Source organism: Pinus tabuliformis, chromosome 7 (genome assembly GCF_031772625.1).
Source record: "Pinus tabuliformis cultivar Carrire ecotype Pingquan chromosome 7, CPIR1, whole genome shotgun sequence".
Lineage (NCBI taxonomy): Eukaryota > Viridiplantae > Streptophyta > Pinopsida > Pinales > Pinaceae > Pinus > Pinus tabuliformis.
Window position 1 is genome coordinate 1,670,525,699 of NC_142293.1, and position 72,089 is coordinate 1,670,597,787.

At 36.9% G+C, this 72,089-nt stretch overlaps 2 non-coding genes across 2 annotated transcripts; both read right to left on the reverse strand.

The window, feature by feature from the left end:
* Nucleotides 1–19,930: 19,930 nt before the first annotated feature.
* TRNAR-ACG (transfer RNA arginine (anticodon ACG)) lies at nucleotides 19,931–20,003 on the reverse strand. Its single transcript has one exon. It is a non-coding gene; the product is annotated as a tRNA-Arg (tRNA).
* A 15,459-nt stretch (nucleotides 20,004–35,462) lies between these two features.
* Nucleotides 35,463–35,535, reverse strand: TRNAR-ACG (transfer RNA arginine (anticodon ACG)). Its single transcript has one exon. It is a non-coding gene; the product is annotated as a tRNA-Arg (tRNA).
* Between the last annotated feature and the right edge of the window lie 36,554 nt (nucleotides 35,536–72,089).

The window sequence follows — 72,089 nt, forward strand, 5'->3', positions numbered from 1 at the left end:
ACATATGAGATGACTTTTCACGATTGCACACATGCATGTTACTGAGGACAGGATGATATGACAATGAAAAGCAGTCCTGCAAACTCAACTAATAGGTGTACTTCGGAAGATGTTCTTTTCTTACCATACTTACCCTTAAGATGATCATGCATCTGATGGAGTTCGCATGCGGTCCTGGTCTTTTTCATTACCCGGTTCCTTGGTCCTTCTCCTCAACTCCTTGGAAGCGATTTCAGCATGTCATCTTTTCTTGTAGTCACTGAGAGGTAGACCTGCATGATTTCAGCAGACAGTGGCTGCTACTAGAATGAGGCCCTGGGAGGCTCGTCTGCGTAGTTTCTTCATGCAAGACAAATAAGACAACTTGGAAAACACTGCGCAGTTTCGAGCTCAAGGCACTTTTGTGGGACAGGGATCCCGAGAGGACACCTCTGTGCAATTTCTGAGTGCAGTGCAGGCTGGGGCCTCTATGGGATGCGAGGTTTCAGCAGGCAAGGGAGGTTGGTGTCTATGTGCACTGCGGGGTTTTGACAGACAAGGGAGGAAGCTTGATGGTTGAAAAAGCAAAGAGCACAGTTCGGCGAAGCTGGATGAGGCTATGTTGCTTGGGAAAATGGCTAAGTGTGAGATCAGTGAAACATATGCAAACATTGATAGGAATTGACTATGATCACACACATACACTTAGTGACACAAAATAGACCATGTAGAATACATAAGACATACTTTGCTTGATGCAACAACCTTCGTGACGTGAGTGCATTAGGTGAGTGTGAAACATGTCTATGTGAAGAAAATCATTCATACACACACAATTCCCTTGAAGCAAGACAACATTCCCTTTACATGAAAAACAACAACCCCTATGCCCAAATATGACACATGCTGCATGAAGATGAGAACACATGCAACTCTTAAGATCAAGGAGAGGAGCTTGAAATCATCAACTTACCAACAAGCGACCAAGGATAATCGATTGCATGATCCAAGGTAGGTTCCGAAATTTGCATGCGAGCCAAAATTTTGGAGTGTGTTGTAGCCGCTACAACACCTTCATAAATTTCAGGATTTATCCAAATCACACCAATGTAGTAAGGACCAATTTTGACTGTCATGTTGGGCTATTCATAGATAAATATTGCTTATATCCAATCACATTGTAGAACTCTGCTTAGAGAAAAGGAAAAGGAGGCACTCTGTGGAGAAAATCCCTGGATTAGGCCACCTGTAGCCACGATAGTGAGAATGTAAATGGTGCTAGCCTATATATAATAGCTCAAAAGAAAAAAGAACTAGATGACATGAATGTGCATTTCATGGTTATTAATTTGAAGATGCAAGATTACATGTCATCCATAGTTCAACTCTGAGTTGAGAATCTCTCCCTCCACAAAAAGATCTCCAAACAAAATGATGAATTAGATGCCCTTCAAGGTCAATTGGAAACTCTTTAGGACCAAATTAACAACTTCAAAGCGCGAATATTGGAGATTGAAGAGGTTGTTGGGTCCCATGAAGATCAGAGGGTGGAGCTTAATAAACCAGCCACATAATAGTCTTTTATCGCCTATGTCTTATACTACCCTATAAATATCATTTCATGTAAGGTCAATTTTGTTGAGTATATTGCTACCAAAATAGCAGGCAAACTAATATAGTGTGGTCTTACTTTAGCACTAGTCATGCATTTTGAATTTCTACCAAACAAAGATACAGTAAATTTCCCACGTAATAGCAGGACAAAATTTTAATCTCATCTTAATCAATTTTGTGAAAAAATATTATTATTATTGTTAATTATAAAAAATTAATATGTAAGTTAAACTTATATATTTAAAAAATAAATATGTAATAATATTAATAATGGAGATTTTTAATTTGCAAATAGGCTTTGCAGGGTACAATGGCCCAATATTATATGCCCAAAATCCTTAACTCATTTGATATGCCATTATTAACACCACACTTTTGTTATTAATGATTTCAATTAAAATACTAAAAATGGCATAACTGCGTTAGACATAAAACTCAACCTTTAATATTTGACTACTACTAATAATATTATGGAAGATCCAATGGAGGGTAAATCTTGCTATCCACCTAATAATTGTTGATAATTATATTAAAATTTTAGAACATACCTATCATATTAAATGAACTTAATAATATGTGTAGTATATGTGGTGTGTTAATAATCAATGTAGATGCATCTTCACTCCAAATTTGTTATGTATTGAGATATTATTACTTACTCAGTAATATGTGTAATTTGTGTGGTTTGTTAATAATCAATATAAATACATCTTCACTCCAAATTTGTTATGTATTGAGATATTGTTTTAAATGCAAATTGCATTGAAAACCATTAAATTGTTCAAAGTATAAATAGTTTTTAAAGTGTAATTAAAAAGATATATGTAACTTTAAAATTTGTTTTTTTTTTTTTTGCATAATAAGTTCAGAAATAAAATATATTTATATTAATTTCCAAATTTAAATGTATTCTGCAGCGATAAACAAATTATTTATAAATAGTGACATAGGAAAAAAATGGATGAGCCCACTTTGCAGGACGTATAAAAGTTCCCAGTAACATGCATTGCTTAATTAGGGAAGAATGTCTGAGAAAGAAAATGGATGACACAAGTTTTGCAGGTGATATTAGAGGTCTTTGTGGTTCGTCTGAGTATTAAATTCAGAATTTGGGACTGCCTTGGAATGTTCCAAGATATTTTATATATCGACACAATTTACATGTGATACTTCGACGCAATGGTATTTTCAACTTTTGTATATATTGTGTCATATCATTACTGTAATGATATTGAAAAGAATACACATCTATTGTGCAAATCTCATTTTTGCAATTGTATTTTCAACTTTTGTATATATCTTGTCATATTATCACTGTTAAAAAATACACATTTACTGTTTAAATCTTTAAAAGAAAATGACATATTTTGGAGTTTTTTTTGGAATGAGGTAATTTTTTATATTAAATTTTCATTTGTATTATTTAAATTGGGTTTTTATGACATATTTTGGAATTTTTTTTGGAATAAGGTACAACTTTTTTATTAAATTTTCATTTGTATTATTTAAATTGGGTATATATATATAAATTCAGATCTTTAAAAACCATGAAACATTTGAAGAGTTCACACTTCAAACCTATTATTCCAATAATTAATAAACAAATTTAGCAAGAAAATAAGTTAAAAATACCTGCCAAACTTTAAATAGATAGACTACTCAATTTTTTTTTGCATGCACCCAATTCAATATTTGGGTTTGTCATTGTAATAAGACTCACTTCACTAATAATATTATACAGGGAAAGACTTGCATAGCTCGCCCACAAAGTACAAGGTACATAAATTAAATTAATATGAAAAAGCCAATACAACTAACTTATACCATGCTCGATTCTGCATTTGTCGTTGTTGCGGTGATGCTCCATCCTCCCTTTTCCAACTCCTCCATTAGACCCTTCCATTTCCCCACTGTGTACACTGCTTCCACAAGTTTCCTTTCCTGCAGATCAACTGCCCATTTGCTGCAGCTCTCCACCAATGTAGGTCCCACTCTCTGCATGCAAACACTAAGAATGTCTACCAATGAGCTATGTAATTCACCAGATGTGCAATCTATACTCTTGCACAATTTGTAAGATGTGTTCCCTGCCACTACCTTCTTCCATTCCATAGAGTCTTCTCCATTTTCAATCACCTCAGCCTGATCTTTACTCTCTTCTGCAAGATTATTGATTGCTTCAACTGCCTGTTGCATAGTTGTGATATCTGTGGACTCTCGAGGTACTGCGCTCAAGGATTCAAATAGACTATCCGCAATTTTACTCAACAAGCTATCGGTTTCTTGATAAGAAACATCAACCAAATCCACGAATTCATATGCCTAAAAGTATGCTTTCAAAGAACTTCTCCCCTCACGAGGAGACAATCGGAATCTTGAAGGGTTCCAGCTACTGGCACTAGTCTAGACATAATTACTTAATCACCGGAGCCAAAGTATTAGCGAGAGTATTAATGTCAGCTATAGATTATAATGAGCACTGACTAAAAAAAAACTTAGAAAATGATCCATCCGAACAAATGATCTCAATCCAACATCTGATAGGCGATATGCGCCCTTCAGAGAGAGGCAAGTTCAGCAAGGCAAGCCTTCAGAAGAACGAGGAAAGGTAGCTTGCAATAAATGATATGAAAAAGTGCGTCCACACATACCCAATTGTAGTACCTATAGATTAGTTGTTGAACATTCTGCAATGAGCTTGGTAAGATCTTACTCTAGTATAAGAAGGCAGTCTAGAATGCAAATTTGTGTTGGAGACCCTATAATGAATAATAGTAAGATCTGAGGAGTCATTTTACACAATGCACAGAAAGAAGTACAGATTCTGTTCTTGGCTAAATCAAGAATTCCTTCCAGCGTCTCAATATGTTCAACATATTTGCACAACAAGTTTAAACATAAATCATATAGCCAAGGAGGTATAACTTGGGTCACAAAGTCTTTGTCCTGGGAAGGCTTCCATTCATTAACTAAAGAAACAAGGTTTTCATTGCTAGAAAGCTTTTCCTAACAAGCATTGGGTTGGGACCTCTGCTGGGAAGATGATGGTTCACCATTTTGAGGATTGAAATATACAAAATATGAAGCCCGCCTTCGGGCTTTCAAAAGAAACCTCTCTCTCGATGTAATTCTATTCTGATTTTGAGGAGGACCATTATCTTCAATTACATTTTTTTCAACGACATTAGAAGTGGACATCATCTCCAAAAAGGTTATTTTGAATTACATATGGAACAATTTCATTATTCTCTATTAAGTCCATTTGGTGAGAAGATGCAATTGCAATAATTCCTTCTTCTGCATCATTAACTAATATTTAAAGCAAGTATCACATAATTGGCGATTGCCATCGGTTCCCCGCTAAGAAAAGCCACGACATATAGAACTTGCATTATTTGTTATGTCCCCTCAGTCAGGTCCACATATACTTCAGGTCGCTAGAGATAAAGACGAGGAAAAATAAACGTTGATAAAAATTTCCACGTGTTGATTTTTTATGGGTTGGAACGATGAAAATAGAATGAGGAGATTGGCTGGGCTGAACTGTGTTTTCCCAACCAACTCCATATAGAAAACTAACTGGTTTGAAGACGAAGGATTTAGTTGGGATGTGGCAAAGACAGGTTGAACGCCTTTGGCCCCTAGTGTTCGAAGTCTCTTAAAGAAACAATCTTCCATTTTTTTGAAAGTCGAGATGGTGAGATGGCAACATGACTTATCACTCGACTTATACATATCGATCTTGACACCCCAGATTTTCAGACTTAGCCACTTTTCAAAAGTTGGGATGTTAGGATGACCAAAACTCCTGATCCATCTTATATCGATTATTAACTACCTTGAGTCTTGACCATCCTGATTGTCCCACACCTTGACTCTCGACTACTCATTCTATCTTGAGTTGTCATCATCCTAATTATTTGTCATCCTGAACTCTTGACTCCTAATAGCCCAAATTCTGATAAAGCATCACTTTCGAGGTGAATTAAAGACTTACTTTACCATTTAAGTTGATCTCAACCTTCAATTCAACATGTTTTTCGAGAGGGTATCACATGATTATTACCTCGAGGAAACTATCATCATTAAAGCACCATTATGTGATACTATGGAAAGTAAGTGATGGAGTCAGTAATATTCAATGTAAGTTTCCTCATTAAGTGAACATTAAGAGTTTATTACACTAAGTACCTTGAGGTTATCAAAAGGAAATATGGTGAGTAGAAGGAAAGGGTCTTATTGCGGATATACTCTTAATGCACTTGTAAGAGAGAACCATTATTAGGGTCCCACCCTAACCCCCTTATTTATGTAATAGGATCGAGTCATAGTTATAGTTAAGTAAAGAGTCAATAAATCCCATATTAATAATTGTAAGTGGTTAACCCGCATTTAATGACGGGACCACTGTTAGTTGCAAATGGGCCATGGTATTAGATAGATGGTATTAATAAGAACCATGGTATTGCCCCATGGTATTGCATGTATGGATCCCATATAAAGGACAGAGACTCCCTTCGAGGAGCATCGTGTCTTATTTTGTAATCGAGCTTAGCTCTATTGGAGGTTGCCCCCTCGAAGAGGCAAGTGAACTTTGCTTTCTGAATAATAAAATACTTGCTGTTATTGCTCTTGTTCTATGTTCTGGGTATATTTTCTCGCATATTTGGTATTCAGGTATCGTCTTGCAGGATTAAGAGCATAAAAAGTGGTATCAGAGCACTTTCTAGGGCCGGTGGGATCTCCATTTTTTAGCAATTTTTTTGTTTTTGGCTAGAGACGTGTTCCGGCGTCTTTAAACCATGGGATCTGTCGTTGAGCGCATAAATCTGCGGATTTGGGGAGGCATGCACGCAGGAAATACAAGAGGTGGTCATGCTTGTTGGACTCCCTTGTAACCCCTATGGGTACCCCTTCGAGTAGTAGCACATTAGACAGAACCGCGCACGGACTGTCTTCCAAGTACCTTTTCGGTATATTGGAAGCCCCCTAGCTCCCTTGAAACCTTGCCATAGATAAACCGTCGGCCGTCTTGCTGATACAGTACACCGAGAACAGCACTCGTAGAGATTACTCCCCTGTACGATAGGGTAGTTGGGTTGTACGACTAAGGGTACGGTTGATCCACCTTGGTTAGTGCCCTGAAAAGTTGGGCCAAGTACTACTGTCAGACCCTTATGTATATTGCGATCTGTAGCACCTGACACTCCTAGAGACCATAGTTCCCTGATCTCTCTGGATCCTCCATAATCTTTGCCAGATCAGATCTCGCAAGTGGGGTTTTTGCCGCCGCAACAGCAATCAGTTTCACAGTTCAGATCTATCAGATAAGCCAGCTAGATCTCTCAGATCCATAGCAACAATTAGTTTCGCCGTTCAGATCCATCAGATCCACCATCCAGATTTGAGTAGTTGTGTGGGTTCCTATACTTGGGCGTGATTTTCGCAGGACTTTTGGCAGCATTGACATTTCAGGGATTCGACGACTGCAGTATTCCTAAGCAAGGAGTAAAACTCCGTTAGGAGTTAAAAAAAAAAATTCTGAGACCCCCCAGGGCGCTTATTGGTGACTTAGCCCATAAGAATCAGGACGACGAGCTGAGCAAGGTGGTACCATTCAATTGTTAGTGCCAAAAAAATTCGGGCGGTCCCAAATTTCAAGTAAATCAGCTCGGTGCATGGTAGAAACTAGAAATCAAGCTATGGCGAATGAAAGGATGGACAAACTTGAAAAATCCTTGAAAGAAATCCAAGATTAGTTGACGAAATTAACTACAACACTCTCTATGGGCAAGGCGGAAGCCTACGAGGATGCCTATATTGGAAATGAACACAGTGAGGGTGAGTCTAGCCACTCTCTTCACCTCTGGAGCACCCACCAACAATCCCGTGCGCGACCACCCAAGCTGGGCATGCATAAATTTTATGGCTCTCACCCGGCAGCATGGATAGCACAAATGGAGCAATATTTCAATCTGAATTACATCCTAGATAATGACACTCAGCTTAGTGTGGGGATCATGTACTTGGACAATGAAAGATGGCAATGGTGGCAATGACATCAACGTTGCTATGGAAGGCCCATGACTTGGGACACATTCAAAAATGCTCTTATGGATCGCTTTGACCATGACTCTGCTTTTTTGGGTCGTCTCACTAAGCTTCATCAGACTGGAACAGTGGATGAATATATTACAACTTATGAAGCCTTATCTTTCCGCACTTTAGGCCAAGATCAGTTCTACACGGAATGTTTTATCAGTGGTCTTAAAGAGGCCATACAAGCCCACATCCGACTGCACCACCCTCCCTCATGGCTGGAGACTTGCAAGATAGCTCGTGAAGTAGAACGTGCGTTAGCGGCCCAATACAATCGCCCAAATTTCACTGCCAAGGGTCACCCCCCACAGGCTCACAGCACTACCCAAACACTCAAGGTTCAAAAGGTGTCACCTGCAAAAATGGCGGAAAGAAGAAAGCAAGGATTATGTTACTAATGTGATGAAAAATACTCCCACGGGCATAAATGCAAGGAGCCCAAATTTTTTCAAATTGATGCTACTGATCCCAACTCATCAGAGGAAGCCCCACCACTTGAGGAACCAGAGGAGGAAGAAGAGGACAACCAGAAGGACAATGTACCTGAAGAACCAGTTATTTAGTTGCATGCTTTGGCAGGGATTTCTTCGCCTCAAACTCTCAAAATCAGAGGTTTTATTAGGCATTGCCCAGTAGTAGTCTTGATTGATAGTGGAAGTACACATAATTTTATCGATCAAAGAGTAGCGGAAGTAGTGCATTGTTTTGTATGAGTAGTTTCTAACTTCCAAGTCCAAATCGCTGATGGGGGCACAATGAAATGTGAAGGCCGTTGTGAAAATGTAAAACTTCAAATGGGGGATTATCAGTTAAAGACCCACATGTTTGCCATACACATGGAAGGGTGCGACATTGTCCTAGGTGCTGAATGGCTTCGCACACTTGGCCCAATCACAATGGATTTCCAGGAGTTATATATGAGCTTTAAGTAGAACAACCACACACATACCCTCCGCGGACTCCAAGCGGGAGCTCCCTCTATCATCAGCTCACATTGGATGGAAAAATTGTTAAAAAAGGGCCATCATGGAGTTATAGCTCAATTTAATGCCATCCAGGCCTTCGAACCCAATTCTCTTTTGATTCATCCTGAGATGCAACATATCTTAAATACCCATAAGTCAGTCTTTGACAAGCCTCATGAACTTCCACCCTCGAGAGGGGAACATGATCATAGCATCACTTTGGTCCCAGGGGCACAACCACCAAATGTGCGCCCATATAGATATCCATTTGCCCAAAAGAATGAAATAGAAAAAATAATTAAGGAGCTTTTGGAAGTACACATCATTCGTCCCAACATTAGTCCTTATTCATCACCAGTGGTCATGGTGCTCAAAAAAGATGCGGAATGGCGTATGTGTCCAGACTTCAGGGCCCTCAATAAGTTGACAGTCAAAGATAAATTTCCCATCCCGGTTGTTGATGATTTGCTGGATGAACTAAATGGGGCTCAATTCTTCACTAAGCTTGATCTTCGCTCAGGCTACCACCAAATTCGCATGAAAGAAGTCGACATTCCAAAGACTGCTTTCAGAACTCATGAAGGCCATTATGAGTTCCTGGTCATGCCATTCGGTCTTTGTAATGCCCCATCCACTTTTCAGAGCCTTATGAACCACCTGCTCAAACCATATCTCAGAAAATTTGTCCTTGTTTTCTTCGATGACATCCTCATCTACAGTCGCACTTGGGCCGAACATCTTCAGCTTGTAGATCTGCTCTTGCAACTGCTCTGCGAGCATAAATTGTTTGTTAAGATGTCCAAGTGTTCTTTTGGCATGAAAGAAGTTGAGTATTTGGGCCACATTGTGGGGCCTAACAGTGTTAGGGTGGACCCCAAAAAGATCTAGGCAATGCAGGATTGGCCTCAACCTAAGACCTTGAAGAGCCTGAGAGGATTTTTGGGTCTCACGGGCTACTATCGCAAATTTTTTCTGCAATTATGGTCCATTGCGAGGCCCCTCACTCAACTCTCAAGAAAAATTCATTCCTCTGGAATGATGAAGCACAATTAGCCTTTACAACTCTAAAAAATGTCATGTGTTCCACTCCGGTCTTAGCACTACTCGACTTCACCAAATCTTTTGTCATTGAATGTGATGCTTCAGGTACGGGTATTGGGGCGATCTTAATGTAGGAAGGTCGACCCTTGGCCTTCACAAGCCAACAACTCAGTGAAAAGACTCTGGGACAATCTACCTATGAGAAGGAGATGATGGCCATCTTACATGCAGTAGATACCTGGCGACCTTACTTATTGGGGTGACGCTTTCAAATCCGCACAGACCATCAAAGCCTTAAATATTTTTTGGAGCAACGCCTATCCTCACCACAACAAAATAAATGGCTCGCCAAAATGCTAGGATATGATTATGAGATAATTTACAAGAAAGGGCGCAAAAATATTGTAGCAGATGCATTATCTCGCCAAATTGAGGAGGAAAGTACCTTGCTCGCAATTTCCTTTCTCGTTCCAGAATGGATTGAAGAGGCTCGCAAGGAATGGTTTTCACATCCCGGGCTCTCCCAACTCATTACTCAATTGCAGGCGGATCCAAATTCCACCGAGGGCTACTCGTGGCAGGATGAGAATCTTTGCTACAAGGACAGAGTTGTAATATCACCAACATCCACCCTCAAAAGCCGCATTTTGGCAAAGTTGCACTCATCTCCCACTGCAGGACATTCAGGCATTCAGAAGACGTATGCTCGCACTCGCAGATCATTTTTTTGGACAGGCATGAAAAAGGATATTCTTACTTTTGTAGCTGAATGCGATGTCTGTCAGTGCAACAAAGGAGAGACAGTCAAAGCACCAGGCACATTACAACCATTGCCCATTCCGGCATCAATATGGACAGAGGTTTCTATGGATTTCATTACAGGTCTTCCAAAGTCAGGAAACAAGTCAGTCATCATGGTGGTTGTGGACAGACTTTCTAAGTATGCTCATTTTTGCACCCTACCCCACTCTTTTACACCGACTTTGGTTGCTCAATCTTTCATGGATCAGATCTTCAAATTGCATGGCATGCCCACTTCCATTGTGTCTGATCGTGACCCGGTCTTCACCAGTAATTTTTGGTAGGAACTCTTCCGGCTACAAGGTACCCAACTAAAACTCAGTACTTCCTATCATCCACAAACTGATGGTCAAACTGAAGTAGTCAAAAAATGTCTGGAAACCTACCTTAGGTCTTTCACTTCAGAAAAGAAACATCTCTAGGTATAGTGGTTACCTCTAACTGAATGGTAGTATAGCACCGACTATCATGCCACCACCAAAATGAATCCATATGAAGCAGTATATGGTCAACTCCCTCCTTCCCCTACTTCTTATATCAAGGGGTGTTCGAAGGTACAAGCAGTGGATCAACTCCTACAGAACCGCACAACCATGCTCGCCCATCTTAGAGAGAATCTTCATCAAGCTTAAAACCGCATGAAGCAATAGATAGATCAGCATCGCTCAGAACGCCAATTTCAAGAAGGGGATCAGGTCTTTTTGAGGCTGCAACCATATAAGCAAACATCACTCAAAGACAAGGGTTGTCAGAAACTATCTCCAAAATTCTATGGACCATATCAAGTACTTCAGCGCATTGGAGAAGTGGCCTACAAGCTAGCTTTGCCACCCACTGCAAAACTCCATCCAGTTTTCCATGTCTCATGCCTCAAGAAAGTGATTGGGAACAATTGCAGAATTCAAACTAGTCTACCTGAATTGGATGAAGAAGGGTCAATCTGGCTCCAACCTGAACAGGTCCTAGATACAAGAGAATGGCACCTGCGTGGCTGCATGATCAAGGAAGTCCTCATCGAGTGGAAAGACACTTCTCCGGAAGATGCAACCTGGGAACCAACCACTATTCTTCAGTAGTTTCCGCAGCTTCAGCCTTGAGGACGAGGCTATTCTTATGGGGGAGGGCATGTTAGGGTCTCACCCTAACCCCCTTATTTATGTAATAGGATCGAGATATAGTTATAGTTAAGTAAAGAGTCAATAAAGCCCATATTAATAATTGTAAGTGGTTAACCCGCATTTAGTGACGGGACCACAGTTAGTTGCAAATGGGCCATGGTATTAGATAGATGGTATTAATAAGAACCATGGTATTGTCCCATGGTATTGCATGTATGAATCCTATATAAAGGATAGAGACTCCCTGCGAGGAGATCGTGTCTTATTTTGTAATTGAGTTTAGCTCTATTAGAGGTTGCTCCGTCGAAGAGGCAAGTGAACTTTGCTTTCTGAATAATAAAATACTTGCTATTATTGCTCTTGTTCTATGTTCTGGGTATATTTTCTCGCATATTTGGTATCCTGGCATCGTCTTGCAGGATTAAGAGCATAACAACCATCATTATCACTAGTTTGTTAGTGTTGGACACCTAATCCTCTATGGGTTGGTGTGGAATGTGAACAACCACCTGAGTCACTACCACTAGTTTGTTACGGTTGGACACCTAATCCTCTATGGGTTAGTGTGGAATGTGAACAACCACCTGAGTCCAAAAGACTTTGGAATATGGAATCCAAGCGGCCACTCCAGTGTACTATAAATGTATATCATGTCAGTAATATATGAAATTCAATGTTACTGACAAAAACGCCTCTCTTGATTATTTGACTTCTCAACGCTCACTGCCTCTGTTGATTATTTGACTTCTCAACGCTCATTGTGGTAACTGTGCGCTCAAATAAGTTATATGGTGTATTCCTGCAGTCGCTGAGAAAAACGCCTCTCTTGATTATTTGACTTCTCAACGCTCACTGTGGTAACTGTGCGCTCAAATCAGTGATATGGTGTATTCCTGCACTGGTTGACAAAAACACCTCTCTTGATTATTTGACTTCTCAACGCTCACTGTGGTGACTGCGCGCTCAAATCAGTTATATCCTTGCTCCTGAAATTACAGTGGTTTGATGCTATGCATTATTCTATGTAACACACTATCCTGCGTGCTACTCTGTGACCTGCACTCCTGGAATTCTGACAGTCTTTATTGACGTAACGCCACTCGAGTGTACTATAAATGTATATCATGTCAATAATATATGAAATTCAATGTTACTAACAAAAACGCCTCTCTTGATTATTTGACTTCTCAACGCTCACTGCCTCTCTTGATTATTTGACTTCTCAACACAATGACTCATTGTGGTAACTGTGCGCTCAAATCAGTTATATGGTGTATTCCTGCAGTGGCTGAGAAAAACGCCTCTCTTGATTATTTGACTTCTCAACGCTCACTGTGGTAACTGTGTGCTCAAATCAGTTATATGGTGTATTCCTGCACTGGCTGACAAAAACGCCTCTCTTGATTATTTGACTTCTCAACGCTCACTGTGGTGACTGCGCGCTCAAATCAGTTATATCCTTGCTCCTGAAATTATAGTGGTTTGATGCTCTGCATTATTCTATGTAACACACTATCCTGCGTGCTACTCCGTGACCTGCACTCCTGGAATTCTGACAGTCTTTATTGACGTAACGCTCCGTTTTTATTCTTGTTGACTAGATTATGATGAATGTAGATATTATTCATGGGATGATATTATTCTGCTAGAAAATCTTGTGCCTCGAATTAACTGTGGAACTAGAAATCAGAGGACGAGTGTCTTTGTAAACCTTTTCATTCTCTCTCCTGTGTACATGTCTTCTGGCAGCACTCAAAAACTTTACCATCAAGTGATACGCATTGTGCGTGATTGAATCTATTTTGTTGAGTGATTCCATGTTTCATCTGGCACCTATATCGAAATTTTAGGAAGTTGTGCATACAATTTATGGATTTTTAGACAATAGAGGTTTGGACGATGAGCAGGTGATATGGAGTATTCCTATGTCATACTGTATTGGCTATGAAGAACAACTAGTCTAGCGGCAGTGGGGCGATATTACACCTAGTGTGCGCATGTCTGTTAGTCCATTACTAGATGGCTATGAAGAACTTTGTGCTTGGAGATTTTGCATTACTGTGCTTCCAATTCATATCTTCCCATAAGAAGTTACAAGATTCATATTTTGTTAGAGTGTGTTTTGTATGTAGGTTTTAGCCTTGTAGATCACCGATGCACATTCATGATTTGGGTATAGTGAATGTGTTTATTTGTTGCAGTAGTCTTATAGATCACCGACGCACATTTATGATTTGGGTATATTTTTTACTGTCTTGAAGAATGTTGGGGGCACGAGATTTCAGAACTGGTTTTTACAGAGATCCAACCCCATGAGGTTCACAAAAGAGGTAATGACGGCTCAGAAACACATTGTATGGGATGTGTTTGTTATTCTGCTCTGCGCGACGGTTATTATACTTGTTGTGTCAGCCCTTGTGCACAAGGCTGCGAAGACATTTAACTCATTTCGGCCAAGGCTGTTGAAGACAACAGAGCTACTGCTTTCCACCCTTAGCCTTCAGAAATTGATGAGCCTTTACCAAAGTCTCCTGATTACAACAAAACGAAAATCCTTTCCGAGATAGCAGCATTACAAGTGGCATCAAGGCGCTCTTCGACTTCAATCACCCTTCGGGATTCCGACGGTCCCCAGGAGTATTACCCTGGAGAAGAAAAGAGTGGCATGCTAGTCCAGGATTGATGCGATTTTCAATCGGGCTAGACAACTTGGGGCTGTCGAAGGGCTTGCTGACCAAACTCTGCCATCATCTACCTCAAGATCCTTCTCTGGAACTGGGAGGTTGCTTTTAGGAGAGAGTGTACCGACTGCAGCTCAACCAATCGACACCTACTATAGAGAGATTCACTGACCTCTGAGAAAACGAGAAAATTTTGGATCGAATGGTGCATTTCCTCAAGGATTTGGCAGTTGGCTTTGTTGAGGAATCCGTGGAGCAGAGCGTCAGACAAAATTCATGAAGATCTCCCAGCAGATCCGTCCAGTAATTGGTTTTCACTTGCCTGCAAATTTAGTGCCCTGCAAACACTTACCCTTATGCTTTTAAAGATGGGCTAAAGCTAGAAATGAACTCATGCTTTTGAATATCAGCTAAAGCTGGAAATGAACCCACCTGGCTAAAATATATCGAGTGATGGAAAACTGCAACAAAACACCGAATATTTGCCAGCCACGATGAGAATGAATGCCTCCTAGGTTTGAAAACTGTGACCACTAGCCTTTGGATGGTCTCTCTGCCTTTGGATTGCCAGTTCATATTTGTGATACTAACAAATTATTTCTCTGCCTTCATATTGTCAATTTGGACTATACATTTAAATGCATTATATTCTTCTCAGCTTTGCGTTGAGTTGAAACTTTTTTCGGGTGTCATTTTCTTTTGTTCACACCAAGGTGTTTTACTCTCACTTGCATATGGAAGATTGTTCATAGTACACTCACTTGCATATGGAAGATTGTTCATAGTGTTGGAGTCTACTCCTCTTCTTAATGTGCTGAGAGTACAAGTGGGTATATTTTCCTCATTGTCATATAATTGTTTGAAATAATGATCAGAATTGATAAATTATTATACTTATTAAGAACTCTAATCGTTTCAATTGTTGAAAGCACATTTAAAGTCAACAAAGACACTCTCACAGATATTCAAACCTCTCTGCAAAATGCACAAGAATAGATTGATTTTTTGCAGCTTGAATCTCAACTACAATAGGAAGAATTACAACAATGGAGTCATCATTCTGAACTTGTTTCTGTTCAGGACATTGAAACAGATTCCCATAAACATCAAAGCAATAATATTACAGTTGATTCAAATCCAGTGCCCAATGAAGTAGAAAAATTGCATGCAGAAGAAGAAATTCACCCTGCACTTCCCAAGACAATCATCATATATTGGGAAGAGCTTGTTCATAACAAGCACAAAACATGCCTTGGATATGATAAGGAGGTTTTCTTTCACATTCCAGATTACTCAAAGCCCATCTAGTTTCAGAGTGCTGGATTTCTTCATGATAGTTCAACTTCAGCTGTTTCAAATTCTGGTCCTCTTCCACACCAAGCACAACAGATTATTAAATGCTAACATTTTGACAGAATTGGCCATTTGAAAGATCACTATTTTGATCTTCACCCATGCAAGAATTGTGGTTAGCGTACTCATTCTTCACATAGATGCTTCAAAAACAAGCCTTCTGCAAGAACAAAGATTCATCTTGGATGGATCACTTCTTGGCTGTGTGCTTCAACAACCAAGAAGATATTTTAGTCATATGTCAGAATTTCTTCTAGAATATTAAAAGGTCTTGCAATTGAGTTTTCTCCATCATCTCACCTTGTATCTGACAAGGGAGAAGTGATGGTAATCTACAAGCTTCAAAACCACATCAAGTGAGCCTGAGCCACAACCTACCATACCAGATTCAAAGTTGTAGCCAGAGACAAAGATGCCCCTGAACATGCCTTCGGTTGATGATCAACCTTAAACCATCTATGTGGGGTTGAGACATCTCTTCAAAGAATTGGGGACACTTCCTCTAGCAGAAAACTTCAGCTTCTTGCCAGTTTTGGAAGAGTTCCAGGAATTTCATTAAGCATTCCAGAGTTGGTGGTCATCCTTAAACCATCACAGGTTGAGACCTCTCTTTTCAGGTTGAGGTTCTCCCTTTTATGTGGGGTGAGACCTCCCTTTCAAGGTTTAAGGTTTCCCTCTTCAAAACATGAGGAGCACTTCCTCTAGCAGAAGACCCCAACTTCATCACAGATTTGGAAGAGTTTTGGGAACTACATTAAGCGTTCCAATGTTGGTGGTCATCCTTAAACCACCCCCCTTATACCAACATTTCAAAAAGCACATTCAACCTAGTGCTGCTATGCATTTTTTGTACATTTTGTATTACAACTCTCTTCTTGGACTCATAAATACCCCTTCAGATTAAGGGGGTTGATGTTGGACACCTAATCCTCTATGGCTTGGTGTGGAATGTGAACAGCCACCGAAGTCCAAGAGACCTTGGAATATGGAATCGTACGGTCACTCCAATGTATTATAAATGTATATCATGTCAATAATATATGGAATTCAATGTTATATCATTTATGACTGTTCACATTCCATGTATACTTAACAGTTACATATAAGTGGTATCTTGAATTACCAGAAGATAAACATGGTTCGGAGGAACGAAACTACGCTTCATGGTGCTAGGCCCCTACTATCTATAGGGCACCCTACTAGATCATTGTAATTGCATTAATAAGGGTCCCTACTATTATAATAAAGGTGGTTTTTTCATTGGTATAGTAGGGGGAACCCCTTAAGGAAAATTTTTCCTGAAATGGAGCAGGAAGGAATAGTTAGAAAGTGTGATGACAAACCAACTATAGACATATTATTTGCACAGTCGAGATATGTTATGAAGAGGAGCACTGGTAGAAGAATGAGGAACAATCATGGAAGCTCGCTTCGACTTTTTGGTAGGAGATGAAAAATTATATATGCTTCGGCTCTATGAAGGGATCACTTTTCTCAGGATTTGTGGACATATAATGATAAGGTATCAACACACACACACACACATAACTGAGGAAGAAAAATAGAAACAATTGTGAAATGGAAAATTTTCGTTTTTCAATTTCACTCTTTCTTTGCATGCTGGAAAGCTAAGAAAGTAGGAAAAGAAGGAATGGATGAAAGTGGATTATTATTCATTTTCTAAATATATTTTTATTTTGACATATTCTACATAAATAAGTTTAGAATGATGATTTTCTAAATATGTCTTTATCTATTAGATAAAATATTTGGACAAATAAGTTTTGAAACTAAAAGGTCATGTTAGACTTTTTAGATTTAAGTTTTTGGAGGGAACAATAAGTGTGGTATTTTTATTTTTATTTTGAGTGAATTGTATCTCAAATGCTATTATGTTATCTAGAGTTGTAAAAAATTATTAAAAATTTTAAATGAATTAGAAATAAAATGATTAGAATTTCTGATTGTTAGAAAAAATGAAGTATATATAGTCAAGTCTTTAAGATGTATATTATCGTTTTTTTTCTTGAATTGAAATTTTATCATTCGAATTTTTATCGTATCGTATCGAATTTGAATCCGAATTTGAATTCGAACTTGGTAACTATGCTACATACTAAGTAAATAACAATCACAAAAGCCAAAAGTAAATCATAAATTCTTCAGAAACTACATACTAAGTAAATAACAACCATAAGAGCCCAAAATCTCATAAATTCTTCATAAACATCTTAAACCTGGAGAGCACAAGACCCAACACCAGACTTGTCAATCACAAGTGTAAAAATTTCCAACCATAGCTGGTACACGGGTAGATTTATCAAGCCAACATGCAACTGGATGCCACTCAGAGCATCGATCTATTGTTTAAACAACAAATCCGAGATAATATTCAAAACACATACTGTCTTGCATGCTAAGGCAGTCAAAGGAGCCTCATTGCCATCTCTCTTGCATCAAAAACCTTGACAATGACTAAAAACTTTTGAGAAGAAGCCAAGTCACAAAGATAAAAAGTGCCCTCGTGATTTAAGAGTATATCCCGAGATTTGAAATAGACTTTTTATTGTTGAGCAGAATGTCATGAACTCCACTGCATAAGGGAGGCACTAGTGTGAGAGATCTTCTAAGGAACAAGTGAAGATGCAAAAAAAATAAATAAAATCTTATCTTCAATTTGAAAACGAGAAAATCAAACAACTAAAAAATGGGAACTAATTACACTCTCAGTCTCACATGACCAAGAAAGTTAAGGATGTCCATGTTCTAATACCATGAAGGAATATATGATATTGTGTTTTTAAATATATAAAGATGCTTTTTTATATATAATAATGGAAGAGATTCAGTGTTGGTGAAAAATAATTACGATAATTTGGTCATGATGATGAACCATACTGGATGGTTTGAAACTTGTCGACAAAATTACGATGATGTGATTTTTATGAAAGTTTTCTTACTTTTCATAATTAGACTTTGTATCATATATTTTGATAACGTTATAAAACACAGCGTCAAATATTTTAAACATGAGTACATCTCAATTAGATGCCCTAACTCCTACTTCTTCATTGTTCCATCCTACTTTTGTCCACGCACTTTGGTCACAAATTCGTGGTGAATACAAAATATCCTATCCTACTTTATAAATAACAATTTTAGAACTTGAAGCTTCCTAATAAAATGAACTCAACCTTGCTTATAATGAGAAAGAAGAGCCACTTGACCCTTGAATCTTTCGAGCTATCTATTATCCCAAGAGAACTCAACCATAATGAGAAAAAAAAAGCCGCTTAACCCCTTGAATCTTTCAAACTATCTATTATCCCAAAAGAGAAAAACGACCCACACTTTGATAAGAATTAACTCAATCACACATCCATATATAAAAAAAACACACCATTTCAATACTTGTTATTTCTTTTGAATATCATAGTTATTCTTGAATCCCCATCAATATCATATATTGGATTATAGAAAAAGGAAGGAGATTTGACCATCATATTTGGCTTGTAGAAAAGGGAAGGAGATTAACTAGTTATTTTTGTTCACTTTGATTAGTTTAATCTCATAAAAAGGATAGAGTGAATGGTTTTTGAAGCCATGCCAAAAACTAATAAACCATAAACCAAAAGTAAAAAGTGGTCGGTGACTCTATACACCTAGAATTATTCTTTACTCTTATTTTATACTTTATTAAGTAACATTTGCTTCCAAAAACTTAAGTTAACTAACAAATATCATATCAACTACTAGCAAATTAATAACCTTAAAAGCTATTACCCTGGTTGTTCACTGAAGATGGTGAAATAAAAAAATTAACCATATTTAACAAGTAAAATGGCCTAAGACTATCAAATTCAATTGACCGAACCGATCTCAAATATTTAAGTATATAACAATATAGCGCAACGACTCCACTGGGAATCGAGCCCACAGTCTGTAACAAAACAAACTCGCCAGTTGACCACAACACTCCACTGGGGATGGCAACGACTCCACTGGGAATCGAGCCCACAGTCTGTAACAAAACAAACTCGCCAGTTGACCACAACACTCCACTGGGGATGGCAACGACTCCACTGGGAATCGAACCCACAGTCTGTAACAAAACAAACTCGCCAGTTGACTACAACACTCCACTGGGGATGGCAACGACTCCACTGGGAATCGAACCCACAGTCTGTAACAAAACAAACTCGCCAGTTGACCGCAAATCACAAACATTTAAAGCATCCAGTTGACCGCAAATCACAAACATTTAGAGCGTTTAGAGAAACGACTCCACTGGGGATCGAACCCAGAATCTCTGGTTTCGTAGACCAGCGCCTTATCCATTGGGCCATGGAGTCCCACATGCAAAGTTAAGTATTTTACTTTTACAGGTTTCTATAGACACATTACTAATCTTTATGCCATGCGTGGGCTTTAGTAGCTGCGAGCCCTCGTCGAAATTGAAAGTTAGTAAAAGGGGTACACCAAAGTGATTGTTGACTCAACTTTCGTATGTCCTTCGGCTCTGGGGCAACTCTATCCAGCTCCTTTCTCTTTTCCCGTGAAAGCAATGACTCACCAGAGAGCTTTGAAGTTGGAAATTTATTGTAATGTATTTTTTTTTCTAACTGAATATCTAGTCTAGTTTGGGATTGGATTACAAGATTTATGGGCATCAAATTTCCCCACCTAATTATTAGATCGTATTCTTAGGACACCAGAGAGCTTTGAAATCGGAAATTTATTGTAATGTAATTATTTTTTTTCCACTGAATATCTAGTATTGGATCACAAGATCTACGGCACCAAACTTCCCCACCTAACTATTAGACCATATCCTCGAGACCTACACTGACACATCAAATTATTGGGAATTTATATTAACACAATCTACTTCAGAGAAAAATGTTAATCTAATTTGATATTGAATCACAAGACCTAAAGGCACCAAACTTTCCCACTTAATCATTAAACCATATCCTCGGAACTTACACTGACATATCAAACTAGTGTTAATTTATACTAACACAATCTACTTGAGGAAAAAATATTAATGGACCATGGAATAAGAAAGACAATATTTTACACAAGCTAGATGAATTGAAACTCTTGCTAATACACATCAATAGAAGGCTTGCTCACCTTGAAATGGGCTCACCTTGAGGCCCAAAACTGAAGCCTCATTGCAAGGACACGTATCATTCCATTAATCTGGAAATACCTCATTATATTCAGGATTCACAACTTTCTTTTATTTTTTGTATTCTTTCTTATGTTTAGAACTCTCGTTGTTGTCTATCTCACTAATCATCCCCTTGATTTGGTTATACTTCATATATTCATGATTCACATAGTGCTTTTATTTGTTGTTATCTTTTTGATGTCTAGCTTACTCGTTTTTTATATATGGGACAATTATCTTTTTTGTTAGATTGATGTTATATTTGTTACATATTGTGATGTTCAAAGTATTTGTTATATGTTGTCATGTTCAAAGTTGGTTTTTTTTTTTTTATCTTTTATTAATATCTTTTCCTTTCTTCGTTTTGCTTTTTGGTTTCCTTTCTTTTTATTTAATAATTTTTAGTCAAAATTATTTAACCATTTATTCAATTTGTTTTAATCCAATATCGAAAAAAACTATTCATTTTTATAGTTATTTCTCTTTCTTCGCTTATCAGCGTTCATTTTCCGGTTTTGGTGAATTGATTATTTTAGTTTTTCTTGGTTAATCTCAGGCTTAACTATTTTCTTTTAATAACTATTTTTGTATGTATCTAGTTATTAATAATAATTAACATTATCGTTAATTAATTTTTCAATTTATTTAAATTAAGTTTTACGCAGCATAGATCCATCTTAATCATGCATCACACATAAGCCCAGAGGTATCAAATTTCTTCAAGTGCAAACTTATTTTAGAGTGAAAGTAAATGATGTGTAATTTTTCAATGTTTAAATTGTATTATATATATTTTTAAATATACATCAATATTATTCATAACCTACATTGGATATTTTATTATATAACAAAAAGTTTTATTTATTTTTATTTGACACTCATATAAGTTGGTTAACATAGATATTCGAATTTTTGAAAAATATAAGGTTGAAACATCTTAATCACATATTTTTTTTACTTCTAATTACTTTACATGAAATTATATTAAGTCATATGAGTAATTAAACACACATACACAAACATCTATATATATTAATTATTGTTGACAATGCTTTTCTATTTAGAAAATATTTTACTTTTATTTTAAGAGGGACACATGTTAACTCCAAGTTGAGCACGGACATACCTACACATCGCTTTCACACTAGGCTGTAGAATGAGCCTCTCATATAGTCATCAATTTTCTTTCAATTCTCTTTTTCTTGTTCTTCTAATTTCTTTTATTATTTTTAACGACTATCTTGTTATTTTATTAATATTAATCTTTAACGACTAATTTATTGCTTTAATATTATTATTTAACATCTCATTCTGAAACTTTCTTCTATAAATGAGGACATAATGCTCTTTTGTGATCACTCAATTCTCAGGTCCCTCGCGATGGGTGGAGAGTCCACCCGAAACATTGACTGGATATAAAATCCTCCACATAGTTTCATCTAAAAAGTTATCTCAATAGTCAATTTCCTGTTGGCTATTTTTGGGCTCCAGGTTTTCACAACCCATGGTTTTGCCAATAGTTTTCTTATATATATATATATATATTCTACTAGTTTAGATTCATCTTAATTTTGAATCTATTAAGTGATGAGAGGGATTAAATGTCTTTTCACTTTAAAAGAGATTTGTACCTTAAGAAATTTGATCCCTATCAACCTTTGGTAAGCTAGTATACTAATATAACCATCAAATATATGTTTTTTTTGTAAGCTTGGTAGGACCTTTTTGTTCATATTCTTCAAAAAAGTAGGTTACAACCATAATTCAAGTAGTTCAGTGGCCTTAACCTGCCCAGAGGGAAACCCGGTTTGTTGGCCACAGAACATGTGCTGAACATCATTATAAACCATCCAAAAACATAAAAGTTTAAGTCTGTCTAACAATGCCTTATTTGATTGAATATCTTGAACCCTTCAAAGATCTAAGTAGCTTAAACATAATATCATAGCCAATAGATTTACAATATAGCATTAATCAAAATTTGAAACAGAACAAAGCCAAGCACATTGTTATTCATCAGAGGAATCCATGGGAGCTATATCTTTCGCACTCGAACCAGGTAATTCAGATTGGGGGAGACACAAAATGTGTTTCTCAATGCGGCTAAGGCCGATATTCTCCAGTTGGATTTGAAACTGAATAAGTTGAAATTTGAATTTCTTGAAGACCAGGATCAAACTTAAAAGAGCCAGTTGGAGGGTTCATTATGACTTTGGCCACAATGTTTTTCATTAACCAATAGAGGTGAACAATCTACTTGTATTGAGAAATACGACCTCTGGAGTGGCCAAGGTCTGAAACCAGGTCTCTCTAGTCTTCCAATTAAATCTTAGCATTCGCCTGTTGGTTAAGTTATGTCTCCCAATTTGAGATAAGCTGACGGACCTGTGATGGGGTACCTGTCTAATAAGACTAGGCAGAGTTGCAGATTAGCCTTAAGGCAGATTTGCAGCCCCTACCCCTCGACTGGCAGGCTTGGGCTTGATTATTTTCACCTTGCCTCTTAGCGTTTCTTCCACAACCTCGATTGCCTCTCCCCGAGGAGCCAGAACCAAAGGAATGACGAACCATTTTGCCACTCAAAAAACCAGTATCGGAATATAAAACATGTGTACATGTGTACTCAATCAAGAAATGGAAGTACTATTGTTTACTCAATTAAGAGTGAGAAAAGTACATGTGTACTCAATCAAGAAATGGAAGTACTATTGTTTTTGCCTTAATTGTCCCAATGATGTGGCGTTCATTCATAAGTATTAAAACCAAATAAACAATTTTGTTAAAACATGAAAAATTGAGATTGTTGCAACCATTTGGAAATATAACCAATGTAAAGATGGATAATGAAGATGTCACAATGTAAAGATGGATAACGAATATGTCACGATTAAAAAGTATTATGATTGTGTTTTTTATATGATTACACAAGGTGATATTTTCATTATCATTGCATTGGAAAATAATGTAGAAAAAATACGTTAATTATGTTTGTGTTTTTTTATATTGTTACACAATACGTTAATTATGATTGTGTTTTTTATATGGTTACACGAGGTGATGTCTTCATTATCATTGCATTGGAAAATAATCTAGAAAAAAATACGTTACTATTTAATGCGATGCAGTAGATTGAAAAGCATACGTTACTATTTAATGCGATGCAGTAGATTGAAAAGCACATTCTTGCAAAAGTTTAAAGAGCCCTTAAATGATATATATCCCATTACTTTAAACATTTCTTTGAAGAAGTCAATAAAATCAATGACCACATTTTTTTTGAGAGTATATATATATTTCATAGAATAATTTCTTTTTAATTGGATTTAGTTTGGGTAGTTGTGAGGAGTGTTATACTCTCTATTTAGGTTCAATTCTAACAAGTGATGTGTTGAATTTTTAAATAAGCGTGGAATCGGTTCTTGTTGTTGCCTTTGGAATTTTGGGAAGGAGAGATCCTAGAGGGCATAGGAAATGCCATATGTAAACTTTGTGAAAATATTTGAAGTTACTAAATTAGGGAGATATACCTCTTGTGCAAGAATTTGTGTGTATATAAGTATTTTTTAACCTCTTTCAACATACATTAGTATCTCCTTCTAACATATGATCTGGAAGTAGACCACTGACTACGAACATATACCCTTTTGTTGCAGGAAATTCTATTAATATGGCCACCTCTTTAGGGATTGTAAAAAAAATGTCCTGAATTCACCACAAGCTCCCCTACCTTCCAAAGACTAAGACGATTTTGAGAATTCTCCTCCTCATCAACGCAACCCATGGTTGTTTCCCCCTTCCCCCTCCTTTGGTAAAAAATTCTCCTATCACAATAACTTTGAGTCTTTGTCCACTCCTAAAACCCCTAACCAACTCGGGTCTTCTTAGGGCCTTCCCTCTAATAAACCTAATCATTCCTAGTTCCACAAGCCTCATTCTAAGACCTTGATACAAATTGTTATTAAGGAAATTGCTTTGAACCAAAAAAAGAGAATGTAAGAAGACACCCATCCCAAGATAACAATTATGGAGGTAGACGTGAATCAAGAGCAAGAATCTATGGAGGATATGGATATGGGTGCCTTATACTTACTAGCAATGGTAGAAGCTTGGATCATAAGAAAACTAAACTCAATTATGGAGAATCAAGTTTAGATCATATGCAAGGCTATCATCAAATCACAAATCCAAGGCAAGATATCAGATACAAGTACAAACTATACTAACCCTCATTTAGGCCTCCATTTACATGCATTGAAGTAACCCTCGAAACCCTTAAAGGAAGGAAAAGAAAGAGGTAGAAAAAGAAACAAGAAACTCTTGCAAGAATAAGGAGAATTCTTTGTCAACACGAGGCGCATATCCTTAATGACAAAGGCATATTCCTCCACCCCTCTTGTTTCTCAATGAAAGTCATCTCCTGAAATATAAGAAACTTGAACTAGAAGGGAAAAATGAGGCTTCCCAAAAACTGATGTAGAAAGGATCAACCAACAGTCATGATGATACAAGAGACCAAATGTAGTAGTGAGAAAATTAACTCGATAGCTTCCAATTGTTGGATAAGGTATCAATTAATGGATATAGATGCATAAGGATAAGCAAGAGGGATAGAATTGCTATGGAACCCCAATGAAGTGATCATCTTAAAGATGTTATCCACACATAGATCTATCTCTATGAAATCTCAATTGATCACTTCAGTTGAAATTAGATTCATCGCAAATATTTATGGATTAACCATATTGAAAGAGAAACATGATTTCCTCAACCCCATCATAAATATCCACCAATGGAATCACCCTTTCCCTTATATAATAGGAGGAGATTTCAACATCACCAAATTATTGGAGGAGAAAAAAGGAAGCTTGTAGTGGTTGGATGTGGATGCAAATCTCTTTAAATATTTTATAAGTTAACTGCAAGTTTTGGATCTAGAAACTGGCAATGGCTATAAACTTCGAATAGTCGGAGAGGAGGGGCACAATAGATATGCTCCAAAAGGTTTATTCATTAGAAGCATTTATCCTTCCATGCTCTAGCTCCAACCACTAGCCAATCAACTTAAACCTGAACGTGAAAGCAAGCCCCAAAAACAAGCCCCTCAACTTTGAAAGCTTTTGGCTATCTCCATCCTGCTTGGAAAATATCTGAAAGTGGTGGATGAAGCCAATTTTATATAAGGTCATACCATGTATAGATTTCAACAAAACTCAACTACATCGAAGCCAATATTCAACATTGTAATAAAGAATAATTTGGCAACATTTTTGAAGATAAACAACATTTGGAGGAAAAAATGAGTCGAATATGGAACACCATAATCCTTGAAGGTAGATCAAAAGAATTGGTTCTTATGGAAGCTACTACACACACTCAATTAGAAAAAAAAATACAAAAAGAAAAAATATTGTGGAGGAAGTAATCAAGAGTGAGATCTCTTGAGGAGTGTGATATCCCTCAACTTAATGATTTTATTGTAATTAAATGTGAATAAGTTTAATTTTGGATAAGTATGCTACATTAAAATATAGATAGACATTTAATCATCAGTAATTTTGTTGATCATAATTGTTTGTAAAGTTGTAATTATGTTTTATTTTATAAATACAAACAAAATTGTGAAATTACTGGTTGAGTTCAAATCACTGAAATAGGAAAGAGGCTACAATTTAATTATGATAAATTATTATCCATTAACAAGTCCTAGGCATCTAATATGGGTGATTATATTTAATTTAGAAATTATGATATTGACCAATTAAATGTTTCCTATAAGATAGGGAGTTGTCCTTAGAAGTGGGAAACAAGAGCTCATTCATGAGCAGTTAACTACCTCTCACCTGTTGGTGAGGTGGAGGTAGTTAATAACCACCCAAAGAGTGGTAGATGGATAATATCTATGTGATTTTTAATGGCTTTTGTCTCACAATTTTCTAAGAGCATAATTGGAGAGGCTGAAGAGAAGAAGAAAACAAACAACAGAGGAATTGCATGCCTAATTTGGTCAGGGGACCAATAGATTAGTGTGTCAAGGTTGGGAGGAGCCAAGTGTTTGATTCTTAATTTCCAAAGAAAACTATTCAAGTCGGTGTTTCTAACTCGTATATCTTTTATTAGAATTCAAATGAGAATTTGTTTACTCATTATTGTCTGGCTTATTAATTTTTCTTTTGAATGAAGAATGGAAGTGTTAGAAATTATATATTATTAACCTTAAGCATTGAGAATTAATGACCTGTAACAATTTTGTATTAATGCCTATTAAAAAAAAACATAAACATGATATATGTCATGACTTTGGTAATAACGTGTAAAAATTAAGAAATTTACGAACTAGGGTTTTATTCCGACAAGTGCAAAAAAACACTACTTTCCACGGTCGTCGTGTCTTTTGCATAAGGAAGATGATTAAATGGATAGCATGAAGGAACAAATACTTATATAAGGAATGAGTAAATATATAACTAGAATACAGAGCAAGCCGTAACAGTAAATATCTAACACAATAAGAGTAAAACCATAATTTGTCACTATTGCGTAATAAATAGTAAAGTTTAACGTTTTAACAATTGGAGTTTCTGCGATGAGTATTACCTCGATAAATTAAAATCCACCTATGGGTATTGTGTCAACGAAAATGGCGGAGAATCGTTGAAATCAAGGGTGAAACCTTAGCCACAAGGTGGGATAACCAAAGAGAGGTAAATGAGAAATGAACTGGTGAAACAAGAAACTAAATAAGATCATTAACCCAATAGTAAAACACTAATTACAATTAGATTGTCGTTTCAATAGTAAACAATCTGAGCCATCAATAGGGTCAACATAGTATTGTCTACATGGAAAATGGAATGACTTCCCGCTTAAGGGTAGGACAATCCAGAAGAATGTTAATAACATATGTAATTTGAATTCATATTTGATTAATAGCACATTGAAAAGTAGATTTTGAAACTAACACATTATAAATATATATCCAATTAAAATGGATGAAGGTCCAGGAACTCCTTCCAGAAGAATTTGTTGCTTATATTGGTGAACCATTAAAATATTATAAATGGTAGGATGGTTGATGTATAGTGGAAAATTTACGAACAAGAGAATATATCAACATTATATATATATAACATCGTGGAATGGACTAAGGTCCAACGTTTTGATAAAATTCGCGTGAGAAATTCTGATAAAATTCGCCTGAGAAATTCACAATAAATCGGGAAATAATATTCCACATAAGAATAATTTTTTTGGCTGGCTGCGCTGCTGCTGCGAGCCCGTGACCTAGCCACGCCCCTGCTTGCTGCACTGCCTCCTGCAATTGCCCTGCCTGGCAGCCTGTTGTGGTTAGGCTACCCTCCTCCCCTCTAGCCTCCTGCTGGTGGGCTCCCATCACGCTGACCCTTTTCGTCCAGAGCTTGGCAGCCTTCTGCTGCTGAGCCTCCCTCTCCTAAATGTCTCATCAGCCGGGGGATGGCTCTTCTTCTCCGGATGGCGATCCAAATCAGGAAGTAGCTTTCACCTCCTTAATCGCTGATCAGGGAGTCCCAAAATCCAAACCAATAGCAAGCAAATTCGTTAAAAAACTTGACGAAATCCCCGAAATAGCTTTACCCCCCACTCTTCCTCGGAAAGCAGCCATTTCTCTGGCTGAACGGGGACTGGTTGGGCAGTTCACAGGTCTATGGCCCTCCCCTAGAGCAGTTCAAAAATGGGTTGAGAGAAACTGGAGCGCCAATATACAAGGGAAAATTGCGATCAGGTTCTGTGGAAGGGGATATTATACTTTTTTATTCGAATCTAAAGAAGATAGAAACCTGATCTTCAGGAATGGACCCTACTTCATGGATTCGCGAGGCCTTTACCTAAACATATGGTCTCCGGATTTCGATCCCGAGATGGACATACCAAATGCAGTGCCAGTTTGGGTAAGGTTGCCGCATCTCCCACTCCACTGCTAGGGAGATGATTCAGTCAAAGCAATAGGGAATGTTGTGGGAAAATATATTGACAGATGTGAACCAAAAGACAACATGCACGCTTGCGCCAGGATCTGCGTGGAAGTAGACTTGGGAAAAGGGCTACCGGAGGCAATCAAACTCAGGGTGGATCAGTGGACGCACATCCAACAACTGGACTACGAGCAAATCCCCTTCAAATGCAAGGTATGTCACGAGTATGGCCATTTTGCTAATAGATGTAGCAAGCTTAAGAATGTAGAGACAGCTGAGAATGCAGAAACTCAAGAAAATAACTGGGAACAAGTGAAAAGGAAGAAAACTAGTAACAAACAAAATACCCAGAACCCCCCTCAATCAAATGAAAACACTGCTACATCCTCTCATCCCCTCATCAGCCCTGCTCCTCCGGTGGATCCCTCTCCTAATCCCTTCGAACTTCTTGAAGATGACCCCCCATCCCCCACTCCCCGCCACATCCAAATGCTAATGCCAGTGCTTCCTCCCCTCCCCCCAGCTTCTCGCCTCCCCCACCTTCAATCGATAAAATCCTCACCAGAAAAAAAAATCAAAGAAACGACCAATACTTTGGAGCAGCCAAAAAAAGCTGGGAGGAAATCCAACAAGGAACTCAGAGATGAGGCTACAACAAAGGACATGGCTATCGGAACTCAACAACCTATGGACACCTTCTTGGGCAAACAGAAAGGGAGTGGGGAAAAACTGCAGCCAAAGGAAAAGGCGGGGAACCACCATAAATCACGTAAATAATGATCTTGGTCTCTTGGAACAACAGGGGGTTGGGTTCTGCCTTAAAACTCAAGGCAACAAGAGATATGATAAAGCAGGAACAACCGGATGTCTTAATGGTCCAAGAGACCAAAATCAATAACCAAGAATTTCAAAACTTGATAGCAACTCAAAAAAATTATGAAGGAATAGCAACAGATTCAAACGGGGCATCAAGAGGCATTGGAACGTTGTGGAATAAATGGAACTGGAAAATAATCAGACAAAAACTCAACAGCAGCTGGGTGAGGACAGATCTAATGAAGAAAAACACAAATATCACATATACGGTTATAAATATATACTCACCGAATCATTATAGAGATAAAGCATTATGCTGGGAGTCTCTAAAAGAAGAGGTACAAGACGCCCAGATTGACAATCTAATAATGGGAGGGGACCTAAATCTGATCCGGAACATAGAGGAAAAGTTGGGAGGCAGATTCATAGGAGATCCATCAAGAGTTGCCTTGGAGGACATTATTGCAGACCACAAGTTGCTGGACATCCATCCCAACAACGGAAAATTCACATGGAGCAACAAAAGAACGGGCATTCATAACATAAAAGAAAGACTTGATAGAATCTTGATCCAGGAGGATATTGCAGCAAATTTCTCCTCCATAAAGAGCAAAATCGTGCATGCCTCGGCCTCTGATCACAAGCCGGTTGTGCTCATTTTGGACAAATGGGAAAATCAGGGTCCGATCCCTTTTAAGTACAACAAAATTTGGGACAGTAAGGACGACTTCAGGAATTTGATCAAAAAGAGCTGGGAAGAAGAGGTGTTGGGCTCCCCACAGTTTGTATGGGAGACTAAGCTTAAAAAGGTAAGAGAAAAAATTAAAACGTGGGCTAGAGAAGAAGCTGTGAAAGACAAGATTCGAAAATCAGAATTAAAAGACAAGCTGGAGAAATGGAACAAGGATAAGGAAAGTCAGCAAGACACTGAGCACGATAAAGCCCAGGAAGCAGAATTGTTTGCGGCTCTATATCAGCAAAATAGACATGAAGAGGAGGAACTTAGACAAAAATCCAGATGTCTTTGGATCCAAGCTGGGGACAAGAACTCAACCTTCTTCCACAACAACCTTAAGATTCGCCGAGCAGGCAACCAAATCAACAATATCCATGTGGCAGGGTAGGAAATCAAGGGGAAAGAGGAAATAAAAGAAGCAGCGTTTCACCACTTTAAATCCCTCCTCACAGCCGAGGAACAACAAGTGGACAACACTGATTTTCTTCATCAAATAAGCAGCAAAGTCAGCGATCAGCAAAATAATGAGCTCGAAAAGGAGGTAACAGTGGAAGAAATAAGGGATGTTGTTTGGAGCATGCATCCGGAAAAAGCTCCAAGCCCCGATGGATTCACCATAGCCTTTTTTAAGAGCCACTGGGAGACAATCCAAAAATATCTGGTACGTATGATCAAGAATGTTTTCAAAAAGCACAAACTGGGAGAAAATACAAAAACTTCACACCTGGCCCTTATCCCCAAGGAGCCAAATCCAGCCTCCTTTGACAGATTCAGGCCAATTTCTCTATGCAACTCTTCATATAAAATCATTACCAAGATTTTGGCAAACCGGCTAAAAAAGATCCTTCCTTGTATCATTTCAGAAAACCAAGGGGGCTTCGTCCCAAAAAGACAAATAACTGATAATGTAATCCTCATTCAAGAAGCCATACACAGCAGTGTCCAAAACAACGAAAGAGGAATGGTTATAAAATTGGATATGGCTAACGCTTTTGATCGTGTTTGCCATCGTTTTCTTGCTGCAGTTTTACAAAAGATTCATCTTGGATGGATCACTTTTTGGCAATGGGCTTCAACAACCAAGAAGATATTTCAGTCATATGTCAGAATTTCTTCTAGAATATTAAAAGGTCTTGCAATTGAGTTTTCTCCATCATCTCACCTTGTATTTGACAAGGGGGAAGTGATGGTCATCTACAGGCTTCAAAACCACATCAAGCAAGCCTGAGCCACAACCTACCATACCAGATTCAAAGTTGTAGCCAAAGACAAAGATGCTCATGAACATGCCTTCGGTTGATGATCAACCTTAAACCATCTATGTGGGTTTGAGACATCTCTTCAAAGAATTGGGGACACTTCCTCTAGCAGAAAACTTCAGCTTCTTGCCAGTTTTGGAAGAGTTCCAAGAATTTCATTAAGCATTTCAGAGTTGGTAGTCATCCTTAAACCATCATAGGTTGAGACCTCTCTTTTCAGGTTGAGGTTCTCCCTTTTATGTGGGATGAGACTTCCCTTTCAAGGTTTAAGGTTTCCCTCTTCAAAACATGAGGAGCACTTCCTCTAGCAGAAGACCCCAACTTCATCACAGATTTGGAAGAGTTCTGGGAACTACATTAAGCGTTCCAAAGTTGGTGGTCATCCTTAAACCACCCCCCTTATACCAACATTTCAGAAAGCACATTCAACCTAGTGTTGCCATGCATTTTTTGTACATTTTGTATTACAACTCTCTTCTTGGACTCATACATACCCCTTCAGATTAAGGGGGTTAATGTTGGACACCTAATCCTCTATGGGTTGGTGTGGAATGTGAACAACCACCGGAATCCAAGAGACCTTGGAATATGGAATCCAACGGTCACTCCAATGTACTATAAATGTATATCATGTCAATCATATATGTAATTCAATGTTCTATCATTTATGACTGTTTACATTCCATGTATACTCTTCATGGTGCTAGGCCCCTACTATCTATAGGGCACCCTACTAGATCGTTGTAAGGGCCCCTACTATTATACTAAAGGTGGTTTTTTCATTGGTATAGTAGGGGGAACCCCTTAAGAAAAGATTTTCCCGAAATGGAGTGGGAAGGAATAGTTAGAAAGTGTGACGCAACCAAGTATAGACATATTATTTGCACAATCGGGATATGTTATGAAGAGGAGCACTGGTAGAAGAATGAGGAACAATTGTGGAAGCTCGCTTTGAATTTTTGCTAGAGATGAAAAATTATATATGCTTCTTTACGAAGAGATCACTTTTGGACATATAATGATAAGATATCAACACACACAGTTGTGTGTATTTAGGAAAGGAAGAAAAATAGAAACCATTGTGAAATGGAAAATTTTGGTTTTTCAATTTCACTCTTTCTTTGCACGCTTGGAAAGCTAAGAAAGCAGGAAAAGAAAGAATGAATGAAAGTGGATTATTATTCATTTTCTAAATATATTTCTATTTTGACATATTCTACATAAATAAGTTTAGAATGATGATTTTCTAAATATGTTTTTATCTATTAAATAAAATATTTGGACAAATAAGTTTTGAAACTAAAAGGTCATGTTAGACTTTTTAGATTTAAGTTTTTGAAGGGAACAATAAGTGTGGTATTTTTATTTTTATTTTGGGTGAATTGTATCTCAAAGGCTGTTATATTATCTAGAGTTGTAAAAAATTATTAAAATTTTTAAATGAATTAGAAATAAAATGATCAGAATTTCTGATTTTTAGAAAAAAATGAAGTATATATAGTCAAGTTTTTAAGATGCATATTATCGCTTTTTTTTTAATTGAAATTTTAACATTCGAATTTTTATCGTATCATATTGAATTTGAATCCGATTCCAATTCGAACTTGGTAACTATGCTACATACTAAGTAAATAACAACCACAAAAGCCAAAAATAAATCATAAATTCTTCAGAAACATCAAATTTGAATCCGAATTCGAATTCGAACTTAGTAACTATGCTATATACTAAATAAATAACAACCACAAAAGCCAAAAATAAATCATAAATTCTTCAAAAACTACCTACTAAGTAAATAACAACCACAAAAGCCTAAAAACTCATAAATTCTTCATAAACATCTTAAACCTGGAGAACACAATACCCAACACCAGACTTGTCAATCACAAGTGTAAAAATTGCCAACCATAGCTGGTACACGGGTAGATTTATCCAGCCAACATGCAACTGGATGCCACTCAGAGCATCGATCTATTGTTTAAGCAACAAATCCGAGATAATGTTCAAAACACATATCGTCTTGCGTGCCAAGGCAGTCAAAGGAGCCTCATTGCCATCTCTCTGGCATCAAGAACCTTGACAATGACTAAAAACTTTTGAGAAGAAGCCAAGTCACAAAGATAAAAAGTGCCCTCATGATCTAAGAGTATATCCCGAGATTTGAAATAGTTTTATTGGTGAGCAGAATGCCATGAACTCCATTGCATAAGGGAGGCACTAGTGTGAGAGATCTTCTCATGAACAAGTGAAGATGCAAAGCAAATAAATAAAATCTTAATCTTCAATTCAAAAAAGAGAAAATCAAACAACTAAAAAATGGGAACTAATTACAGTCTCAATCTCACACAAGCAAGAAAGTTAAAGATGTCCATGTTCTAATACCATAAAGGAATATATGATATTGTGTTTTTAAATACAAAGATGTTTTATATATATAATAATGGAAGAGATTCAGTGTTGGAGAAAAATAATTATGATAATTTGGTCATACTGGATGGTTAGAAACTCGTCAACAAATTACGATGATGTGATTTTTAGGAAAGTTTTCTTACTTTTCATAATTGGATTTTGTATCATATATTTTGATAACGTTGTAAAACACAACGTCATATATTTTAAACATGAGTACATCTCAATTAGATGCCCTAACTCCTACTTCTTCATTGTTCCATCCTACTTTTATCCACGCACTTTGGTCACAAATTCGTGGTGAATCCAAAATATCTTGTCCTACTTTATAAATAACAATTTTTGAACTTGAAGCTTCCTAATAAGATGAACTCAACCTTGCTTAGAATGAGAAAGAAGAGCCACTTGACCCCTTGAATCTTTCAAGCTATCTATTATCCCAAGAGAACTCAACCATAACCAGAAAAAAAAGCCACTTAACCCCTTGAATCTTTCAAACTATCTATTATCCCAAAAGAGAAAAACAACCCACACTTTAATAAGAATCAACTCAACCACACATCCATATATAAAAAAAACACACACCATTTCAATACTTGTTATTCCTTTTGAATATCATGGTTATTCTTAAATCCCCATCAATATCATATATTGGATTATAGAAAAAGGAAGGAGATTAACCATCATATTTGGCTTATAGAAAAGGGAAAGAGATCGACTAGTTATTTTTGTTCACTTTGATTAGTTTAGTCTCATAAAAAGGATAGAGTGAATGGTTTTTTGAAGGCATGCCAAAAACTAATAAACCAAAAGTAAAAAGTGGTGGGTGGCTCTATACATCTAGAATTATTCTTTACTCTTATTTTATGCTTTATTAACTAACATTTGGAACACACACCATTTCAATACTTGTTATTCCTTTTGAATATCATGGTTATTCTTAAATCCCCATCAATATCATATATTGGATTATAGAAAAAGCAAGGAGATTAACCATCATATTTGGCTTGTAGAAAAGAGAAAGAGCTCGACTAGTTATTTTTGTTCACTTTAATTAGTTTAGTCTCATAAAAAGGATAGAGTGAATGGTTTTTGAAGGCATGCCAAAAAGTAATAAACCAAAAGTAAAAAGTGGTGGGTGGCTCTATACACCTAGAATTATTCTTTACTCTTATTTTATGCTTTATTAACTAACATTTGCTTGCAAATTACTTAAATTTATTTGTAAACCATATTTGAGATTCAGAAATGACATCCAAACTTAAGTTAATGGCCTAAGACATCCCATCAAATTCCAAAACTGCAAATGGCTTAAGACATCCCATCAGCACTCTCTTGGGAATCGATGCTAACCGATCTCAAACATTTAACTATATAGCGCACCGACTCCACTGGGAATCGAACCCACAGCCTGTAATAAAACAAACTCAATAGTTGAACACAACAATCACAAACATTTAGAGAAACGACTCCACTGGGGATCGAACCCAGAATCTCTGGTTTCGTAGACCAGCGCCTTATCCATTGGGCCATGGAGTCCCACATGGAAGGTTAAATATTTTACTTTTATAGGTTTCTATAAACACGTTACAAATATTTATGCCATGCGTGGGCTTTAGTAGTTGCGAGCCCTCGTCGAAATTGAAAGTTGGTAAAAGGGGTACACCAAAGTGATTGTTGACTCAGCTTTCGTATGTCCTTCGGCTCTTCGGCAACTCTATCCAGCTCCTTTCTTTTTTCCCTCGAAAGCAATGACTCACCATAGAGCTTTGAAGTCGGAAATTTATTGTAGTGTATTTTTTTTTTTCAATCGAATATTTAGTCTAGTTTGGGATTGGATAACAAGATTTATCGGCACCAAACTTCCCCATCTAACTATTAGATCATATCTTTGGGACACCAGAGAGCTTTGAATTCGAAAATTTATTGTAATGTATTTTTTTTTTCCACTGAATATCTAGTCTAGTTTGGGATTGGATCACAAGATCTATAAGCACCAAACTTCCCCACCTAACTATTAGCCCATATCCTCGAGACTTATACTGAGACATCAAATTATTGTGAATTTATATTAACACAATCTACTTCAGAGAAAAATGTTAGTCTAGTTTGAGATTGGATCACAAGACTTACGGGCACCAAACTTTCCCACCTAACTATTAGACCATATGTGAATTTATATTAACACAATCTACTTCAAAGAAAAATGTTAGTCTAGTTTGAGATTGGATCACAAGACTTATGGGCACCAAACTTTCCTACCTAACTATTAGACCATATCCTCGGGACTTATATTGACACATCAAACTATTGTGAATTTATACTAACACAATCTACTTCAGAAAGAAATATTAGTTGATCATGAAATGATAAAGACAATATTTTACACAAGTGAAATGAATTAAAACTCTTAATAATGTACCTCAACAAAAAGCTCACCTTGAAATAGGCTCACCTCCAGCCCAAAACTAAAACCTCATTGCAAGGACACATATCATCCCAATAATCTGGATATACCTCAGCCTCATTGCAAGGACACATATCATCCCAATAATCTGGATATACCTCATTATATTCAGGATTCACAACTTTCTTTTATTTGTTGTAATCTTTCTTATGTTTAGAACTCTCGTTGTTGTCTATCTCACTAATCATTCCCTTGATTTGGGTATACTTCATTATATTCATGATTCACACAGTTCTTTTATTTGTTGTGTTTAGAAATATGGTTGCTTGTCTAGCTTACTCGTTTTTTTTTATATATGGGACAATTATCTTCTTTTTTGTTCGATTGATGTTATATTGTTACATGTTGTTATGTTTAAAATTGGTTTTTTCTTTTTTATATTTTTATCTATATCTTTTCTTTTCTTCCCTTTGCCTGGTTGGTTTTCTTTCTCTTTATTTAATAATTTTTAGTCAAAATTATTTAACTATTTATTCAATTTGTTTTAATCTAATATGGAAAAAAAAAACCATTCATTTTTATAGTTATTTCTCTTTCTTTGCTTATCAACATTCATTTTTCGGTTTTGGTGAATTGATTATTTTAGTTTTTTCTGGCTAATCTCAGACTTAACTATTTTCTTTTAATAACTATTTTTGTATGTATTTAGTTGTTAATAATAATTAACATTATCATTAATTAATTTTTCAATTCATTTAAATTAAGTCTTATGCAGCATAGATCCATCTTAATCATGGATCACACACAAGCAGAGAGGGATTAAATTTCTTCAGGTGCAAACTTATTTTAGAGTGAAAGTAAACGATGTGTAATTTTTCAGTGTTTAAATTGTATTCTTGAATTATATATATTTTTAAATATACATCAATATTATTCATATTAAAGTATTTTATTCATAACTTACATTGGATATTTTATTATATATAACATAAACTTTTATTTATTTTTAGTTGATACTCACATAAGTTGGTTCACATAGATATTCGGATTTTTTAAAAATATAAGGTTTAAACATCTTAATCACATATTATTTTTACTTTTAATTACTTTACATGAAAGTATATTAAGTCATATGAGTAATTAAACACACACACACATATATTAATTATCGCTGACATTGCTTTTCTATTTAAAGAATATTTTATTTTTATTTGAAGAGGGACACATATTAACTTGTTTTTCTATATAGAGAATATTTTATTTTTATTTTAAGAGGGACACATGTTAACTCCAAGTTGAGCACGGACATACTTACACATCGCCTTTACACTTGGCTGTAGAATGAGCCTCTCATATAGTCATCAATTTTCTTTCAATTCTCTTCTTCTTGTTCTTCTAATTTATTTAATTATTTTTAACGACTATCTTGTTATTTTATTAATATTATTCTTTAACGACTAATTTATTGCTTTAATATTATTATTTAACATCTCATTCTGAAACTTTCTTCTATAAATGAGGACATAATGCTCTTTTGTGATCACTCAATTCTCAGGTCCCTCGCGATGGGTGGAGAGTCCACCCGAAACATTGACTGGATATAAAATCCTCCACATAGTTTCATCTGAAAAGTTATCTCAATAGTCAATTTCTTGTTGGCTATTTTTGGGCTCCAGGTTTTTACAACCCATGGTTTTGCCAGTAGTTTTCTTATATATATATATATTCTACTAGTTTAGATTCATCTTAATTTTGAATCTATTAAGTGATGAGAGGGATTAAATGTCTTTTCACTTTAAAAGAGATTTGTACCTTAAGAAATTTGATCCCTATCAACCTTTGGTAAGCTACTATATTAATACAACCATCAAATATATGTTTCTTTTGTAAGCTTGGTAGGACCTTTTTGTTCATATTCTTCAAAAAAGCAGGTTACAACCATAATTCAAGTAGTTCAGTGGCCTTAACCTGCCCAGAGGGAAACCAGGTTTGTTGGCCACAGAACATGTGCTGAACATCATTATAAACCATCCAAAAACATAAAAGTTTAAGTGTGTCTAACAATGCCTTATTTGATTGAATATCTTGAACCCTTCTAAGATCTAAGTAGCTTAAACATAATATCATAGCCAATAGATTTACCATATAGCATTAATCAAAATTTGAAACAGAAACAAAGCCAAGCACATTGTTATTCATCAGAGGAATCCATGGGAGCTATATCTTTTGCACTCAAACCAGGTAATTCATATTGGGGGAGACACAAAATGTGTTTCTCAATGCGGCTAAGGCCGATATTCTCCGGTTGGATTTGAAACTGAATAAGTTGAATTTTGAATTTCCTAAAGACCAGGATCAAACTTAAAAGAGCCAGTTGGAGGGTTCATTATGACTTTGGCCACAATGTTTTTCATTAACCAATAGAGGTGAACAATCTACTTGTATTGAGAAATACGACCTTTGGAGTGGCCAAGGTCTGAAACCAGGTCTCTCTAATCTTCCAATTAAATCTTAGCATTCGCCTGTTGGTTAAGTTATGTCTCCCAATTTGAGATAAGCTGACGGACCTGTGATGGGGTGCATGTCTGATAAGACTAGGCAGAGTTGCGGATTAGCCTTGAGGCAGATTTGCGACCCCTACCCCTCGACTGTCAGGCTTGGGCTTGATTATTTTCACCTTACCTCCTAGCGTTTCTTCCACAACCTCGATTACCTCTCCCCGAGGAGCCAGAACCGAAAGAATGACGAACCATTTTGCCACTCAAAAAACCAGTATGGGAATATAAAACATGTGTACATGTGTACTCAATCAAGAAATGGAAGTACTATTGTTTTTGCCTTAATTGTCCCAATGATGTGGCGTTCATTGATAAGTATTAAAACCAAATAAACAATTTTGTTAAAACATGAAAAATTGAGATTGTTGCAACCATTTGGAAATATAACCAATGTAAAGATGGATAATGAAGATGTCACAATGTAAAGATGGATAACGAATATGTCACGATTAAAAAGTATTATGATTGTGTTTTTTATATGATTACACAAGGTGATATTTTCATTATCATTGCATTGGAAAATAATCTAGAAAAAATACGTTAATTATGATTGTGTTTTTTAATATGGTTACACAATACGTTAATTATGATTGTGTTTTTTATATGGTTACACGAGGTGATGTCCTCATTATCATTGCATTGGAAAATAATCTAGAAAAAAATACGTTACTATTTAATGCGATGCACGAGATTGAAAAGCACATTTTTGCCAAAGTTTAAAGAGCCCTTAAATGATATATATCCAATTACTTTAAACATTTCTTTGAAGAAGTCAATAAAATCAATGACCACATTTTTTTGAGAGTATATATATATTTCATAGAATAATTTTTTTTGTTAATTGGATTTAGTTTGGGTAGTTGTGAGGAGTGTTATACTCTTTATTTAGGTTCAATTCTAACAAGTGATGTGTTAAATTTTTAAATAAGTGTGGAATTGGCTCTTGTTGTTGCCTTTGGAATTTTGGGAAGGAGAGATCCTAGAGGGCATAGGAAATGCCATATGTAAACTTTGTGAAAATATTTGAAGTTACTAAATTAGGGAGATATACCTCTTGTGCAAGAATTTGTGTGTATATAAGTATTTTTTAACCTCTTTCAACATACATTAGTATCTCCTTCTAACATATGATCTGGAAGTAGACCACTGACTATGAACATATACCCTTTTGTTGCAGGAAATTCTATTAATATGGCCACCTCTTTAGGGATTGTAAACAAAATGTCCTGAATTCACCACAAGCTCCCCTACCTTCCAAAGACTAAGACGATTTTGAGAATTCTCCTCCTCATCAACGCAACCCATGGTTGTTTCCCCCTTCCCCCTCCTTTGGTAAAAAATTCTCCTATCACAATAACTTTGAGTCTTTGTCCACTCCTAAAACCCCTAACCAACTCAGGTCTTCTTAGGGCCTTCCCTCTAATAAACCTAATCATTCCTAGTCCCACAAGCCTCATTCTAAGACCTTGATACAAATTGTTATTAAGGAAATTGCTTTGAACCAAAAAAAGAGAATATAAGAAGACACCCATCCCAAGATAACAATTATGGAGGTAGACGTGAATCAAGAGCAAGAATCTATGGAGGATATGGATATGGGTGCCTTATACTTACTAGCAATGGTAGAAGCTTGGATCATAAGATACCTAAACTCAATTATGGAGAATCAAGTTTAGATCATATGCAAGGCTATCATCAAATCACAAATCTAAGGCAAGATATTAGATACAAGTACAAACTATACTAACTCTCATTTAGGCCTCCATTTACATGCATTGAAGTAACCCTCCAAACCCTTAAAGGAAGGAAAAGAAAGAGGTAGAAAAAGAAACAAGAAACTCTTGCAAGAATAAGGAGAATTCTTTGTCAACACGAGGCGCATATCCTTAATGACAAAGGCATATTCCTCCACCCCTCTTGTTTCTCAATGAAAGTCATCTCCTGAAATATAAGAAACTTGAACTACAAGGGAAAAATGAGGCTTCCCAAAAACTGATGTAGAAAGGATCAACCAACATTCATGATGATACAAGAGACCAAATGTAGTAGTGAGAAAATTAACTCGATAGCTTCCAATTGTTGGATAAGGTATCAATTAATGGATATAGATGCATAAGGATAAGCAAGAGGGATAGAATTGCTATGGAACCCCAACGAAGTGATCATCTTAAACATGTTATCCACACATAGATCTATCTCTATGAAATCTCAATTGATCACTTTAGTTGAAATTAGATTCATCGCAAATATTTATGGATTAACCATATCGAAAGAGAAACATGATTTCCTCAACCCCATCATAAATATCCACCAATGGAATCACCCTTTCCCTTATATAATAGGAGGAGATTTCAACATCACCAAATTATTGGAGGAGAAAAAAGGAGGCTTGTAGTGGTTGGATGTGGATGCAGATCTCTTTAAATATTTTATAAGTTAACTGCAAGTTTGGATCTAGAAACTGGCAATGGCTATAAACTTCGAATAGTCGGAGAGGAGGGGCACAATAGATATGCTCCAAAAGGTTTATTCATTAGAAGCATTTATCCTTCCATGCTCTAGCTCCAACCACTAGCCAATCAACTTAAACCTGAACGTGAAAGCAAGCCCCAAAAGCAAGCCCCTCAACTTTGAAAGCTTTTGGCTATCTCCATCCTGCTTGGAAAATATCTGAAAGTGGTGGATGAAGCCAATTTATATAAGGTCATACCATGTATAGATTTCAACAAAACTCAACTACATCGAAGCCAATATTCAACATTGCAATAAAGAATAATTTGGCAACATTTTTGAAGATAAACAACATATGGAGAAAAAAATGAGTCGAATATGGAACACCATAATCCTTGAAGGTAGATCGAAAGAATTGGTTCTTATGGAAGCTACTACACACACTCAATTAGAAAACAAAATACAAAAAGAAAAAATATTATGGAGGAAGTAATCAAGAGTGAGATATCTTGAGGAGTGTGATATCCCTCAACTTAATGATTTTATTGTAATTAAATGTGAATAAGTTTAATTTTGGATAAGTATGCTACATTAAAATACAGATAGACATTTAATCATCAGTAATTTTGTTGATGATAATTGTTTGTAAAGTTGTAATTATGTTTTATTTTATAAATACAAACAAAATTGTGAAATTAACGGTTGAGTACAAATGGCTGAAACAGGAAAAAGGCTACAATTTAATTATGATAAATTATTATCCATTAACAAGTCCCAAGCATCTAATCTGGGTGATTATATTTAATTTAGAAATTATGATATTGACCAATTAAATGTTTCCTATAAGATAGGGAGTTGTCCTTAGAAGTGGGAAACAAGAGCTCATTCATGAGCAGTTAACTACCTATCACCTGTTGGTGAGGTGGAGGTAGTTAATAACCACCCAAAGAGTGGTAGATGGATAATATCTATGTGATTTTTATTGGCTTTTGTCTCACAATTTTCTGAGAGCATAATTGGAGAGGCTGAAGAGAAGAAGAAAACAAACAACAGAGGAATTGCATGCCTAATTTGGTCAGGGGGACCAATAGATTAGTGTGTCAAGGTTGGGAAGAGTCAAGTGTTTGATTCTTAATTTCCCAAAAAAACTTTCAAGTCGGTGTTTCTAACTCGTATATCTTTTATTAGAATTCAAATGAGAATTTGTTTACTCATTATTGTCTGGCTTATTAATTTTTCTCAGTTGAATGAAGAATGGAAGTGTTAGAAATTATATATTATTAACCTTAACCATTGAGCATTAATGACCTGTAACAATGTTGTATTAATGCCTATTACCAAAAAAAACATAAACACAATATATGTCACGACTTCGGTAATAACCTGTAAAAATTAAGAAATTTACAAACTAGGGTTTTATTCCGCCAAGTGCTAAAAAACCACTACTTTCCATCGTTGTCGTGTCTTTTGCATAAGGAAGAGTAAATATATAACTAGAATACAGAGCAAGCCGTAACAGTAAATATCTAACACAATAAGAGTAAAACCATAGTTTGTCACTATTGGGTAATAACTAGTAAAGTTTAACGTTTTAACAATTGGAGTTTCTGCAATGAGTGAGGGTAGATTATTACCTCGATAAATTAAAATCCACCTATTGGTATTGTGCCAACGAAAATGGCGGAGAATCGTTGAAATCAAGGGTGAAACCAAAGAGAGGTAAATGAGAAGTGAATTGGTGAAACAAGAAACTAAGTAAGATCATTAACCCAATAGTAAAACACTAATTACAATTAGATTGTCGTTTCAATAGTAAACAGTCTGAGCCATCAGTAGGGTCAACATAGTATTGTCTACATGGCAAATGGAATGACCACCTCCCTTAAGGGTAGGACAATCCAAAAGAATGTCTATAACATATGTAATTCGAATTAATATTTGATTAAAATGGATTAAGGTTATTATATATATTAATATGTAAAAGTATATTTCTGGGCCTGGAGTATGCCGTAAAACTGCTTCTGCTTGGCTAAGAGCTACGTAAGGAAACAGGTTAACGGCCCAAGACCCAGAGGCATCGATTACGGACCACCAGCAGGGTTATGCCAGGTGGCGTGGTTTCCTATTTAACAGTGATGAGTCAAACCCAGCATTCGCGGATAGCAGCCAGAGATACTGTTGGTTTGACACCTGAGTTGATAGGTTTTACCACCTTCGGAAAAAAAAAAAATGTAAGAAACTAACACATTATAAATACATATCCAATTAAAATGGATTAAGGTTATAAATATACATCCAATTAAAATGGATTATTAGGTCGAGGAACTCCTTCTAGAAGAATTTGTTGCTTATATTGGTGAACCATTTAAATATTATAAATGGATTAAGGTCGAGGAACTCCTTCCAGAAGAATTTGTTGCTTATATTGGTGAACCATTTAAATATTATAAATGGTAGGATGGTTGATGTATTGTGGAAAATTTACGAACAAGAGACCATATTCAAAATATTAAAATAAGAAATGATAAGAATTTGACCGGTGTAATAACTTGTAAACATTTAACAATGAGTTATGGAATATCACATATTTAATTCATTGTTATGGAATATCACATATTTAAAAGCATTATTAGGAATAGTCATGGATCTATAGATTGGAAACTTTTATAAATGGTAACTTAATGAACATTTAATATTATATATGAAAAAAAAATGTGTTGATTTGATATTATATATTAAAAAAAATATGTTGATATAATAAGGGTCTTTATGAGGAAGAAAATGTTATGCAATTAGATAACAAAGTAGAAGCAAAGATAGATCAACGACTTGAAAATTAGCTTCTTCAAGGGGGAAACCTCCTTTACATCACATAAATGAACAATTCTTGGATGATTCAAATGACAAGACCTCCTTGGTATATATAGGAGTCTAAAGGGTCACAATATAATCAGAGCCTACATATAACAATAATAATGTTAGGGCATAGCAATAACAATAAGGTGGTTACACTAGTATTATAGGGACCTAACCCTACCCCCTCTTTCAAAAAAAGTGGTGTCCTCAATGCTTGAGTAGTTCTAGATGCTTTTGTGTAAAATTATCATCCTCCCATATGGAATCTTTAGTGGGTAAGTTCTTCCACTTAATGAGATACTTTGAAATTGATTGATTTTGTAGTTGTTAGTTTCTTGTTTCTATGAATGCTTCAGGTTCCAATATGATTTTTCTTTCCTTGTCAAGTTTTGGTAATATTGTTTGAACTAGAAGCTTGTCACCTATAACCTTCTTTAAGCATGAAACATGGAAAACTGGGTGTACTCGAGAAGATGCAAAGCACTCCAATTTGTATGCCATAGTACCAATATTTCACAAAACCTTGTAAGGACCATAGTACTTGGGTGATAATTTACTATCCTTCTTAGCTTTCTTAAGGAACATTCATTTGTATGCTTGTAATTGCAAAGATACCCAGTCACCTACGTCAAAACTCCTTTCACTGTGATGTTGATCTTCCTATTGTTTCATTTGATTACGTGTCAGAGTGAGGTTATCCTTTAAGACTTGGAGAACTTGTTGTTGATGCTCGATGTGATCTTCCACTGCTTGATCCTTATAATTTTCTCTTAAATATGATGTTATGGACAGTTGATGATATCCATAAAGTGCCATAAATGCGGTCGTTTTTGTTGTATTTGGAAGGAAGTGTTACACCACCATTCATCCAAAGGTAACCACTTGACCCATTGTGTTTGTTTATCAGATATAATGCAAAAAATATATCCTTCTAAACATTTTTCACTATATCAGTTTGCACGTCAGATTGAGGACGATAAGATGAGCTATGAGCTAATTGAGTACACAAATAAGAAAATAATTTCGTCCAAAAATTTCCAGTGAAAATGGGATCTCTGTCACTTACAATAATATTTGGGTTTCCATGTAGTTTTTTAATTGTTTCCATAAATGAAAAAGCAACTATACTAGCTTAAGGATGAGATAATGCACAAACATGTGAATGCTTAGTAAGTCTATCGACTACCACCATGATGACACTCCTTCCTTTGGACTTGGGTAAACTTGTGATAAAATCCATTGAGACCTCCTCCCATTGTTGACTTGGAATGGATAAAGGTTGTAACAGACCTAGGGTCTTAATTTTCTCAACTTTATTTTGTTGATAAACCAAACATTCTACCACAAACTTCTAAATATCATATTTTAGGTCACCCCAAAAGAAATCCTTTTTGACCCTGTGGTAAGTTTTTAAAAATCCTAAGCGCCCTCTCAAAAGGATAGGTGTGCAATTCCAAAAGAATATTTTGTTTGAGTTGGAAGTTCTTACATAGATATAAGTGATGTTTGTACCATAACGAGCCATTTTTCAAGATAAATGTATAAGTTGTGTTGGGATATCTATGCAACTTTTGAATGAGTGTCCACACCTCTTCGTCATTCTTCCATTTCTCCCTTGCTTTAGTTATCCAATCAGGTTGGATAATAGAAATGGCATAGAGCAATGCTTCCACACCCTCATCCCTTCTTGAGATTGCATTTGCAACAACGTTTTACTTCCCTTTTTTGTAGATGATTTCAAAGTCATAACCCAACATCTTAGTGGCCCATTTTCACTGCTCTTATGAAGATAAACTTTGTTCCAAAAAGTATTTAATACTATCATGATTGTTTTTTCCCTTGAAGTGTCTTCCCATTAGGTAAGCACACCATTGTTTCAGGGCATGTAGTATTCCAACATTTCCTTCTCATAAATAGGTTTGTGTAAATACTTTCCTTTGATTGGGTGACTTTAAAAAGCAATGGGTCTTCCTTCTTGCATTAAAAAAACACGAATTCCATTTCCTGAGGCATCATATTCCACCATAAAGGTTTTTGTGAAGTCTGGTGTAGCTAAAATTGGAGCTTGGCACATTGTCTATTTAAGATGTTCAAAAGACTAAGGTGCTTCTCGAGTCCAAAAAAACACATCTTTCTTAATGTTATAGGTTTTGTTATTTTCCCATAATTCTTAACAAACATGCGATAATACCCTGTCAACCAAAGAAATCCTCGAAGATGCTTTAGGGTTGTGGGGATTTCTCATTCCTTGATGGCCTTAATTTTGTTAAGATCTACCTTAACACCATCATGAGATATAATATGACCCAAATATTCCACCTCTTGTACCCCAAAGAATCATTTGGAGGCTTTTGCATACAAGTGTTTCTCCTCCAATAGTTTGAGCACTCTGCCAACATGTTGAACATGATCCTTCGAAGACTTGATATAGATTAGTATATAATCAAAAAATACTAACACAAATTTTCTAAGGAAGGGTTTCAAAATGAAATTCATCAAACCTTGAAATGTGGAATGTGCATTAGTAAGGCCAAAAGGCATGACCAAAAATTCATAATAACCTTCATGAGTTTTGAATGTCTTTAGTATTCATTTTAATTTGATGATATCTTGAATAGAGATCCATCTTTGTGAAGTAGATGTAATTCATCCAAAAATTCATTAATGACAGGAATGGGAAATTTATCTTTAATAGTGAGCTTGTTGAACTCCCTATAATTCAGACACATATGCCATGATCCATCATTCTTATGTACCAATACTACTGGAGCAGATAAATAAATTTGGCTAGGTTGATGTAACCACCTGTTGTAGCGGCTACAACCACCCTCCATAATTTTGCCTTGGCTTCGTTTTGGAGCCTCCTTACCAACCTTTCACAACAACATGTCTTGCCTTGTCAAGTACACAAGCTTCACTAATTTTCTAGTAGATTTCTAGCCTGTGCATCAGAGCTTGTTGCATCCACCTCACAGGTTGTTTCTTCGGACTTGGTCTTGTTGCAGGCTGAACAACTCCCTTAATAAATTGTGCAATTCTAGAGGGGAACCAGCCTTCCCTCCAGAAATTGTGCAATTGTGTCTGGCAGCCTACTTGGCTCCAGAATTTCACAAATCTACTTGTCAAGCTTCACTGAGAAAAGTGCGTAATTCCTCCCAGCAGGGTTGCTCAGCCCAGAAATTGCGCAATTCTAGGCAGAAGTCAGCTGCTCAGCCTAGAAATTGCACAATCCTTTTGGGCAGTCAGCCTAGCTCCCTCCCAGAAATGCGCATTTTTTCCCCTCAGCTGAGTAGGATGTTGCATGTGCCATTGAGTTGACCGATTCCACCCGAGACCGTGAAAACCTGACTTGCATGCATGGGCTTATTTTTACCAGAATAGCAAAAAGAAACATGCAAAAACCATCCCTATATTTTAGGGATCTATTTTTAGCAGCCGGAGGTTACATGCAAAGATCGTTTTAGAATCTTTCGTCCAAGTGTCATTTTTTCCTAGATTTGTGGCATGCGCGTCATGAGCCCCAAACTTATTTATTTGACACTTCAGATCTCACTTATTCACATCGATCTCGGAGCTCTCACATCCCACAACACATGTAGGAGTCTTCGACACATCCATTCATGGGTAAGTCGTCTTAACTTGTCTTTTGTAGCATTTCTGACGCTTTTTGTGTTTTGGCTTGTGTGAGTATTGTTTGCTTGATTTCTGTGAACATTTGTTGTCGTTTACATGCATACAATATTGTACTAGCACCATTTCGGTTTTTGGTAACATCTCACTGCTGTTGCATGCATGAAACTGTTTTGCACGAACGGTTGCCGATTTGGCGACTCGCTTCACCCACATGCATGTTGCTCCATTTTTTGAATATTTCATTCATTGTTTGCATGCATGATCATTCAATCCTACTTACACTTAGTATCACCATGCAATCACATTCACATTTTCTTTTGGTTTCCCATCGGCAGGTCTGGGCAGCCTTGGCCTGAACTCTGCCTCACTAAGATAGTGTTGCGCAATCTTGAGAGGGAAGGCTCTGTCTTCCCCTCAGGAAATGCACATTTATGCCGAGTGACTATCCTCCAATCTTGCATTGTGCAATTCTGAGGGACAATGACTGTTGGCCCAGAAAATTGCGCAATGCAGTCATTGAGCCTGCAACCACTGCCAGCTGAAATTGTGCATTGCACAGTTCCAGCAGCTAGCAGGCTAGCCTGGATTGCACATTGCACAATTCCAGCAGCTAGCCAGCCTCCCTAGATAGCATACACTACCTTTTGCGTAGTTCTGGCAACCAGTCTCCCAGCTTCCCAGGAAAAATTGCGCAATCCTTTCCAATCAATCCCCAGGTATGTTGCATGTCGTTCCTCAGTTTTCTTTGGTTCTAGCTGACAGATTTCTTGCAATGCATGTCGCTATGTCTCTAGATCTAGTAGGTGTTGATCCACCTCTTAGGAGTTCAGGATCAATGGCCTCCAAGAGAGCAGGATCAAAGGACATTGACGGAAGTGAAACTGGAGCAACAGTTGAGCGAGTGTCTACAAGTCTGCCAATCTATGAAGACACCAAGCTGATTGTAGACAAGGACATCAAGATGAAATGGCAAGAGGTCAATGATGCATTTGCAGGCATGTTTGAGGAAGACCTCGAAGACCGCCAAGTCTATGTGAACATCCACAAGTCCGGCTTGTATCATATTTCATGTAGGTATCTCGTGCTCCCATGCATAGACATGATACATTGGATCATCTCGCACACTGATCCCGAGATGATGACATTGAGCAGTGTCAGCGGGACGAAGATTGATACCTTCAAGGCACATGATTATGATGAGATGTATTAGATGTCAAAGCCCATGATCACCATGGAGACTCCCTTCAGCATACCCAATAGCAATGCCAACTCCAGAGACATTTTGAAGAACTAGGTGAAGGAGTCGACTAAATTCAGGATGACACCCAACCAGGTCTACAAGACAAAGATACTGCAGAAGGCGTATCAATACTTGGTCATCTTCACATGTCGTCTGTATGGCCAAGAAAGCACGGAAACCTTCCCACAAAGTTGGGTGATCGCATTGGACCAACTGGCCAGAGAAGGCAAAGCATGAAACTGGTCCGACATGTTGGCTCATCAGCTGAAGGAACATGTAACAAGGGCTTGACAACCACCCAAAGGTATGCAAGCAAGAATCTACATTTCGGCCTACATCTTGGATGCAATCTATTCCTGTTAGGAGTTCTCGGGCTTGAAGATGGCATGGACATTGGCATAGACCTCTGTGAACACTTATTGTAAGATGTTGTCCGAATGTAGCTTCATAGGAGTTATCACACAACTGTTCGATCATTTTGTCACCTCGGTTTACAAGATGATATTCAAACAATATCCACCCTGCATGTCGAAGGCAACGATGGAGGCACTGATCGACATAGTTGATTGGTATTCCTCACTGTCCGACACCTTCACACGGATGTACAGTGCGGAGAAGCTTCCACATGTTCTACCGAAGTTTTCCTTGGACAAGCTTGTCATGCAGGAAGTATCATATCACATCTCGGCAAGATTGATAGCTAGGTTGCATCGGAAGAAGAAGGCACCTTGGCCCTCTCTTCCGTTGCGAATTGGGTTATACGAGATGCGATGTTTCAAGCATGCGATGTCGAGGCATAGTAGATGTAGAAGTATCCATTTGACCTCCAAAGTTACAATCCATATGACCCACATTTTCTTGTGAAAGATCACTGCGTGAGAGTACAGTTTAACTGGATCCACGGGGCATGTCACTGGGCGGAGGAAGGTCCATGGAGATATTATTACAACTCCTCTAGACTCAATGAATCGATCGGCCTCGCTGTGGAATGGATAGTGAAGAAGCGTGAAGCAACATCTCGGAGAGCACCAAAAGCAGCAGAGGTGAACATACTCGTGCGCAACAAGGGAAAGAGGAAGATTGTCGAAAACATGGAGGAAGAGCAAAGTTGCAAGTTCCGAGAAGACCCACTTGTGCATAAAGAAGCTTTGGAAATAGAGGAAAAGAGGTAATAGTGACAAGAGAACCATGCAAAGGCAGAGAGAGAAACAGAGAATGGATGAAACAGAGAGGAGTTGCATGAGTTGAAGGAGAAGTTCCGGAAGGAACAGGAGCTGCACAGACAGGAGAAGGAAGCGTAGCAGAAACATATACAACAAGGGGTGCAACTTGTGCAGACAGATGAAACTGCGCCTGTACAAATAGTAGACTCATTAGAACAACTGGTAGTAGGCAGATATGGTGAACCATCAGATAGGAGTAGGACTTCGCTCACGTGATAGAGAAAACACTTGAACAAATGGATACAGATATGGAGCAACAAGAGTTAGAGCAAGATATCGTCCTCATGCCTGACCACCAAGAAGTCAACCCATCAGCTTGGGTAAAAACGTAAACACAATATATGTTACGACTTGGGTAATAACCTGTTAAAATTAAGAAATTTACGAACTAGGGTTTTATTCCAACAAGTGGAAAAAAAACACTACTTTCCATGATTGTCATGTCTTTTGCGAGGGTCTCTTCTACATAAGGAAGATGGTTAAATGGATAACATGAAGGAACAAATACTTATATAAGGAGTGATTAAATATATAACTAGAATACAGAGCAAGTCGTAACAGTAAATATCTAACACAATAAGGGTAAAACCATAATTTCTCACTATTGGGTAATAAATAGTAAAGTTTAACCTTTAAAAAATTGGAGTTTCTGCAATGAGTGAGGGTAGGTTATTACCTCAAATGGTCGCCATATCAAATCCAAGAAAACCTCTTTGCACAAGCAAGAAGGAAGGAATGGTTACGAACAAACCACCCACACACACACACATACACACACACACACACACACACATATATTTTTTGTGAAGTAACTAAAAAGACCAAACGAATGTATAAACAATTATGAAGATTAAGATATTCCATTACGGCACACAAATATTTAAATTTGGCGCCTTACACATAGTTGGAACAAAAAACTACGAATTAAAAGTAAAAGAGTTCTATATAGAGAACAAAGTATACCACAAGAGAGAAATTAAAATCCACCTATTGGTATTGTGCCAACGAAAATGGCAGAGAATCCTTGAAATCAAGGGTGAAACCTTAGCCACAAGGTGGCATAACCAAAGAGAGGTAAATGAGAAGTGAATTTGTGAAACAAGAAACTAAGCAAGATCATTAACCCAATAGTAAAACACTAATTACAATTAGACTGTCGTTTCAATAGTAAACAATCTGAGCCGTTGGTAGGGTCAACATAGTATTGTCTACATGGCAAATGGAATGACCTTCCCGCTTAAGGGTAGGACAATCCAGAAGAATGTCAATAACATATGTAATTTGAATTAATATTTGATTAATAACACATTGAAAAGTATATTTTGAAACTAACACATTATAAATATATATCCAATTAAAATGGATTAAGGTCGAGGAACTCCTTCAAGAAGAATTTGTTGCTTATATTGGTGAACCATTAAAATATTATAAATGGTAGAATGGTTGATGTATAATGGAAAATTTACGAACAAGAGACCATATCAACATTATATATATATATATATATATATATATATATATATATATATATATATATATATATATATATATATATATATATATATATAATGTCGTGGAATGGACTAAGGTCCAATGTTTTGATAAAAGTCACATGAGAAATTCACAATAAACCAGGAAATAATATTCCACATAGATCATCCAAACGATAAAATAAACACATAAATGATCAAAGGTTTGATTGTTTGAAAAAAAAAACAATCCATTATTAAGATAATGTGTGAGCTCAAATATGGTATTGCTGTAAAGATAAGAAGTAAGCCTTATGCCTTAGGTTCATATGTGTGTGTGCACGCTAAGATTGAGTTGAGAAGCATTGTCATGTTAAACCTTTGGGAATAAAATATTATGAAAGGGCAATGGTTGTATTATTAGTTGGCATGTAAATAAAGAAGTCATTTGGTAGGAACTCTGGAATTGGTTCTTAATATAAATCTTCAAAATATTAAAATAAGAAATGATAAAAATTTGACCTGTGTAATAACTGTAAACATTTAACAATGAGTAATGGAATACAACATATTTAAAAGCATTACTAGTATAGTCATGGATCCATAGATTGGAAAATTTTATAAATGTTAACTCAATGAATATTTGATATTAAATATTAAAAAAAAATGTGTTGATATAATAAGGGTCTTTACGAGGAAGAAAATGTTATGAAACTAGATAACAAAGCAGAAGAAAAGATAGGTCAACGACTTGAAAATTAGGCTCTTCAAGGGGGAAACCTCCTTTACATCACACAAATGAACACTTATTGGATGATTCAAATGACAAGACCTCCTTGGTATATATAGGAGTATAAAGGGTCACAATATAATCAAAGCCTACATATAACAATAATAATGTTAGGGCACAAAAATAACAATAGTGGGCTTCTATGGGGCACAACAATAACAATATGGGGGCTACAAGGGCACAACAATAACAATAAGGGGGTTACACTAGGATTATAGGGACCTAACTCTACCCTCTCCTTCAAAAAACGTGGTGTCCTCAATGCTTGAGTAGTTCTGGATGCTTTTGTATAAAATTATCATCCTTCCATATGGAATCTTTAGTGGGTAAGTTCTTCCACTTAATGACATACTTTGAAATTGATCGATTTCGTAGTTGTCAGTTTCTTTTTTCAGTGACTACTTCAGGCTCCAATATGATTTTTTCTTCCTTGTTAAGTTCTAGTAATATTATTTGAACTAGGATCTTGTCACTGATAACCTTCTTTAAGCATGAAACATGGAAAACTGGATGTACTCCAGAAGATGCAGAACACTCCAATTTGTATGCCATAGTAGCAATATTTCACAACACCTTGTAAGGACCATAGTACTTGGGTGACAATTTACTATCCTTCTTAGCTTTCTTAAGGGACATTTGTTTGTATGGTTGTAATCATAAAAATACCCAGTCGCCAACGTCAAAACTTCTTTCACTGTGATGTTGATCTTCCTGTTGTTTCATTTGATTATGTGTTAGAGTGAGGTTATCCTTTAAGACTTGGAGAACTTGTTTTTGATGCTTGATGTGATCTTCCACTGCTTGAACCTTAGAATTTTCTCTTAAAGATGATGTGATGGAAAGTGGATGATATCCATAAAGTTCCATAAATGGGGTCATTTTTGTTGTATTTGGAAGGAAGTGTTACACCACCATTCATCCAGAGGTAACCACTTGACCCATTGTGTTTGTTTATCAGATATAATGCAAAAAATATATCCTTCTAAACATTTTTCACTATCTCAATTTGCACTTCAGATTGAGGACGATAAGATGAGCTATGAGCTAATTGAGTACACAAACAAGAAAATAATTTCGTCCAAAAATTTCCAGTGAAAATGGGATCTCTGTCACTTACAATAATATTTGGGTTTCCATGTAGCTTTTTAATTGTTTCCATAAATGCAAAAGAAACTATACTAGCTTAAGGATGAGATAATGCACAAACATGTGAATGCTTAGTAAGTCTATTGACTACCACCATGATGACACTCCTTCCTTTGGACTTGGGTAAACTTGTGATAAAATCCATTGAGATCTCCTCCCAATGTTGACTTGGAAAGGATAAAGGTTGTAACAGATCTAGGGTCTTAATTTTCTCAACTTTATTTTGTTGATAAACCAAACATTCCGCCACAAACTTCTAAATATCATATTTTAGGTCACCCCAAAAAAAATCCTTCTTGACCCTGTGGTAAGTTTTTAAAAATCCTAAGCTCCCTCTTAAAGGATAGGTGTGCAATTCAAAAAGAATCGTTTGCTTGAGTTGGGAATTCTTACATAGATATAAGTGATGTTTGTACCATAACACGCCATTTTTCAAGATAAATATATCAGTTGTGTTGGGATATTGATGCAAATTTTGAATGAGTTCCCACACCTCTTTTTCATTCTTCCATTCCTCCCTTGCTTTAGTTATCCAATCAAGTTGGATAATAGAAATGGCATAGAGTAATGCTTCCACACCCTCATCCCTTCTTGAGATTGCATTTGCAACAAAATTCTGCTTCCCTTTTTTGTATATGATTTCAAAGTCATAACCCAACATCTTAGCGACCCAATTTCACTACTCTTCTAAAGATAATCTTTGTTCCAAAAATTATTTAGGACTATCATGATTTTTTTCCCTTGAAGTGCCTTCCCATTAGGTAAGGGCACCATTGCTTAAGGGCATGTAGTATTGCCAACATTTCCTTCTCATAAATAGGTTTTATGTAAATACTTTCCTTTGATTGTGTGACTTTAAAAAGAAACAAGTCTTCCTTCTTGCATTAAAACAACACGAATTCCATTTCCCGAGGCATCACATTCCACCATAAAGGTTTTTTTGAGTTTGGTGTAGGTAAAACCGGAGCTTAGCACATTGCCTCTTTAAGATGTTCAAAAGACTAAGATGCTTCTGGAGTAAAAAAAAGCATCTTTCTTAATGTTGTTAGAGGTGTTGTTATTTTCCCATAATCATTAACAAACTTGTGATAATACCCTGTCAACCAAAGAAATCCTTGAAGATGCTTTAGGGTTATGGGGATTTTCCATTACTTGATGGCTTTAATTTTGTTCAGATCTACCTTAACACCCTCATGAGATATAATATGACCCAAATATTCCACATCTTGTAACCCAAAGAAGCATTTGGAGGTTTTTGCATACAAGTGTTTCTCCTCCAATAGTTTGAGCACTCTACCAACTTGTTGAACATGATCCTTCTAAGACTTGATATAGATTAGTATATAATAAAAAAATACTAGCACAAATTTTCTAAGGAATGGTTTGAAAATGGAATTCATCAAACCTTGAAATGTGGAATGTGCATTAGTAAGGCCAAAAGGCATGACCAAAAATTCATAATGACCTTCATGAGTTCTGAATGTCTTCAGTCTTAATTTTAATTTGATGATATCTTGAATGGAGATCCATCTTGGTGAAGTAAAATTGCTCCATGTAATTCATCCAACAATTCATCAATGACAAGAATGCAAAATTTATCTTTAATAGTGATCTTGTTGAGCTCCCTATAATTCAAACACATACACCATGATCCATCCTTCTTATGTACCAATACTACTAGAGCAGAGAAAGAAATTTGGCTAGGTTGATGTAACCACCCCTCCCACATTTACCCATATTAACTGGTCTGCCAAGGTAAACATGAGTTGAGGGATACTATGACATGACCCAACCTCCTAGCTTCATTAAAGGAGTGGAGTCAACAAACTGAATTTTTACTGACCTCTCTCAGGAGCTATAGGACCCCCAAGAGCTAAACAACCACTCCAGGTGCCCAAACTTTGAGCTAACTTTCCCTTTTTATTGATGTGGACTCCTAGTCACTTGAATAACAAGGAAATCCAGTGGTCGTGACCTTCCATTCGAATGCATAACCCTTCCTCCTAGTGAATGCAATCCAAATTTCCTAGTTATGAGCATGCGACCTCGGAATTTGAGCCACTTTTCCATGGCTAGTCTAAAGACCACTACCCAAAACTTGATAAGACTTTCCAGAACAATGAATGACACAGGGACAAAGCCATCAATGCAAAACTTGATTAAGGACTTGCCCTAACTAGGCCTAACCATGACAGTCATTTCGTTAAACATATAGTGAACATGAAATCTACATGTCTAATGCCCTATCTTAATAGCTACAATAATTTTTTTTAACTCATGCATTAACCAACAAACCAAATACATATCAATTCATGAACAAGCCATAGCTAGAGTATATAACAAATCCATGCTTATTAACAACAAATAATAACCATAGTAACCATGACATAACAACCATATCATCATATTAACTAGTACAAATGCTTCATATATTTCCATAGAGAAATTATAGCTCTCAGTAAAAGATGCAAGAGGAAACCACGTCAGGGACTTCCACATACCACTAGACAATAGATTGGGCTGTACCAAATCTTTCTTTCAGATAATCACCCTCGTGCCATATTCCAAACATAAATGTGGGATCTCAGGGGATAAACCAAGACATAAAAAACCAAGGGAATCTAGAGGTTAAACCATCTCCCACCCTCACACTATCATGATTTCACCTAAACCGATCTCGAGATCACAAAACCAAACCAATCTTGGATGCCTCAAAATTCCTTCACCATCCATTGAGGATTTTTCCTGTCTCCACCTAACTGTTGAGGGATTCTCAGAGAAAACCATCTCCACCCCCAACCCTTGGGATTTTCTAAGACCACCTAAACTGGATCCCAAACCTTCTGGTAATCCAAAGCTCAACCAAGAATGAAACCCATCACAACATGGCTATCCAAGAATTGGCAAGGCAAGGATGAAACCACTGTCACACTTGGAAAAACCCTTGCCAATGACATTAAGAGAACCAAATACATATATGCATGTACCATGCATTCACAAACCAACTAGGAAATCACACATGCAACGTGTTACTTGCAAGTATTCTTGTTGAAACTGCATGATCAAACTTTTCCTTGCTTGTCCTTTACTTTCCTTGTCCTTTCTTTGCTTGTCCTTGCTTTCATTTTCCTTCCTTTGCTTCCTTGCTTGCTTTCTCCTCTTGGTGCTCTTCTCCTCTCTCCAACTAACTACAAAGCCAATCTGAAAAAAGGTTGAAAAAAGATGTGAATTGAACCTCATAAGCCTTTTTATCATTGAGGCCTCTAATTTATTCATTTTCCCTCTATTTTCCTTCAATTTTCTCCTGATGCAAACTTATGACCTTTCATCTCCCTTTTCTCCTATTTTCATTTATTTCCATAAATAATTGCTAATAATTTCCACATTTCCTTTTCAAAGCCTTTGTCAATGCCTTTGCCAATTTCCTTAGCCATAATAAACAACAAGTGATTCCCACTAGGATGTTTTTGCCAATATTTAGCTTGGAATATGTGTCTCATGACCTTCGTATTATTTTGACTTTATTTACTTTATTAAATGAAATTTTAACCCAGGGTTGTTACAGACCCCTCCCCCTGGTGTTCTATGACACTTATGACCAACAAACCACTAAAAACCAAAACATACTACCCATGGAATTTTATAAGTTAGCTCAATGTAGTATTTACAATTAACAACGTACTCAAAAGCAAAACCCTCATGACAAATATGACAACATGATAACCATACCGCTTATTGGAGCTTTATAACACAACTCGTTGTGGTATTTACAATAACAACCATACATAAATATGTACATATACCAAAAATTCATCTTCCTCATCCGGAAAATAATGAAGGATACATAGCCCGTATCTAATCAACCATATCCCATGTAGCTTCATTGTCCCCAAAGTGCTTCCATTGCACATTAAATTGCTCAATTTCTCGTTTCCGGTGCATGAGTTGTTTCTGTTGCAATTTTCGCTGATGTTCCAGTTGGAATTATCCTTCTAGATCTACTTGCATTACAGACCAATCAAGCACATTATCAACATTCTTCACATATATTTTAAGCAATGAAACATGGAAAACACCATGGAATTTCATTGTCGAAGGCAATGCAAGTTTGTAAGCCATTGGTCTAATCCTCTCAAGGATCTCGAAAGGTCCACAATACCAAGATGCCAACTCGTCACATGATCCAGTCCTCAAGGAGATCTTCTTAGGCTTGATATGTAAGTACACATGCTCCCGAACCTGAAACTCTGTAAATGCCCTATGTTTATCTGCATAACTCTTTTGTCTGTCCTATGACTCCTTTATATTCCTCTTGATAAACTTCATTTCTTGTTCCATCTCTACGAACATATTTGGTCCAATCAGTACCCTTTTCACTATATCACTCCAATAGATGGGAGTATTACAACTCTGTCCATAGAGTGCCTTAGACGACCTCATCCTCGGTGACTCCTGATAACCATTTTTGTAAGAAAACTCCTCCAATGGAAGATTCTCCTCCCACCTCCTCTACTGATGCATGACATACATCCTCAACATATCCTCCAATATCTTGTTGACCCTCTTTGTCTGTCCATCTTTTCGTGGATGATAAGTTGTACTAAAGGCCAAATCTGTACCCAATCTTGCAAACAACTCCTTCCAAAACCAGGAAGTGAACTTGGAATCTCTATCTGATATTGTCTTCTTAGGAATACCATGCAATCTCACTATCTTCCTGATGAATATCTGAGCTATCTCACTAGTTGAATTAGTAGTCTTCACTGGAATGAAGTGAGATACCTTGCTCAACCTATCAACCAAAACCATAATGGAATAGTGCTCCTTTGATGTCCTCGGAAAACCTGTAATGAAATCCATGGAAATGACCTCCCATTTCCACTCTAAAATCGGAATAAGTTGTAACAAACCAGCTGGGTGCTTACACTCAACTTTCACCTGCTGACAGCCTAGACATCTAGCAACAAACTCTGCCACTTCCTTCTTCAAATTCAACAAATTGTAGAACTTATTCACAACTGTCAACATCTTTTGATATCTCAGGTGACCTGAATATGGCTTGACATGAAACTCCCTTAAGATAATCTTCTTAAGCTTACTGTCATCTAACACATAGATCTTGTCCCTAAATCTCATGAAGCCATCTACAGATGATAATCCACATTTTTTTCAATTGTACCCTGTTATAACATGTGTTTAAGCTGTTGATACCTGCCATCGTGCTTTCCTGCCTACAAGACTTGCTCCTGCAAATTTTTCCCATAAGATCTCACAACTACAATATGGCTTACCTACACTCTCCTATTGAGAGCATCTACAACCCTATTCTCCTTTCCTTTAATGTATATAATCTCAAATTAAAACTCACTAGGGGTATCCAACCATCTATATTTCCTGGAATTTAGATTAGGTTGGTCAAATAGATACCTCAATCCACTATGGTCACTCATCAAAATAAACCTCCCGCAAAGAAGATAATGCCTCCACATCTTCAAGGCATGAATAATAGCTACCAAATCAAGATCACAAGTCACATAGTGTTGTTCATGCTCATTTAGTTTCTTTGACTTGTAGAACACTACCTATCCCTCCTACCACCAATTCCTCTCTTGCAAGCATCGATAGGTACCATGAACTCTTTATGTGGATCTGCAATCTTTAGAATTGGAGCATTTGTAAGCAACGATTTCAACTGCTCAAAACTAGTTGCACATTCATCTTTTAATTCAAGTTTCTTTCCTTTCCTCTACAATTATGTAATAAGATGGGCAATCTGTGAGAAGTTCCTGATGAACTTCCTATAGTAACCTACCACCCCCATGAATGATCTAACCTCAACCACATTCCTAGGAGTTTCCCATTCCATGATAGCTCTAATATTTTTCGGGTCCACTGTTATACATTCCTTGGAAACAAAATGTCCCAAGTAATGTACCTATGTCTAAAAGAATTTGTATTTACTAAAATTAGCATACAACTGATGCTCTCTCAACGATTTTATGTAACACCCTCCTCCCACATCTACCCAAGTAACCAGCCAACCAAGGTAAACATGTGATGAGAAGTTACTATGATATGAATCGACCTCCTAAGTCACCTTAAGGAAGTGGAATCGACAAAAACACACCATACAAACCTTCCACATTAGCAACAAGACTCCTAGGAACCATCCCAACCTTTCAGGTAACCAACCCCTTGGTTCCACTGAGTTTTTAAACCAATTAACCTCCAGACGCTCCCATGATATGGGCATGCCAGTGTCCAGAAGGCTCTAGATGCTCCCACAGCATGGCATGCCAACATCTAGGGATTTTTTTTCTCAGTGTTGTGCCAACGTCCCTGATATTTGAGCCACTTTTTCAAGCCCTGAGCACAGGTCACTCCAGAATTGGATGACACCTTCAGAACGGAAATATAACAAGGGAATGCTGATACAAATACAATTACTTGAACAAGCCCTTGACTGGACCCCTACTAGCCATGACATGCATTTCTTTAAAGATATCACACATGTGTAATCTACAGGTGTAAACAACATATCTAAGCATAGGGGTCTCATAATTTTTTGAGACTCACTATGAGGCATTGTTTCCTTATCACTTTGACTACATTATCATTTATTAGACCATAGATACATTATTCATTCGTTTACGAGTAAAAACTTGGTGAGAGACATACATAGCCATTGTCATAATACATGTGCATAATCAACATAATAACAACAAAAATACCAAGGAAACAACAACCATATAATCCACATATAAACCAGTATAATACTCATGAAATAACAAGGATAAATAACCTCATATTAATGATGCAAAGGTCAACAAGGTTTGTGACTTCCGTGAACCACCCGACCATAAACATGGCTGAGCCAAAAATCTCTTCAACCAGTCAACCTTGTGCCATATTCCAAGAATGAATGTGGGATGTCATAAAACACATCAATCCAAAAATATCCAGGGCTTCCAGAGGCCAACCACCTATTAGGTCCCAATAATATTAGTGATTCCCCCATTACTATTGTTATTGTATCCCTTATTGTTATTGTTGTGCCCCTATTGTCCCCATATTGTTATTATTGTGCCCCATAGAAGCCCACTATTGTTATTGTTGTGCCCTTGCATTATTATTGTTATGTTGACTTTGATTATATTGTGACTCGTTAGACTCCTATACATAGAAAGGAGGTTTTGTCATTTGTATCATCCAAGAATTGTTCATTTGTGTTATGTAAAGGAGGTTTCCCCCTCGAAGAGGCTGATTTTGAAGGCGTTGATCTATCTTTTCTTCTATTTTGTGAGCTGTTTGCATAACATTTGGTATCATAGCTTTGGATTCTAGGGTTTCACTGCTCCAAACAGGTCATCGTGGCATTTTCGCTATAACTTTTTTCTGCGATGTTTTAGAAGCTAAAAAAAAACCATTTGAAACGAAATATCTCTAAACCTTGGGTATGAATTTCAAATATTTCCTCGCTATATTTTCGGAGATATGATCCAAGGAATCTATGGTTTTTGCAGTATCCTTAATTATATCTCAAACAAGTGACCTGGGGAAAATCATCATAACTATTTTTTCTGGGCATCAGATTGAAATTCCATAACAAGTTACAGAAGGAGGAAAACATGTAGTTTTCTCTGTATCGGATTTAGGTCCTAAGGTCAAAATAGTGACACGTGGCACTTTGTACAAGTTCACTCTACTGAACTAGTCTATAATCAGGTCATCGTGGGAGATTTGGAATAAATCTTCCTTGGAGAATCCAATCTTGATTAGACTTGTGGAGTTAGAAAGAGGACTCAGAGGGCTACCACAGGACACAATTTCAGACCTTGGAGATCTAAAATTACAGAGATACAACAGATTCAATATCGAGCTCCTATAAATTGAAAAAATGTGTGTAGTTGTTTTTTTAAATTTTGCATAAGTTTGGTTTGAAAAATTAGTTTGAAGGAATTAAAAGGGCATAGTGAAGCATTATTATCATTAATTAATGCCTCAAACAAAGAAAATGGAAACACCTAGTAAGAAACCTGAAATATTTAGCATGACTCATGAAGAAGAGGAAGTAATACAACATGATATATCTAAATTACGAGACCAAGTGCAACAAATTTCACTCTCACAAAAAGTAACAGAAGCTAAGATGGGTGGTTTAAAGAAAGGTGTGGAAGCTATGATAGATGCTATGAAATACAAAATTGAAGATTTGAAGAAAGACATGGAAGGTTGGAAGGAAGGTTTGACAAAGTTGCTACAAGAAAGGCTTCCTAATGGTGAAAAGGTAGTAGAGGAAACTAATAATGAGAAAAAAAGAAATGTTAATCATGATTCGAATAATGACAACATTGAAAATTTGAAGAAATACGTGGAAGGTTTGACAAAGTTGATACAAGAAAGGCTTCTTAATGGCAAAAAGGTAGTAGAGGAAACTCATGATGAGAACAAAAGAAATGTTAATCATGATTTCATAGACTCTAACATTGGAAAAAAGACCCACCACGTTCCAAATATCGATATGAGGAAGTTTGATGGCAAGGATCCTGTAACATGGATACTACAGATGGAACAATATTTCAATCTCCATAATGTGCAAAACACACAAAAGTTATTCATTGTAACTTCATATTTGGAACCAAATCAGTTTGTATGGTATGGATGGCTTTTCTCTTGTAAACAAATTGTCACTTGGGCAATTTATACGGAAGAAATGATAGCACATTATGAGGATACAAAAAGAAACATTTTTTTTAGCCAATTGATAAATCTCAAACAAAAGGGTTCAACGAGGGAGCACATTTAGGACTTCCAAAAATTGAATATAAGGGTAAAAGATGTTCCAGAGGAGCATAGGATTGGTGTGTTCATAGGGACTTTAAAGGATAACATCCAACATGAGGTTCGCCTTTGGGAACCTGATTCATTGGAGAAGGCATTCAGGTTGGTAAGAAGAATGGAAAGCAAAATTATGGCAACAAGGAAGCATACAACTCACAACTATAAAGATGGAAGTGTTGTTGCTCCTAGCCTTCCACAACCTACAAGGTTGACACCACAACAATTAGAATAAAAAAGAGAAAAAAGGATTTGTTACAGTTGTGATAGCAAATACACTAAAGGTTATAAGTGTGCTGAGAAGAAATTATTTTACATAGATTGTCAAAGGAGGAAGAAAATGAACAGAAAATGTCAAAAGAAGAGGATATACTCCAGGAACAAACCCTAGAGAAAGAAGAAATGAATCTGACCATATCTTATAATGCATTGGCCGGAATTACTACTCCTCAAACTATCAAGATAGAAGGACATATCAAGAAGAAAAAGGTAATAGTGTTGATTGATTCGGGCAGTACCCATACTTTTATTCATTGTAAGATAGCCAAAGTATTGAATTTCTTCCTATATCCAGCACCAGAGTGTCAAGTGATGGTTGCAAGTGGAGGAACCATACATTTCTTTGGAAAGTGCCATAATATCAAGCTATCCATGGGATAATATGTATTGAATAACCCAATGCTTTCCATTCCAATGGGTGGTGCTGGTGTTGTACTTGGAGTCTAATGGCTACAATCCTTGGGTACAATAGCTTTTAATTTTCAAGAACTTTTCATGAAATTTTCTTCGGAAGGAAAGGATGCTGAATTAAGGGGTATTGCAGGGAAATCAGGAAAGATAATCAAATCTAACGGAATGACAAGGCTTCTAAAGAAAGAACAAAGAGGCGTAATTTCACAATTATGTTCGCCAGAGGTTCCCACATCGAAATAATCTATTTCTACAAATCTCCAAAAAGTCTTGGACAATCATTCCAAGGTATTTGAGACTCCCAAAGGCCTCCCACCTATTTGTGATCATGATCATGCTATTCATTTGATTCCAGGAAGTGTTCCTCCAAACATCAAGCCTTACAGATATCCCTATGCCAAAAAGAGTGAAATTGAATGTAGGGTTGCAGAAATGCTAGAGGCTGGTATAATTCAACCTAGTCAAATTTCTTTCTCTGCTCGAGTAGAATTGGTGCACAAGAAGGATGGTCATGGTGCATGTGTTCATATTATAGGGAGCTCAACAAGCTCACTATTAAAGATAAATTTCCCATTCCTGTCATTGATAAATTATTGGATGAATAACATGGATCAATTAAATTCACCAAGTTGGATATTTGTTCAAGATATCATCAAATCAAGGTTTGATGAATTCCATTTTCAAACCCTTCCCTAGAAAATTTGTGTTAGTGTTTTTTATGATATACTAATCTACAACAAGTCTTGGAAGGATCATGTTCAACATGTTGACAGAGTTCTCAAACTATTGGAGTAGAAAAAATTATATGCAAAAAGCTCCAAATGTTTCTTTGGAGTACAAGAGGTGGAATATCTGGGTCATATTGTATCTCATGAAGGTGTTAAGGTAGACCCTAGAAAAATTAAAGCCATTAAGGAATGGAAAATCTCCACACCCATAAGGCATCTACGAGGATTTCTCGGGTTGACAGCGTATTATCACAAGTTTGTTAAGAATTATGGGAGACTAGTAGCACCTCTAACAACATTATTGAAGAAAGATGCATTTTCATGGACTCCAGAAGCAACGAAAGCCTTTGAACATCTTAAAGAGGCAATGTGCCAAGCACCAGTCTTAGCTACGTCAGAATTCACAAAAACCTTTATTGTGGAATGTGATGCCTCAGGAAATGGAATTGGTGTTGTTTTAATGCAAGAAGAAAGACCCATTGCGTTCGAAAGTAGTCCAATCAAAGGAAATTATTTACACAAAGCTATTTATGAGAAGGAAATGTTGGAAATACTACATGCACTTAAGAAATGGCGACCCTACCTAATGGGAAGACACTTCAAGGTAAAAATGGATCATGATTGTCTTAAATACTTTTTAGAAGAAAGATTATCTTCAGAAGAGCAACAAAAATGGGTCACAAATATGTTGGGTTATGACTTTGAAATCATCTACAAAAAATTGAATCAAAATGTTGTGGCAAATGCACTCTCAAGAAAGGATGAGGATGTGGAAGCATTGCTTTTCTCCATTTGTATTATCCAACCAGATTGGAGAAACAAAGCAAGGGATGAATGGAAGAATGCTGAAGAATTGTGGGCACTTATTCAAAAGTTACAACAAGATCCCAGTACATACGATACATTCAGCTGGAAAAATGATTCGTTATGGTACAAAGATCGCTTATACCTATGTAAGAATTCCCAACTCAAACAAAAGATTCTTATGGAATTGCACACCTCTCCCTTATGAGGGCACTCAATATTTTTAAAAACTCACCACAGGGTTATGAAGGAATTTTTTTGGGATGGCCTTAAATCGGATATTCAAAAGTTTGTGGCAAAATGTTTGGTTTTCCATTAAAATAAAGTTGAAATAATTAAGACCCCAGGTCTATTACAACCTTTATCCATTCCAAGCCAACATTGGGAGGAGGTTTCAATGGCTTTTATCATAAGTTTACCCAAGTCTGAAGGAAAAGGTTTCATCATGGTGGTAGTTGATAGACTTACCAAGTATGCACACTTTTGTGCATTATTGCATCCATTTAAATCAAGTACAATTTCTACTGCATTTATGGAAACAATTCAAAAGCTACATGGAAACCCAAAGATTATTGTAAGCGACAAAGATCCCATTTTCACTTGATATTTTTGGACAAAATTATTTTCTTGTCTTGGTACTCAGTTAGCTCATAACTCATCTTATCATCTTCAATCTGATGGGAAAACTGAGATAGTAAACAAATGTTTGGAAGGATATCTTTGTTGCTTTGTATCTGAAAAACAGACACAATAGGTCAAATGGTTACCTCTGGCTGAATGGTGGTATAACACTTCCTTCCATACTGCAGCAAAACTAACCCCATTTATGGCACTTTATGGATATCATCCATCATCCATCATATCATGTTTAAGAGAAAATTCTAAGGTTCAAGCAGTGGAAGATCACATCGAGCATCAACAACATGTTCTCCAACTCTTAAAGGATAACCTCACTTTGGCACAAAATAGAATGCAACAATAGGAATATCAACATCGCAGTGAAATAATTTTTGATGTAGGTGACTGGGTATTCATACGGATACAACCATATAAACAAATGTCCGTCAAGCAAGCTAAGAATGATAATAAATTATCACCAAAGTATTATGGTCCGTACAAGGTGTTGCAAAAGATTGGTGCTATGGCATACAAATTGGAGCTTCCTACAGCTTGCCAAGGGCACCCATTGCCAGAACTTGACGAGGAAGGAAAAATCATATTGGAACCTGAAGCAGTCACAGAAAAAAGAGCTCGATAGCTCTGAAATCGATCAATTTCGGAGTATCTCATCAAGTGGAAGAACTTACCCTTTGAAGATTCCACATGGGAGGGTGAGAATTTTATACAGAAGCATCCATAACTACTCAAGTGTTGAGGAAAACACTTGTTTGAAGGAAAGGGGCATGTTAGGTCCCTATAATACTAGTGATTCCCCCATTAATATTGTCATTGTAGCCCTTATTGTTATTGTTGTGCCCCTATTGTCCCCCATAGAAGCACAATATTGTTATTGTTATGACCTAATATTATTATTGTTATGTCGGTTTTGATTATATTGTGACCCGATAGACTCCTATATATAGAAAGGAGGCTTTGTCATTTGTATCGTCCAAGAATTATTCATTTGTGTAATGTAAAGGAGGTTTCCCCCTTGAAGAAGCTGATTTTGAAGGCATTGATCTATCTTTTTTTCTATTTTGTGAGCTGGTTGCATAACACCACCTCAACCCATAAAACAGTGATTCCACCTCACGGTCAGACATCACAAAACCATGACTAGATTTGTCTCTACCCAAGCCTTCTAGGGTTCCACAGCATTTGTTCCAACCAAGGCTCTAGGACTAGTAACTCAACCCATAGTTGTTGTAGGGCTCCAGAGCGTTTGTCCAACCAAGGTTATATGACTAGTATCTCAACCCACCAAGGGCTCTAGAGTGTTTATCCAACCAAGGTTCTAGGAATAATAACTCAACCCAAGCCATGATAGGGCTCCAAAGCGTTTGTCCAACCAAGGCTCCAGGAACTAGTAACTCAACCCAAGCTAAAGGAAATGTGAGAGGTAACTAGAAAAACAAAGAAATAAACCCACAACACCATGACTATCCAAGAAATGGAAAGGCTAGGCAAATCCATTGTCAATCTAAGCAATCCTCCATGCCAGTTACAAATCATGACCAATAAACCACATGCATATGCCATGCCTTCCAAAACTAGTGAGGAATTATACATGCAACTCGATACTTGCAAGCAAAACCCGTTGTAGCTGCTGATCCCAATGTCTTCTTGTGCTTTCCTTCTCTTCCTTTTCTTCTTTCTCAAAAACTCCAAGTATGCCACACTCCTCCAAGAGTCCTCAAAGAAAACTCTAAGTGTCCAAGAGTATGAGAGAGAGAGCTCCAAAACTAAACTGACAAAAGTCTTGCCAACTGATCCTCATAAGCTTTTTTTTATCAATGAGGCTTTCTTAATTTTCCATTATTTTCCTTAAATTTCCTCCTAACATGCAACCTGTGACCTTTCACCTTCATTTTCTCTAAATTTCCTTTATTTTCATAAATAAAATGTCAATAAATGCCTCATGCCTTTCCAAATCCTTTTCCATTGCCTTTTCCAATTTCCTTAGCCATAATAAACCGAATAAATACCCACTAGGATGTTTTTCCCACTATTCAACTTGAAATACATGTCCCATGACCACGGTCTTATATATTTTTACATGGATTTTTAACGAGGGTTGTTACAGAACCCTCCCCCTTGGGGGAACACCATCCTTGGTGTTCAATGACACCTATAACCAGCAAGACCTCTAAAAACAAAAGAGACTGCCCATGGAGCTTTATAACATAGCTCGTTGCAGTATTTACAATGACCATCTACTAAAACATGATAGACATACTGTTTATTAGAGCTTTATGACATAGCTCATTATGGTATTTACAATAAAAACCACATATTCTTATACACATTTTCTTCACCCAAAAAATAATCATACTCTCTATGGAGCTTTGTAAATCCAACTCAATACAATATTTACAATAATACACACATATACACATATGCAAATTTGTTCAACCAACAAATAAAAGGATACGATGCTTGGATCCGCAACAAGGGAATCCAGAGGCTTACACCTCCACCCTCAAAGTAATACCAGGATTCACCTCCTTCCCAGGAAGTCCATAATCCATTGCAAGTTCAAATCTTAAATGATGTTTCTTGGGGATAAAACATCTTTCACCATCTTATTTGGCCTCTTCCTGAGGCAGACAATCAAAACCATATTTTATATTTATGAATTTGCTTCACATTTTCATGCTGGTAAACGTTGGTAAACTAATGCTAACATTAGTTTTCATGCATTTTGTAGGTTTTAACCCCGTACAGAAATTACCTGCATACGAATTCTAAAACACAGAAAATAAATAATGCGAGAGCAAAACACATAAAACACATATACATAGATATTTTCCCCTAGATCCCAAAACCGGGACTACCAGCTTGATTTTTCATAATTTTCCTTTCAATGTTATAATACATTTATACATGCCAAAGCATCCAATAGCATGGACCGAAAACCATCGCGTCTAATACCATGGACCGAAAACCATCGCGTCCAAAAAACATGTGCGAAAATCATGCACAAAACCATAGGTGGGTCCGCCCAACCTAACATAGGGTCCAAAACCAAAATTTTCCGGGGTGCTGCCCCGGACCCCATAAAGTGGGGTTACGGGTGCCCCTAAAACCCCCTGTTAACTACGTGGAAAGAATATAACACAACCCAACATTCTCCCACTTGTTGTTTTCTTTCCACAGGGGGCCACAAGAGAGCTTAGTCATTTTTCCAGCCCTGAAATGCCCATTGTCTCTCTACACCAAGAGAACTTCTCAGAGCTCACAGATTTTTCCAATGCATCTGTAGTATTCTTTAAAGTGTCCACCTTTACCAACAACACCTTTTTGTCTTCTATCATATCCCTCACAAAGTGATACTGAACATCAATGTGCTTTGGCTTTGAATGATATGCAGGGTTCTTTTCCAAGAAAATTGCACTTTGACTGTCACAGTCTATCCTTATAGCTTCTTGGACTAACCCCATACTTGAACACAATCTCTGCAACCAAACTGCTTCCTTGCTTGCATGAGTGGCTGCCATGTATTTTGCCTCTATAGTTGACAGTGCCACTACAGATTGTTTCTTACTCATCCAACTGACTGCACCTCGAAATAGGTTAAACACATACCCACTTGTAGATCTTCTCTGATCCAAATCTCCAGCCCAATCTGCATCAACAAAGCCATGAATATCCAACACTCTGTCCAATCCTGGTCTTCCTTGGTAGCACAAACTATAATCACTAGTGCCACGCAAATACCTGAAAACCCCGCTTCACTGCTGTCCAGTGCTCCTTCCCTAGTTTTGACATAAACCTGCTCAATACTCCCACTACATGTGCAATGTCTGGTATAGTACAGACCATTGCATACATCAGGCTACCGACTGCACTTGCATATGGAACACAGGACATCTCCTCCTCCTCTTCTTGTGTCTTGGGACACTGTTCAGTAGATAACCTCACACCTACAGGAATAGGAACCTTCACCGGTTTACTATCCTGCATATTAAACCTCTGCAGTATTGTCTCGACATACTTCCTCTGGTTTAACCAGAGCTTCCTCTTTGTACGATGTCTTTTAATTTCCATGCCCAAAATATAGTTTGCAGCACCAAGATCTTTCATGTCGAATTTGGAGGACAATTGGGTCTTCAAATCCTGGATAATTTCTTTGTCATTTCCAACCAGCAACATATCATCCACATACAAGACCAGATAAATAACATGGTCACCAATTAATTTAAAATACACACAGTGATTTGCTTTGCTTCTGGTGAAGCCAAGTCCTCGTATAAATGTATCAAATTTTTGATACCACATCCTTGGTGATTGTTTTAACCTATACAAAGACTTCTTTAACTTGCATACTAGTTATTTCTTACCCTTCACCGCAAAGCCTTCAGGTTTCTTCATGTAGATCTCCTCTTCCAGATCCCTGTGAAGAAATGTTGTCTTCACATCCATCTATTCTACCTCAAAATCAAAAGCAGCAGCAACAGATAAAAGTAATCTAATAGAGGTTACCTTAGCAACAAGAGAAAAAATATCACCAAAGTCAATTCCTAGCACCTGGGAATAACCATTTGCTACCAACTGAGCTTTGTATTTCTTCACTTTTCCTTCTGCATTTGTCTTCTTTTTGAACACCCATTTGCTGCCAATGGGTTTCCTTCCAGCCGACAACTCCACCAAATCCCAAGCCTCATTTTTGTGCAAAGATGCCATTTCATTAACCATGGCCTCTTTCCAGAGTTTTCCATCCTCTGAATCCATTGCTTCCTTCACAGTTTTGGGATCATCATCAGTAACAGACAAAGAAAAATTTGAATAGAAAGCAAATGGACTATACCTTTCTGGCTGCCTTATTTCTCAAACTGATCTTCACACAGCGGGAATTTCTGGCTCTTCATCTTCTGATTCCTCCTCTACTGTAGAGTCTAATTCTTCCTCCTTTAGCTCAAACTCTATCTTCTCAAGTTCCTTTGGTTGGACTTCATGTTTAATAACATCTTTCACCTCTCTGAACACCACATCTCGGTTGTACATAACCTTCCTTGTTACTGGGTTCCAAAGCTTATAACCCTTTAAACCATCCTTATACCCAATAAAGATGCACTTTTCAGATTTACTATCCAACTTTGTTCTTTTCTCCTTTGGAACATGTACATATGCATCACATCCAAATACCCTCAGATGTGAAAGAGAGGGTTTCTTACCAGTCCATACCTCTTGTGGAGTCTTATCCTCCAACACTGATGAAGGTGACCTGTTGACTAGGTAACATGCAGTATCCACCGCCTCTACCCAGAATTCCTGTCCTAACCCGGCACCACTGAGCATGCTTCTTGCCCTTTCCATAAACCTCTTTTTCATTCTTTTTGCAACTCCATTTTGCTGAGGTGTATATGGAGTAGTCTTCTGCCGTGCTATACCACACTTCTTGCAGAATTCTTCAAATTCCTTACTGCAAAACTCTCCACCATTATCTGTCCTCAATTGTTGGGTCCCTATAATACTAGTGATTACCCCATTACTATTGTAGTTATACCCCTTATTTATATTATTGTGCCCCTATTACCCCCATGTTGTTATTTCTGTGCCCCATAGAATCCCTCTATTGTTATTTTTGTGGCTTTATATTATTATTGTTAGGTCGGCTGGATTATATTGTGACTCCTTAGACTCCTATATATAGAAAGGAGGTTTTGTCATTTGTATCATCGAAAAATTGTTCATTTATGTAATGTAAAGGAGGTTGCCCCCTCGACGAGGCTGAATTCTAAGGCGTTGATCTATCTTTTCTATCTTTTCTTGAGCTGGTTCCATAACATTTGGTATCAGAGCTTTGGATTCTAGGGTTTTGCTGCTCCAAACAGGTCATCGTGGAATTTTCGCTATAACTTTTTTTCTGCGACGTTTCAGAAGTTTCAAAAAAACCCATTTGAGAAGAAATCGCGCTGAATCTCAGGTCCGAATTTCAGAGCTTTTCGCGCTATATTTGCGGATATATGATCTGCGGAAGTTGGTCTTTTTGCAGACTCCTGAATTACATTCCAAACAGGTGACCTGGGGAAAATAGTCATAACTTTCTCTCTGAGAATCAGATTGAAATTTCATAAGAAGGTACAGAAAGAGGACAGACTGTAGTTTCTTGTATGCATTTTTCAGATCCAAATATCGAAACAGTGACTCGTGGCACGTCGTACAAGTTCACTCTACTGAACTAGTCTATAATCAAGTCACTGTGGGAGATTTCGCATAACTCTTCCTTGGAGAATCCAATTTGGGTCAGACTTGTGGCATTGGAAAGCAGACACAAAAGGCTACTGCAGATCACAAATTCAGAACTAGATGATCAAAAAGTACAGAGATACATCAGAGGCAATATTGAGCTCCTACAAAGTGAAAAAAGGTGTGTAGATTTTCTTAAATTTTTGCTTAAGCTTGGTTTGAAAATTTATTTTGAAGGAATTCTAAGGGCATATTAGAGCATTATTATCGGTAACTGATGCCCCGAGGAAAGAAAATGCAAACACCTAGTAAGGAACCTGAAAGCTCTAGCATGTCTCATGAAGAAGAAGAAGAAATGCTATATGATATATCAAAATTACAAGAACAAGTGCAACGAGTGTCACTTGCACA